This window comes from Crotalus tigris, unplaced genomic scaffold (genome assembly GCF_016545835.1).
Source record: "Crotalus tigris isolate CLP2741 ecotype Arizona unplaced genomic scaffold, ASM1654583v1 scf7180000021105.705825, whole genome shotgun sequence".
NCBI classification, from domain to species: Eukaryota; Metazoa; Chordata; class Lepidosauria; order Squamata; family Viperidae; genus Crotalus; species Crotalus tigris.
This window is the reverse complement of record NW_024098351.1, coordinates 39,269-111,357: the sequence shown is the minus strand read 5'-3', so window position 1 is coordinate 111,357 and position 72,089 is coordinate 39,269. Positions and strand designations below refer to the sequence as shown.

General features: G+C 41.0%; 1 protein-coding gene across 1 annotated transcript; it reads right to left on the bottom strand.

Annotated features, from left to right (window-relative positions):
* Positions 1–38,706: 38,706 nt before the first annotated feature.
* On the bottom strand, positions 38,707–45,775 carry LOC120320017 (mas-related G-protein coupled receptor member A2-like). Its single transcript, XM_039369442.1, has 3 exons — positions 45,678–45,775; positions 41,948–42,057; positions 38,707–39,863 (listed from the first exon to the last, which is right to left on the bottom strand). Exons 2-3 carry the CDS (start codon positions 42,035–42,037, stop codon positions 38,886–38,888), a joined length of 1,068 nt encoding a protein of 355 aa, XP_039225376.1. The 5' UTR covers positions 42,038–42,057; positions 45,678–45,775; the 3' UTR covers positions 38,707–38,885.
* Between the last annotated feature and the right edge of the window lie 26,314 nt (positions 45,776–72,089).

The following is a 72,089-nucleotide window of genomic DNA, read 5'->3' as shown; positions in this document are numbered from 1 at the left end:
TCCAGAAGTTCATTCTGGGCCTGGGCAAGAAAAAATTAGCTACCGGTTCTGCCGAAGTGGTGCAAACTGGCTGAATCCCACCACTGATAGGGTCCCTTTTGATTCTTCACATCGCTAACATAAATTTGAAGTGTCTTTATACATTCTAGACAATTTCTCTAACAACATGCATCAAAAGTACATCATTATATATATATATATATATATATATATATATATATATATATATATATATATAAATCTTTAAAATCATAACATAATACGTATTTCAATCCCTTCAATCACATATTTTCCCATTGCTCCAGCTGCATGTTATAACCACCTTTTAAGTCTGTTTTCTTGTTTTCTTCAGGTTCCGATGATGATGATGATGATGATGATGATGATGATGATGATGATGATAATAATAATAATAATAATAATAATAATAATAATAATAATAATAAAAACTTGGAAGGGACCTTGGAGGTCTAGTCCAACCCCCTGCTCAGGCAGGTAACCCTATACCATTTCAGACAAATGGCTGTCCAGTCTCTTCTTGAAAATTTCCAGTGTTGGAGCATTCACCACTTATGGAGGCAGGTTGTTCCACTGGTTAATTGTTCTAACTGTCAGGAAGTTTCTCCTTAGTTCTAGGTTGCTTCTCTCTTTGGTTAGTTTCCATCCATTGCTTCTTGTCCTGCCTTCAGGCGCTTTGGAAAATAGCTTGACTCCCTCTTCTTTGGGGCATCCCCTGAGATACTGGAACACTGCTATCCTGTCCCCCCTTGTCCTTCTCTTCACTAAACTAGACATACCCAATTCCAGCAGCCGTTCCTTATATACTTTAGCTTCCAGTCCCCTAATCATCTTTGTTGCTCTTCTCTGGCATAGACTAATTTTAATAATAAAGAATATAATAATACTACCCTAAATTTTTCTGCAACTTCATTACTTGAGTTTGCTAGGACAAAAAAGAGGACATCTATTTCATGAGTACTTATAGGGTTATGAAATATTTTCCACATTACTTTTTTTAAAAAATTGTAGCTGATCATATTCCAAAACATTTTTCCTAGTAAATCAAGTCAAATAAATGCTGTAAGATTTTGAGAAACGTAAAAGGAAGAACCCAATTAGCCCATTTTTTGCACCCCTAAAAAGGTGGAGAACTGGAGAGAAATCAGGCCAAATATCCTAATATTTTATTTTTTTCTTTAGTGACAATAAAGTTGTACAATAAAAGAAATCACACAATGGAATATCAATTCAATAGGAATAGCAATAGCACTTAGACTTATGTACCACTCCACAGTGCTTTACAGCCCTCTCTAACCATTTACAGAGCCAGCATCTTGCCCCCCCCCAACAATTTGGGTCCTCATTTTACTGACCTCAGAAAGATGGGAGGCTGAGTCAACCTTGAGCTGGTGAGAATTGAACTGCAAGCAGCGAGCAGTCAGCAGAAATAGCTTGCAGTACTGCATTCTAACCACTGTGCCACCACAGCTTATTGCTCAAAGCTCTGGTTACCCTTGCTTAGCAGCTGGATAGACTCAAGAAAGCTTGGGCATGTTTTCTGTACATGTGCTTGGATGTATGTAAGCAAAGGGGTGCTTTTAGATGTGCAAAGGAAGAACATCAAGAGCTTAAACTACTCTTTGTTTTACCTGCACATGTAAGTGAAAAGTTTGACTGCCCATGAGTTAAGAATTGAATAGGATGGGGAAAATATCTTCTGGTCTTGATATGGTTGAGCTGAAGGCTGTTCTACTGCATCCAGACCTCAACTCTACCTCCATTCATGGAGGAAAGGGTCTTCACAACATGGGTGAAGACCCATGGGTGACCCGGAAATAGATGTACCATTGGATGTTGATGAGACCTCAGTCCAGGTCAGTAGATGACCTGAAACTTCATGTACATGAGACAGGGATCAGGGAGAGAGTAGATCTGTAGATCTGTGGCATCCTATAAAACAGAGGCAGTAATGGGATTCAGCCGGTTTGCACCACTTTGGCAGAACCAGTAGCTAATTTTTTGTTGCCCAGGCCCAGAATGGACTTCTGGAAGTGGCATCCACACAGAGAACCGGTTGCTCACATGTTTGAATCCCACCACTGAACAGGGGTGACAGTTAGACCTCTCCTTCTCTACCAAGGCTGACTGGATCTGGCCCTGGAAAAGGAGAACAATTGTGACACTGTGCTTCTCACTTCCAGCTTTCTGAATTTCTCCAGAAGAGCTGTGATTGAAAGCTGCTGAGAGGCCAAAGAGAGCCAGGATGGATGCAATCAATCAATCAGTCAGTCAATAATCAATCAGTCAATGCCAGCTCAATGCTCTAACTAGAGTTGAAGCCCAGGGCTGACGTCTGCCTTTTATTTTCAGATTGAGGCTGACAATCCAATCTAGTGGGCTTTGTCTTCCCTGCCTTACCGTGTAATTTCCACTGTTAAAATTATAAAACGTAGATCACTTTAATTTCTCTATCTTAAAGTACATCTTAAATAGATTCCTTTCACTCAGAAGCTCTTCATGTCCTTCTCTCATCCTTGATGCAACAGCTTAAGGTTCTACAATATTTTGGGAGTAAAACCTTCATCTGCAATTAGGTTAGGGGCTATCTGCTTGTTTCATAACCATCTACCTGTCATCAGAACTGCAAATGAATTGTTCAGACAACCAACCTTTGATTTCCTCTGGGAATCAGAGAAGGGAAGTAGATCAAAAATAGCTCAAGAGGGAAACCAGCAGAAGATTTCACAGGAAAGTAAGCTGAGATCGTAAATGCTCTGATTTAAAATCTGACAAGCTTAGTGCATGCGTGTGCTGCAGAAAAGAGAAACTGTCAACGCTGCTAACATTGGATGTTCTTGCTTTGACAACATATGGAGGTGCAGCCTTTTTCTTTCTTATGCTTTACTCTTAGAATTAGATGATACTGGGGGAGGAGGAGGAGGAATGTGATGGGAGTTAGTTAGACATAACAGTATTATAATAGTGTGTGAATTCAGGGCTTTTGAAATAAGAGATGATAAGGAATGGCGGGAAAACCTGCATTTCAAACTAATTGGAGCATGTGATTTATGACTGTAAATTAGAGGAGGGAATTGTGCTTTGATACTATGTGTTCAGGGGAGGGGAATCCAGATTTTGGCTTTGACTGTGTATGTGCCGATGCTATGCCGCTCGAATAAAGATTATTTAAGGTAAACAATGCCTCGAAGTTCTTTGAAAAGTTTTGTCAGTCGGAACCATGACAGAAACATTATATCATAACCTCTTCTTTCTTTTTTATTAATAATTTGAGTGAACTTAATAAACAGTAAAAAAATGAACAGAAATTAAACCAGAAGAGAAAAGAGAAAAGTTCAGAAGATGCAAAAAAAAGAAAAAGAAAAAGAAAAGAATAGTAGAAGAGAAAAGGGAAAATAAAAGGCAACAGAGACTGTAATAACGAAGTTGTTTCAACCTTCATTGCATGGGTAGATAAAGTTAATATAATATTTTCCACCTCTAAAGTTAAAAAAAAACCCCTTTCTCTCTATAGCCTAACCTTTATCTATACACAATCCAGAATAATCATAATCTTTTCAAACCTATGGTAATTCTATAAAAAAAATCCTTTAGGAATTACCAGAAATATCAAACGTAGTTTATCCCTGGTCAAATAGTCCAATTTTATATTCCTTCTTTTTGCAATCTTGACCTTTAATTCATTTGTGTGGCGACGTAGGATTTGACCTTTCATCACTCATGGCATTTAAAAGGAGTCTTCAAAGCTTTCATCAGCCTGCTTTGTAAATCCCATAAAGAGGCATTGTCCAGGATTTCTTGTTGCAGCTGTTCCATCTTCAGATTCTTTTCTTAAACATAGAAAAATTGGTGGCAGAAAAAAAAAAACAACTGGTGGGCCTTCAAGTCTGCCTGCCTGCCTGCTTGCCTGCCTGCCTGCCTATCTGTCTGTCTGTCTGTCTGTCTGTCTGTCTGTCTGTCTGTCTGTCTGTCTGTCTGTCTGTCTATCTATCTATCTATCTATCAACCATGCAGTATTGCAGGCTGACTCTGCTCACTACCAGAAGTTGAGCCTCACCAGTTCAAAACTGACTCAGCCTTCAATCCTTCCGAAATGGGTAAAATAAGAGCCCAGATTGTTGGGGGCAAAAGAGTGCTTAGAGAATGTTGTAAAGCACTATGAAGTGTCATGGGATTCAGCCAGTTTGCACCGTTCAGTAGACCTGGTAGCTAAATTTTGTTGAGTTCAGAGAACCGGCTGAATGCACACTGCTTCCAGAAGTCCATTCTAAGCTTCGGAAGTCTGGAGGAGGCCTCCCAGGCCTAGAAGAGCTCGCCAGAAGTGCATGGATGCCACTTCCAGAAGTCCATTCTAGGGCTCTGAGGCCAAGGCCTGCATCCATGCAGAGAACTGGTTATTCTGCTATTTGAATCCCATCTCTGATTATGAAGTAGTATATACCGTAAATGCTGGCGTATAAGACGACTTCCGCGAGTGCTGAAATCGGCGCCAAAGACGGGAGTCGTCTTATACGCCGGAAATACTGGTAGTTTCCGGCGTATAAGACGACGTTCTAGGAATGCAGCCCGGCTATAAAGATGGGGGTCGTCTTATACGCCAGGTCGCCTAATACGGCGGCATATACGGTAAGTCTAAATGACATTTTCATTTTGATAATTTCAATTTTGTTCTTTTTAATAGTACATGTGTTTAACCAGCGCTATGTGTATGTATCAATTTCCATCGCTGTTTTTCCAAAGGAGATGAAAAGAATTCACACAAAATCTGAACCTTTAAAAAAAGGGTTGTACTTGTGTTCACACCACATGCATATCAGCTAATTAAATAAATAAACTAGGCACTGACTTTTTGAAAGCCTCATTTTCCTGCTAAGACATATTGGCATCATGAAAGATGCTGAAGCAATCTTTTCCCATACAGAAGAAGGAAATTTAATACACGGAATTTAATGATAATAACTGTTTTAATTATTTTTAATTCATCTAATCTGATTTTCATTGGTGTTTACATTACAATGATCTCTTCATGTTGGTTTCTTCTTTCCAGTTTTTGGTCCTCATCTTATCCAGGAAAGGATTCCCTGGTCAAATAGATCATTGACCTGGAAGCAATTATACATAATGTCATGGTTCCGACAAATGAAACTCTTCAAAGAACTTCAAGACATTGTTTACCTTAAAGAATCTTTATTTGAGCAGCATAGCATCGACACTAACTTAATTGAAGCCAAAAACTGAGTTCCCCTCCCCTGAGCACATAGTATCAAAGCACAATTCCCTCCCTCAATTAACAGTCATAAATAAAATTCTCCAATTAGTTTGAAATGTGGGCTTCCCCTCCAGCTCTCCAGCCTGCCAATTCTTTATCATCTCTTATTTCAATAACCTTGGTTCTCATACTAGGTTCAGAATTGTTATGTCTAACTAAACTCCTATGCATATTCCTCCCCCAGCATCATCTAACTCTAACTCTAAGAGCAAAAGCAAAAGAGGAAAATGGTTGCGTCTCCATGTGTTGTCAATGCAAAAACATCCAATGTTAGCAGTGTTGACACATATTTTTATAGACTAAAATAATAAAGAAGAAGAATACATTTAAGTACTCAGAATAATAGTATTTTAATAAGCTCTTTAAACTGGTCTATTTACAGGGAGTTCTCAACTACTGTTCTTTTAATGACTGTTCAAACTTACAACGGAACTGAAAAACGGACTTATGACCATTTTTCACACTTATGACTGTTGCAGTATCTCCAGGGTCATGTGATAAAAATTCAAATGCTGGGCAACTGATTCGTACTTATGACTGTTACCACATACTGGAGTCATGTGATCACCTTTTTCGACCTTCTGATAAGCAAAGTCAATCGGGAAGCCAGATTCACTTAACAACCATGTTACTAAATGAATAACAGCAATGATTCACTTAACAATGGTGGCAAGAAAGGTCAAAATTGGGGCAAAACTCACTTAACAAATGGCTCACTTTGCAACAATAAATTTGGGGCCAATTTGTGGCCATAAGTCAAGGACTATCCATATACAGAGAGAATATATGCATCTTGGTTCACAATAAATAACTGGATTTGTTTTTGTACAAAAATAACTACACTCTTATCTTAATTTATTTGGTCATGCCATCCTAAAGACTTTTTGCAATATGATAGTTTTCCATTTTTTTAAAGAGCCCTGGTGGTTAGAATGCACTATTGCAGGCTAACTCTGCCCATTACCAAGAATTTGATCCTGACAAGCTCAAGGTTGACTCAGCCTTCCATCCTTCTGAGATTGGTGAAATGAGGACCCAGATTGTTGAGGGAAGAATGCTGAATCTGTAAACTGCTTAGAGAAGGCTGCAAAGCACTATGAAGTGGTATATAAATCTAAGTGCTATTGCTATTACTACACCAGTGGTGAGGTTCAGTCGGTTCGCACTGGTTCGGTAAAACTGGTAGCTAAATTTTCCTGCATTCGGAGAACTATCTGGCTTCCAGAAGTCTAGTCTAGGCCTTGGAGGACTGGAGGAGGCTTCCCATGCCTAGAATGGCCCACCTGAAGTGCATGGGTGTCACTTCCAGAAGTCCGTTCTAGGTCTCGTAGGCCTGGAGGAGGCATCACAGGCCTAGAACGGACCACCAGAAGTGCATGGATGCCACTTCCAGAAGTCTGTTCTAGGCCTCGGAGGCCCAGCCCTACATCGAATAAAACAGGGGTATCAAACTCAATTTCATTGAGGGCCACATCAGCATTGCGGTTGTTGCCCTCAGGGGGCCGGGTGTGTGTGGCCAGGGTGGGTGTGGCCTACTGGGTGGGCATGGCCAGCTCTACATCATTCGTGTCAAGGGTGCCTGTGGGGGCCTGGGCAGGAGTGGGACAGATCTGAGGGTCTCTGGCAGAAGGGGGTCGGACCGGGGCAAGCACCAAGGCATGGTCCATTTCTTCATTCCTCACAAAGGGTGATACCTCCCCAGCATGTACCCAGGAGGTGGGGCCGACACAGCAGGGGCTGGTTCCTTGCTGTTTCTAGATGGCCTTGTGGAGCTAAGACTGAATGTGTTTCAGCATAGATGGCCACCACAAAATTGTACATTGGCTCCCGGCTGGCCTGGGCCAGGGCCAAGGCAACAGGGGCCATTCCCTCACTGTTTCCAGGATGGCTTCGTGGGCCACATGAAACCACTTCACGGCTCGCATCCAGCTCCTGGGCCTTGTGTTTGACATATCTGGAATAAAAGAACTGGTTGTTCAGTTATTTGAATTCCACCACTATACTACACCTATTCAATGTAGCCATTGTTGCTTTGTTGGTAATATGTCCCAGTTATCATACTCTTCTGGATCAGATATTTCTCAGGGAAACCCTTGGTATTGTAGGAGTAAAAAAAAAAAAAGCATATTCTTTTTCTTTCTTTCCTCCTTTAACATACACATCTTTTGTTATTACTCATTCATTGAGCACTTCTCATGTTGGCGAGTTTTAGTTTAATGCAATTAGCCAGCTCAATTTAATCTGCTCAATGCAAACCGTGGAGCTTCTACTCGAATCTAATTAGACAGAAATCAATAGAAGCCAATTCAAAATAATTAGTCTTGGTATAAATCAGTAGGACTCAATTAACATCAATGAGGGTATTATTTAGTTAAAGGGGTGCCCTCTTCCTCTTCTCCAAAGTTTTGACATAGAGAGACTTTTCTGAGTTTGGTTGAACATGTGCCTCCATTTAAAAAAGAACAATAAAGCAACCGGGTTTTTATAAAACCTTATTTAATTGTCCAAAGTCTTCTGTACTTAAATAGGTAAACCTGATTATTTACTGATTTCTGGAGATACTTGAATGTCCTGCTTTATTTCAGACTTAGACATTTCCCCCTCTCCTTGCTAGAATTTAAAATGACCTCCAGGTGAACTTTTAATCCTAAATGATACCATTAAGATGACTATCAATTTTTGTATGAAAAAGTGACTAGTAGACCAAGGAAAGGCTCTGGATGTAGCATATTTAGACAATAAGCCATTTAATAAAGTTCATTGCTGCCTTCTTCTGAATAAACTGGCACAAAGTGGAATGGATGGTTTAATTACCAGGTGGACTGTCCCAAAGGTGCTTTTTCGAAAAGCAACTTCCTTTGTTTTTCCTTGAAGACTTTTCACCTCTCATCCAAGAAGCTTCCTCAGTTCTGAAGCTTCTTGGATGAGAAGTGAAATGTCTTCAAGGAAAAAAAAACAAGGAAAGTCCAGTTGTCTTTTGGGGAAAAAAAGCACCTTTGGGACAACCATGACCTGGATGACTGAGAATCTCCATAGACCAGGGATAGGCAACCTTGGCTCTTTTATGACTTGAGGACTTCAATACCCAGAATTCTTGAACCAGCCATGCTGAGGGGAAAGGGAGAGGTTTCCAAGCTGAGCCATGCTGGTTCAGGAATTCTGGGAGCTGAAGTCCACAAGTGATGAATGGGCGATCTTTCCTCCATGCTGGCTCAGGAATTCTGGCAGTTGAAGTCCACGAGTCACAAAAGAGCCAAGGTTGCCTACCTGTGCCATAGACAAACCAGGTGGAATAATTGTTAGTTGAACCATCATATCCAATATGTATTCCATGGTTGAGTAAAATATCCAATATGGCGCTGCAATGCTTTATTCTAGATCTAGTGCTCTCCTACATTTTCATAAGTGACTTATACAAGGGAATAGAAGGGATATTTATCACATTTGCAGATGTCATGAAGCTTAAGGCATGGATCTTCACACTTGGCCCTTTTATGACTTGTGGACTTCAACTCCCACAATTCCTCAGCCAGTGTGCCTTGGTGAGGAATTCTGGGAGTTGAAGTCCACAAGTCATAAAAGAGCCACATTTGAAGACCCCTGGCTTAAGGGCACTGCTAACACCTCAAAAGACAAGATTCAAAATAATCTTGTTAGAGTTAAACATTGGGCCCTATCCAACAAAATGTCTTCAGCTGAGAGAAGTAGTTCATTTTTGGCAGGAAAAAAATGAATTCATAGGAACAAGATAGACAATTCTTAGGTTAACCCAGTATTTATGAGAAGAATCTGGGGAGTTTGGTAGATTACCAAGATTAAGCATGTTTTTTTGGTGTAGCTGCCAAAAAAACCCTGCCAGAAGCCTTTGTTGGGCTTCATCAATAGATATATACTATCAAGATCAATGGGAAGAAGTCATGCTCCTCATGTTCTATGAGGAGTCCTTGGTGTTCTCTGAGCTTGGTTGTTTTCTTGCAGATGTTTCATTACTCAAACTAGGAAACATTATCATGATGTTACTGATAACTGATGATGTTACCTAGGTTGGGTAATGAAACATCTTCAAGAAAACAACCCAGCTCAGAGAGCATCAAGGACCCCTCATTCCAACACTGAGCTACAAATATTCTCCTTTATTGATACTGCTCTATGCTGAACTGTCAGATCATAGCTGGAATATTGTATCCACTTTTGGTTGCCATAATACAAGAAGGATATTGATGAACCGAAGAGTGCAGAGTGGCAAAGATGGCGAGGGAGTTGGAGCAGTGGTGGGATTCAGCTGGTTCGCGCCGGTTCGGCAGAATCGATACCTAATTTTTTGTTGAGTTCGGTGAACCGGTTACGATAAATCTGTGTTTTCCAGAACACATCTGGTTTTTCTTCAACTTCCTTTCAGGTGGGGACAAAAAACCCTTCCCAAAAGTCCAAGAGAGGAGTGACGGAAACCAAATGGCAGGATGCCACGCAGCGCTTTGGGCTGTTGCTGCCGCTCACAGCAGGAAGCGGTACAGTGCTTCGGGCTATTAGCCTACTCGAAGCATCCTCCCACAAGTGGCAGCAACAGCCCAAAGCACTGCACAGTGTCCTACTGCTAGTGGCAGCACCATGTGGCCTCCTGCCCCAAGCAGTGGCACCGGCACACTATGCCACGTGGTGGCTGGCTGCAAGGGGCAGCAAGCAGCAGCTGAAGAAGTCAAGCAGTGGCATGACAGGTGTTGGGGCATGATGTGGCAGTCTTAAGGTAAGACATCCCCCCAAAATAAGACCTAATAAGTCTTTTGGTCAAAATATATATATATATATAAGACCGGCAGAGAACCGGTTGGAGGCTAAATTTTATGAAAAGTGGTTAAGGGAACAACATGGTATCTTTAGCCTAAAGAGAAGGCTAAGGAAAGACATAATAGCAGTTTTTAAATACTTAAAAGGCTATTATGAAGAAGTAAGTGTAGGTTTATTTTCCATAGTAACTAAGAGAAGGGTGAGAAATGTTTACAGAGGGTTATCCAGAATTGAAATAACAAGGAATTTTGTAACTGTGAGAATGGTTAAGCTCGCTCCATCACTGCAGGCTTTCAAATAAATTTAATAATAGTAATAGTGATGATGAGGATGATGATGATAATGATGATGATGATGATGTTGTTGTTGTTATTGGAAGTGACCTTGGAGGTCTTCTAGTCCAACCCTCTGCTCAGGCAGGAAACCTTATACCATTTCAGACAAATGGCTATCCAGTCTCTTCTTAAAAACTTCCAGTGTTGGAGCATTCACCGCTTCTGGAGGCAGGTTGTTCCACTGATTAATTGTTCTCACTGTCAGGAAATTTCTCCTTATTTCTAGGTTGCTTCTCTCCTTGATTAGTTTCCATCCATTGCTTCTTGTCCTGCCTTCAGATGCTTTGGAGAGTAGCTTGACTCTCTCTTCTTTGTGGCAGCCCCTGACAACTTTTGGGGACAGTTATTTGGACAGCTATTCGTCTGAGATGGTATGAGGATTCCTACTCCTGGTTTGAAAAGTTCCTATTTCATACTGGTATCCTCCTCCTCTAGTAAAGTGTGCTGTTAGGGGCTTCCTATAAAAAAAAGAGCTTCAAAGCCTTCTTTAATGGAGAACTTCATGAAATGACCTTCAGTGGCTTGTTATTTCGTAGTCCAAACTGAAGGCAGCAAAATGCCCATTGCTCCAAGGGATAAAAGCACCAGGAAATAAAGATGAATGCAAGTAAGAATTCATTGCACACAGCAGTTCCTCCCCTTAACTACCTTTAAGTCACATTTTAGTTTTAAAAATCTAACGTTACCCGTTGTACTGCCTTTATTTCTTGTGGCAGTGGTGGATGTTGCCTTGTTTCGTTTTGTGGTCCTTGATCGTACAACATCGTTGCTGGGGTATCTGGCTTTTCCCAATGTTATTTCCCTCTCTTTTTAAACTGCCCTTTTGTCTTGCTGAAGCACTTTGGATTTGCTAAGTTAAAGCATTATTATCCAATAATAATAGTAATAATAATAAAGTTGGAAGGAACCTTGGAGGTCTTCTGGTCCAATCCCCTGCTCAGGCAGGAAATCCTATACCATTTCATGTAAATGGCTGACTGTACGATGAATAATAATAATAATAATAATAATAATAATAATAATAATAATAATAATAATAATAATAATAATTATAATTATAATGAAGAAAAAATGGCTTTGGAAGAATATCTGAAGAACAATGATGAAGATGCACTGAAATTAGTATATCAGGAAGGCTTACTGACTACTGGAGAGACCAAACTGGCCTACAAGAAAGACCAAATGAAGAACAGAATAGAGGCATGGGAAGACAAAGCACTACATGGCCAATACATGATAATAAAAACCTATGGCTAAGAGCAGGGGAAAGCAGATAATAACAAGACCTGGCAATGGCTAAGAGCAGGAAAATTGAAGAAAGAACCGAGGGACTAATTCTGGCTGCACAAGACCAAGCCTTAAGGACAAATGCATATAAAGTCAAAATTGAGAAGACAGCAATAGACAGTAAGTGCCGCCTATGCAAAGAAGCTGAAGAAACAGTGGACCACTTGGTAAGCTGTTGCAAGAAGATTGCATAAACTGATTACAAGCAGCGGCATGACAAAGTAGCAACAATGGTGCATTGGAAGATCTGCAAAAAATATCATTTGCCTGTAAGCAAAAACTGGTGGGATCATAAAATAGAGAAAGTCATAGAAAATGATAAAATTAAACTGCTCTGGGACTTCAGAATTCAAACAGACAAGCACCTGCAACATAACACCCCAGACTTAACAATTGTCGATAAGAAAGACAAAAAAGTCTGGATAGTGGACGTGGCAGTGCCTGGAGATAGCAGAATAGAAGAAAAAGAACTGGAGAAGATAACAAAATACAAAGACCTACAAATAGAAATAGAAAGACTGTGGCAAAAGCAAGCAAGGGTAGTACCAATAGTAATAGGCTCCTTGGGTGCAATCCCAAAACAACTGGAGCACCACTTGAACACCATTGGCATTGACAAATTCGCTATTAGTCAATTGCAAAAGGCGGCCTTATTAGGAACTGCTTCCATCCTGCGACGATACCTGTAATACCATCAAACATCCACATCTGCCTATCCCAGGTCCTGGGTAAGGACTCGATAGGTAGACAAAATGCCAAATCCAGTCTGAACATCTGGCTGACTGTGCGATGATCGATAATAATAATAAAGTTGGAAGGGACCTTGGAGGTCATCTAGTCCAACCCCCTGCTTAGGCAGGAAACCCTGCACCATTTTGGATAAATGGCTGTCCATCTCTTCTTAACAACTTCCAGTGTTGGAGCATTCACAGTTTCTGGAGGCAAGGAGTTCCATTGGTTAATTGTTCTAATTGTCAGGAAGTTTCTCCTTAGTTCTAGGTTGCTTCTCTCCTTGATTAGTTTCCATCCATTGCTTCTTGTCCTGCCTTCAGGCATTTTGGAGAATAGCTTGACTCCGTCTTCTTTGTGGCAGCCCCTGAGATATTGGAATACTGCTATCACGTCCCCCCTCTTCCTTCTCTTCGTTAAACTAGACATACCCAATTCCAGCAACTGTTCCTTATATGTTTTAGCCTCCAGTCTCCTCATCATCTTTGTTGCTCTTTATCTGTGGTCTCTTCACAGGTAAAGAGAAAGAAGTCTACCGAGTCATCTCCTTCCTCAAGGATTTTATGCTGATGGAGACATTGCATGTTTAACTTTCCAGAGCATTGATTCTGGGTAATGAATTCTAGCAGTGGCAAGCATTTAGCTGAGTACATTAATTACTCTTTTGCTTTGAGTACACAGAGAAAGGCTGCGTTTTAAGCTCCTGCCCCAAACGTGGTCACGCTTCGCTCTAAATGTCAAGGACTAAAAGGGACGTGTCCCTTTAGGCGGGCAATAAAAGCGATTGTATCAGATGCTTCGCAGGCATCAACATTGACAAACTGCGCCATCTTTCTTTGCTTGTAACCGCAATGTCTGTGTGGCTTGTTACTCATTCAGGTCAGAGCAAAGTGGGAGGATCATTTTAGACTGCTTTCTAGGTTTTAACTTTCTCAAAGTAGCATACAGTAAGGAGGAAGTTGTTTAGTCATGTGTTTTGGGGGGAATAAAAAGATAAAAATGTCCTTGAGTCAAATGTGACTACCGTATATTCCGGCGTATAAGACGACTTTTGAGAGCGATGAAACAGCCTCCGAACTCGGGGGTCGTCTTATACGCCGAGTCATAACGTTTATTTATTTATTTATTATTTCCGGCGTATAAGATGACGTTCTAGGCATACGACTCGGTGTCGATCATCTTATACGCCGGAAATGACGTCATTTCCGGTGTATAAGATGATCGACACCGAGTCGCATGCCTAGAAAGTCATCTTATACGCCGGAAATAACGTTATAAACTACGTTTATTTCCGGCGTATAAGATGACTTTCTACGCATGCGACTCGGTGTCGATCATCTTATACGCCGGAAATGACGTTATTTCCGGCGTATAAGATGATCGACGCCGAGTCGCATGCCTAGAAAGTCGTCTTATATGCGACTCGGCGTCGATCGTCTTGCGACCCGGCATCGAACTCGGGGGTCGTCTTATACGCCGGGTCGCCTAATACGCCGGCATATACGGTACTTTTTATTAAGGAAGCTTTCTCAACAATGGTTCAGAAGTGATTCTGACCTTGGGGGGTCTTATAATCCAACCCCATGTTATTCTGTCTCTCATTATTCTGATTCTGTTGATAGAGTAGTATTAAGTGTTCATAATTCTGGCATCCTTGCCTGGTGCACCTTAAAGGATTGACACCCTGGTAGAACTCACATTTCTCCCTATCTATTCATGGGAGCAGAGAAACTCATTGAAGAGATGAGTTAACTCAATAACTTTACACCACAAGCTATTTTTAATGCGCCAATCTGCCCCTTTAAACATCCTAATTTGAATGAGTTCAGAACAGTGCATAAATATAACAAATTGAAGCTGGTTTTCACTTCAAATGCTTCGGTTACCTCTATTATGCAGGCAAACCCATAAAAAAGGGAAATAACAGAGAACAAGGCTGTTTTCATAAGAGTACATAAAATCATGGGCAACAAATCATTATCCTGATCTTCAGTTCTTTTGAGACATTTTCAGGCTTCTTTCGCAACAGGAAAACAACAACTCCCTGAACCTTTTATTAATTTGTGAACTGCAGACAGATCTAGTCTAACCCAATATATCCTAGCAAGGGCAGAAATATTTTTTATAAAAGGATTTACTGAAGCAGATTCCCAGGATAAGAGTCAAGGATAAAACTATTCAGGACACCCTGCGGGAAAGAAGGAAAAATTGGTCCTTAGCATTTGTAGGTTAGCAAAGGCAGAGACACCAAATATTAGAGAGCAGAAATATAAAGATTAATGTTTCCCTGTCTAGTCATGTCTGACTCTAGGGCAGGGCTCTTCAAACATGGCCCTTTTATGACTTGAGGACTTCAATTCCCAGAATTCCTCAACCAGGCATGCTGGCTGAGGAATTCTGGGAGTTGAAGTCCACAAGTCATAAAAGGACCAAGTTTGAAGATCCCTGTTCTAGGACATCTCCGTTTCTTGCCCGAGGGAGCCAGCATTGTCCAAAGACATTTTCCGTGGTCACATGTCCAGCATGGCTATACGCTGAAAGCTCATAGAATGCTGTTACCTTGCCACTGGTGGCGCCTATTAATCTACTCACATTTGCATGTTTTGGAACTGCTAGGTGGGCAGGAGCTGGGGTATGTAACAGGAACTCACCCCATTGAATGGCACTCAAGTGTTGAATCCCAGCTGTCAACTTTCCAGCTGGCAAGCCCACCGTCTTTAACCGCTGAGCAATCATGCTCCTTTCCCTTATAGTTGATATAACAATAGCACTTAGATTTATATATCCCCCATAGTGTTTTATAGAACTCTCTGAATGGTTTACAAAACTCAGGTCCCAAATCTGAACTGTGAGCTCTCCAGGTGACAAGCACAGCATCTTTAACCACTGAGCCATTGTGCCTGCTTAGCATAAATATAAGCCTAATTAAAAATAGCTTGCAAAGTTTCATCCATGCAATGTAATATTAGTATCATCTATATCCTCTTCAGAACTATTAGATCTCTGTCTCATGGGGAAAAATTTTTTTTAAAAAAAAAATTCGTTCACATAGCTCAGAAAGAGGAATGAGAACAAACAATACATTTTTATAAACCTGTGATTAAGGAAAAAAGTGACTTTATGGAATATTTTGGTCAAGGATGTTTTCAATTTTTAACTGGTCATTTTCAGGTGTGAAAACAGCACCTTAGGGTCACCATCAGTCCCTTTTTTTAACCTGTGCAATTCTTTGCTAAGTCCCCACAATAGTGTTTCTTTTGAGACTCTAGAAAGAGTACAGAGAAAAGCAACAAAGATGATTAGAGGTCTGGAGGCTAAATCATATAAGGAACGGTTGCTGGAATTGGGTATGTCTAGTTGAATGAAGAGAAGGACAAGGGGGAACATGATAGCAGTCTTCCAATATCTCAGGGGCTGCCCCAAAGAAGAGGGAGTCAAGCTATTCTCCAAAGCCCCTGAAGGCAGGACAAGAAGCAATGGATGGAAACTATTCAAGGAGGGAAGCAACCTAGAACTAAGGAGAAACTTCCTGACAGTTAAAACAATTAACCAGTGGAACAACCTGTCTCCAGAAGTGGTGAATACTCCAACATTGGAAGTTTTTAAGAAGAAACTGGACAGCCATTTGTCTGAGATGGCATAGGTTCTCCTGCTTGAGCAGGGGGCTGGAATAGAAGACCTCCAGGGTTCCTTCCAGCTCTATTCTATTCTGTTGACCGCTGGCTGCCTGTAGTTTGGCAGTTCGATTCTCACTGGCTCAAGTTTGACTCAGCCTTCCACCCTTCCAAGGTCAATAAAATGAGGATTCAGATTGTTGGGGGCCATATGCTGACTCTGTAAACTGCTTAGAGAGGGCTGTAAAGCACTATGTATATAAATCTTAGTGCTATTGCTATTTGTACTGAAGCAATGCATAACACAAAGACGCATAGAATTGGAAGCGATTGTGTATCCCATCATGGGCAAATCCAAATTAGTCCAAGTGTAGAATTTTTCTGGTTGACAAAACCCATCAGCTTGTCAGGTGAAAAGAATCAGAAATAGCCTAATGAGCTGATCCGGGTAGTATGTTTATTGTTGTTTACCTGTAGACAGGTATCTTGTCAGATTAAAGCACAGACTGCGTAACTACTAGATAAATACTGTGAAGTTTCAGGAAAGGATCTCCCTTCAGCCTCTTCTTCCCCACAAGGGACTCCAGGTTATTTAGCTGTTTCATTCTTCCCTCAACTCAGCCCCAGATTCCACCATCCAGTTGTTATCATGCTACCGTTGACATTCCAAATCTATTTAAGTTGGGTCGTTTTTAAATCAAAGGTTTGCAAACATAAAAACTCATCCTCTTATGTTACCTTTGAAACTTTTAGATATGACTCTTTGATCTTCTCCAAAAGTTACCTCTGTATACACACACACACACACACACACACACACGCTTGTGTAGATGTGTGCATTACAAAAAAAGAAAAAAAAACAATTATCATTACAAAGGAATTAATTATATGGTTGACGCTAAATCTATCTAATCAATTACATTGAATTGCATTTATTTGAAAGGAAATTTATTTATTTTTTATCTGATCCCAGCACTTTGGTGGTCTTAACTAAATTTTTGAAGGTAGTCTCAAACATGGGAAGTCATTTTCTCATGCTTTCAAAGTCTAGTCCTTAGGTATCTCTTCCAAAAGAATTTCTCTAGTAACATAGAGAAAAAAGTAGTATAAATAAGTGGGCAGGAGAGAAATTACATGCTTATTTTGACTATATATTAATTTATACTGTGAGCCCATTGTGTCTAATACTTCTGGAGAATGCACTTTTTGAATAGCTATTTTAGATATTTCAGACAGCAATATTTAGGCTCCTCTTTCAAAGCATTCTGCCTTAAAGTGAAAAGGAAGATCTCAAAAAGGTAAAAGAGGCTAAAAATTGTTTCATCTTCTCCTGGTTGCTAAGGTAACACAGGCTCAGTATCCTTTCATCTCACATGTCTGGATTGGATGCTGTGCGCAAAATAACAGTGTGGTACTTGCTTTGTTGAAGAAAAGGGCTTATTAAACATACGATACTTTAAAAAATCTGGATGTTGTCTGGCAAAGGGAAAATTCTGGCTGTAGGGGGTGATGGTTGGAATATGTGTAGAAAGTGAACTTCCAAAAAGATAAACTGAGATCAGGCTAAGTAACCATTAATAGGACCAGTATCTGCATCTTTTTCTCTCCTTCTTTTTTTCAAGAAGAAAGAAAGAAAGAAAGAAAGAAAGAAAGAAAGAAAGAAAGAAAGAAAGAAAGAAAGAAAGAAAGAAAGAAAGGAAGGAAGGAAGGAAGGAAGGAAGGATGGAAGGATGGATGGATGGAAGGAAAGGAGAAAAAGAGGAAGGGAGAGAGAGAGAGAAAGAAAGAAAGGAAGGAAGGAAGCAAGCAAGCAAGGAAGGAAAGAAGGAGAAAAAGAGAGGAAGGGAGAGAGAGAGAGAGAGATAAAGAGAGAGAAAGAAAGAAAGAAAGAAAGAAAGAAAGAAAGAAAGAAAGAAAGAAAGAAAGAAAGAAAGAAGAGGAGAAAGGCAGGCAGGCAGGGAATTAGACAATTTGTTTGGCCAACTTACCACAGCCATCTCATCATGGCCATCTCACCGTGGGACAACTTGCCATGGACAATTCAATGTGGTAAGGCCACACTTGGAATATTGCATCCAGTTTTGGTCACCACGATGTAAAAAAGATGTTGAGACTCTAGAACAGCGGTTCTCAGCCTGGGGGTCGGGACCCCATTTGGGGTCGAACGAGCATTTCACGGTGGTCGCCAAACAACGCAGTCCGCCATTCCCCCCCCCCCTTTTCCTTAGCTGTGCTACTACTTTTATTCTATTGGCTTTTGAAAGCCAATAGAATAGACTCTCTTGAATAGAGTCTAATTCTATTGGCTTTCAAAAGCCAATAGGAATTGTCCAGGCTGTCTCTGCCCTGCTGAGCCCGCCAAAAGTCCCATTCTGCAAACGGTGCTGTACCAGTTGAGTAGTCCTCGACTTACGACCGATTGAATAGTCCTCGATTTATGACCGGTTGGGGGTCACGGCATTAAAAAGGTTGAGAACCACTGCTCTAGAAAGAGTACAGAGAAGAGCAGCAAAAATGATTAGGGGACTGGAGGCTAAAGCATATAAGGAACGGCTGCTGGAATTGGGTATGTCTAGTTTAATGAAGAGAAGGACGAGGGGGGACAGGATAGCAGTATTCCAATATCTCAGGGGCTGCCATAAAGAAGAGGGAGTCAAGCTATTCTCCAAAGCGCCTGAAGGAAGGACAAGAAGCAATGGATGGAAACTAATCAAAGAGAGAAGCAGCCTAGAACTAAGGAGAAATTTCCTGACTGTTAGAACAATTAATCAGTGGAACAACCTGCCTCCAGAAGCGGTGAATGCTCCAACACTGGAAGTTTTTAAGAAGAGACTGGACAGCCATTTGTCTGAAATGGTATAGTGTTTCCTGGGTTTGGACTAGATGACCTCCAAGATCACTTCCAACTTTATGGTTATGGTTATTTAAACTGTGCTTTACATAGAGTAGAATTTTTTTTTTTAGCCTTATAAAAGGATTTGATATAAAATAATTGATTTTTTTTCCTGATGATAGAACAAAATAGTTTTTTTTTCTTATTGGATAGAACAATCTACAGGTAATATTTATTTTTCTTGCTCATGCGTAACACACTAAGACACCCTTACCTTGGAGTGCAAAGGTTGATCATGCGACCACTGGCATTTGAGCTGAAAGACTAAGATGTAACATGCTTTCTTTACGAAGGCCTAATTATCATTGTGAGGGAATCAGCACAAGGCTCAAAACAACCCACAAGAGTACTTTCATTAAAGGAGGGGACCTACTTTGAGAGCCAGTGTGGTACAGTGGGTAAAATGTTTAACTATATTTAGAGATTCAGGTTCAAATTCACCTTTTGACATGGAAGACCTTTAGACTAGTGGGATCCCAGGTGCTCTCCACGTTTGGTTGTTTCTTGCAGATGTTTCATTACCCAAATAGGTAACCACTTCAATGCTAGAAGAAGGTGGGGTTTGTTCTCATTTTATATCCTAGTGGCATGCCTTGTCTGTGTTGACTGAAGTGTTCTTGGTGGTTCCTTGATTAGGCTATTGTTTACTGTTAGCTTGTTTGTTTGATGTCTGTGAAGATTCTCAGTCATCCATGTCACGGTTGCCCCCAAAGTCTCAGAGCTAAAGAAGCTTCAAGCAAAAGCACAGGAAGTTGTGGAGAGCCGTGGTGTGTGCAGTGATTAGAATGCAGTACAGCAGGCTAATCGGCTGACTGCCGACTGCCAGCCCTTCGGCAGTTTGATTCTCACTGGCTCAAGGTTGAGTCAGTTGCCACACATCTGAATTTTGATCATGTGACCATGCAGATGCCGCAATGGTGGTAAGTGTGAAAAAAAAGTTCATAAGTCACTTTTTTCAGTGCTGTTGTAACTTTGAACGGTCACTAAATGAACTGTTGTAAGTCGAGGACAATTCATGCCATTTTGGACAAATGGCTGTCCAATCTCTTCTTAAAAATCTCCAGTGATGAAGCACCCACAACTTCTGAAGGCAAGGCATTCCACTGGTTAATTGTTCTCACCGTTAGGAAATTTCTCCTTAGTTCCAGGTTGCTTTTCTCCTTGATCGGTTTCTATCCATTGCTTCTTGTCCTGCCTTCAAGTGCTTTGGAGAATAGCTTGACTCCCTCTTCTTTATAGTTGTTGTTGTTAATTGCGAAGTCGTGTCCGACCCATCGTGACCCCATGGACAACGTTCTTCCAGGTCTTCCTGTCCTCTACCATCTTCTGGAGTCCATTTAAGGTCACACCTACTGCTTCAGTGACTCCATACAGCCATCTCATTCTCTGTCGTCCCCTTCTTCTCTTGCCCTCCATCTTTCCCAGCATCATGCTCTTCTCCAGCAAGTCCTTCCTTCTCATTAGGTGGCCAAAGTATTTGAGTTTCAACTTCAGGATCTGGCCTTCTCAAGAGCAGTTGGGGTTGATCTCTTCTAGGACTGACTGGTTTGATCACCTTGCAGTCCAAGGGACTCACAGGAGTCTTCTCCAGCACCATAGTTCAAAGGCCTCCATTCTTTGGCTCTCAGCCTTTCTTATGGTCCAACTTTCACAGCGATACATTGCAACTGGGAAAACCATGGCCTTGACTACACACACTTTTGTTGGCAGGGTGATATCTCTGCTTTTTAGTATGCTGTAGTTATCATATCATCTCTGGTCCTTCTTTTCATTAAATTAGATATGCCCAATTCCTGCAACTTTTCTTTCTTTGCTTGTTTGTTAAAGTTATATCCCACCTTCCTTTCAGGAGCCCAAGATCAATGAATAACGTTCCTTTCCCCCATTTTTTCCATTTGGAATAAATCTGCAAAATTGCTTGGCAGCCAGAGAGTAGCTGGCCCCAAATTACCTAATTGAGCTAGTACCACATGGGCTCTTTTCCATTTTAATTTTAATGCCTTTTCCGAGAAAGCCTTTTAAAATTCAAATTTCCCCAGTCTCTCCGCCTTTGTTCTCAGCATTTCTCTGAGGTAGACCTTTTAACCCTAATTTTGCAAATGATAGTCCTCCCCTGTGTGCTATTAAATACCTACCCCTGAAGGAGAAAAATATGACTTTAGGACAAGCAAGTAAATCACCTCTTCTCTATATAGGCACTTTCCCAAGGAAGGAAGGAAAAAAAAAATATTCTTAGCTCTGGCATAAAACATTAGACACAAAGAAGGCTTCAGAGAAATGCGAGGACCTTGGGTAGTGCTCAGTTACAAGACACATTCTTAAACTCAGTTATTCAAGTCAATAAAAAGCCCTGTATTTGCTCTATTATCTCACCCTCCTAACCTCATTAACACACATTGCCCTTAACCCAATCAAACTGTTTGCTACATTCATTAAATATAAATTGAAAATTGCACAGGTCTACATGGCGGAAGTGTATCCCCACTCACTGTAGGCAGATCTTTCACCTCTAGTTCAGAAATAAATCATTTGCTGTTTCAGTGGAATTCCGTCCTGCTCTCCAATTTACATGAGTGCCTTAAAAAATTCTCCTGCTTCCCTTTATCACAACTTTAGCCCCACTCCTGAAAAGGTTGCTACAGTCTGGATTTTTCTATCCCCCTTTCTAAAGCTCTTCTCTGCTACATAGTCACTCAGGCCAACGAGAGAAGCAACCTGGAATTAAGGAGAAACTCCCTGACAGTGAGGGCAATCAACCAGTGGAAAGTTTACCCCGAGAAATTGTGGATGCTCCATCACTGGAGATTTTTAAGACGAGACCGGACATTCACCTGTCTGAGAAGGTATAGGTTCTCCAGCCTGAGTGGGGGGCTGGACTAGAAGACCTCCAAGGTCCCTTCCAGCTCTATTCTATTCTATTCTAGATCGGAGGCCAAGTTTGGAGATGTGGTGGCACAGTGGTTAGAAGGCAGTACTGCAGGCTAACTCACTGCTCACTGCCAGGAGTTCGATCCTGACCGATTCCAGGTTGACTCAGCCCTCCATCTTTCTGAGGTCAGTAAAATGAGGAGCCAGATTGTTGGGGACAATAGGCTGACTCTGTAAACTGCTTAGAGAAGGCTGTAAAGCATTATGAAGTGGAATGTAAGTCTAAACTACAGAGCCGAGGTGGTGCAGCAGTTAGAGTGCAGTACTGCAGGCCACTTTAGCTGACTGTGTTCAGCAGGTCAGCGGTTCAAATCTCACCGTCTCAAGGTTGACTCAGCCTTCCATCCTTCCGGGGTAGGTAAAATGAGGACCCAGATTGTTGGGGGCAATGTAATATATATATATACATTGCTTACTGGTGTACACCGCTTAGAGAGTGCTTGTACTTAAAGCGGTATATAAGTCTCATAAATAAATAAATAAATAAATAAATAAATAAATAAATAAATAAATAAATAAATAAATAAATGCTAGTGCTATTGCTACTTGCCTTCAAGAACCCATTCTGGCCTTCCCACAATATAGAAAGATTTGCCACTGAAAAGAAATCTGGTGAGGTTGCTATTTGTTTTGATCCACAGTTTCAGTCCTGTGTGCCAGAACAGAATTGTCAAGGCCTGGGAATTTAAGATAGTGTGTGGCTGTGAAAGTTGGACCATAAGAAAGGCTGAGCGCCAAAGAATTGAGGCCTTTGAACTATGGTGATGGAGAAGACTTCTGCGAGTCCCCTGAACTGCAAGGCGTTCAAACCGATCAGTCCTAGAAGAGATCAACCCCGACTGCTCTTTTGAAGGCCAGATCCTGAAGTTGAAACTCAAGTACTTTGGTTACCTAATGAGAAGGAAGGACTCACTGGAGAAGGGTTTAATGCTGGGAAAGATGGAGGGCAATAGAAGAAGGGGACGACAGAGAATGAGGGGGCTGGGTGGAGTCCCTGAAGCAGTAGGCGTGAGCTTAAATGGACTCCAGAAGACAGTAGAGGAGAGGAAGGCCTGCAGGAACATTGTCCATGGGGTCACAATGGGTCGGACACGACTTCACAACTAACAACAACAAAAGACATTTCCATGGGATGTCCCAAAAATACTTCTTAAATCCTCAGCTTGCTGAAGCTCAGGAACAAATATTTAAAATTAATTCTGATTTTTTTTTTTCTCCTTGCTTTTCTCTAATGCACTCAGTCCGTCAGGAATCACGTCCACTTAAAACATTTATAGATTTTGTAGTCATTGAATAAGAATTATGGAAACAGTTATCACATATCTGCAGGCTTATAATTTGCAAATTGCTTCAGACTTTTTTTGGTGGGGGGGGGAGAGTCTGAATTGCCCCCCTTGTAATCCATCTCTGTAGAGCAGAGAACCTGGAAATGTAAAATCTTCATCATTTGTTTTGGGCTTGCATAAATCTGTGAGGCATAAATAGGCACATTAATTCCCTTGCATTAATATATTAATAAGCTACAAAGGTGCAGAATTGAGCTATAATTTATCAAAATCCACCATGATGAGGAAAATGTCCAGTCAGATTAGCTGATCTTCAGGATTTCTTATTTCTGGAGTGTTATACAGAGGCTGATTGCTGCATCTGCAGGAATTCCATGGTAGAATTCATAAGAATTGGAACAAAAATAGCCAATACTCTAATGTGTTCGTACAAATCTGTGGTATATTAATATTTGGAATAGTGTGGAGAGCTTGGAAAAAAAAAAGATATAACAGGGCTAGAAAGAAGGCAGAAGAAGGCAACAAAGTGATAAGATACCTTTTTATGCAAGAAATTATTTGGGATTCTTTGGCTTCAGGAAAAATCCAAAGAGGGTAAAACTCAACAAAAGGCTATGCGTTCATGCATGGCTTCATGGAGAAAGCGGACGTGAAGTTCTATTTTTTATTTATTTATTTCACATTCTGAAAATCTAAATTGGCCATATCAGTAAACCAAAGGAGACAAACACTTCAGTCTGCCAGTTTTGAATGCCATAAGAAATAAGTATTCTTTCTATTCTTTCTTTCTTTCTTTCTTCCTTCCTTCCTTCCTTCCTTCCTTCCTTCCTTCCTTCCTTCCTTCCTTCCTTCCTTCCTTCCTTCCTTCCTCTTTCTTTCTCCTTCCTTCCTTCCTTTCTTCCTTCCTTCCTTCCTTCCTTTCCTTCTTTCTTTCTGTTTTCCTTCCTTCCTTCTTTCTTCTTTCTTTCTTTCTTTCTCCTTCCTTCCTTCCTTCTTTCTTTCTTTCTTTCTTTCTCCTTCCTTCCTTCCTTCCTTCCTTCCTTCTTTCTTTCTTTCTTTCTTTCTTTCTTTCTTTCTTTCTTTCTTTCTTTCTTCTTTCTTTCTCCTTCCTTCCTTCCTTCCTTCCTTCCTTCCTTCCTTCTTTCTCCCTCCCTCCCTCCCTCCCTCCCTCCCCCCCCCTCTCTCTCTCTCTCTTTCTTTACTGACAGAAAAAGCATATTTGAGATTTTCTCACCCAGGTACTGGAATATCTGGATCAACTACTAGTGTAATGCATGAGAGGTGCGCAAAGCATTTCGAAGAGAAATGGCCTTCCACATCTAAAGAAAGCAAGGGAACTGTTATTAGGTTCCAGTTATTCCCTTGGATGCTATATGTAGCAAGTGGTATAGAAATGAAGCAAACCAAAGCATCTGACATTTGGATGTGTTCAATGGAATGTATTTCTATATTTTGCCTTAATAACTAAATATGCTGCAAATAATATTCTGACTCTTTCACTCTAAAATAACTTAATTTGAATAAACAACCAAAATATGTTTTAAGATGTTGCCAGCTCACATCAGAGTGGGACAGATTGTCCCTTTTTATAGATTTGCTATCTAGGCAAAGCTTTTTTTCCCCGGTCTTCCTCAAGCAAGTGACTTACAACCTATTGGGAACGTTGCCCCCCGCAAATCTCAACTCTTCATTTGTTTAACTGTAATTGCCTATTTATAATTAAAACAGACTTTTCTAATTAATTTTGTATCGTGCAAACCATGTCCCTTTTGTAACAACCTGTTTCTGCTAATGCAAGTGCTGCCAAAAGGAAAAAGAAAAAAGAAAACAGGGTGCTGAGAGAATAAAAAAGATGGAAAAAAATAAAAATAGAGGGAGCTGTTTTTTTTACAATTGCCTTTGGTTTGAAAATAATGGCAAAGCAACTGGTGAGATTTGTGACACTTCTGTCTCACTTGTGAGAAGTAATTACAGGCTCAGTAATATGAATAGATAGAAAAAATATTCCGTATTTTGATGCTGTCTGCCATTAAAGCCCCACAATTGTTTAATGCTGCCAAATCCAAAAAGAGATGTACAAACGAAAACAAACAAATAAATATAGTTTACAGACAGACCAAGCCAGACAACAATATACAAATTGAGCACATCTCATCAGTTTTGTCCATTCATTTATTTACCTGATTTTTTACAGTCCTCCCATGTCTCCAGTTGGTGACTCTGGGTGACTAAAAACAATTAAAATGCAATTTTAAAAACAGCAAGAGATGCAACTTGATAGGAATAGCTGGCAAATGTCACTTTGGCCCATTGTCCCATATGATAGGATATTCCATGTGGCTTGAGAGAAGGATGGGATCTCTGAGTGTGCAAACATATATACACACAATCACACAAACACGCACGCACACACACACACCTAGTCCTTGACATATGACCTCAACTGGCTTTTTTGGTAGCTGCAGCATACTGTTGGCTCATATTTAATACTCAAGCTGGCAGGAATAGCCAACACTCCAGAAGACAGGCTTAAGATACAGGAGGACCTGGACAGATTTCAACACTGGGCACTATCTAACAAAATGAAATTCAATGGTGAATTTAGGCAAGAAAAACCAAATGCACAGATATAGTATAGGAGGTACCTTGCTCAATAGTAGTAACTGTGAGAGGGACCTCGGAGTCCTAGTGGACAATCACTTAAATAGGAGCCAGCCGTGTGCTGCAGCTGCCAAAAAAGCCAACACAGTGCTAGGCTGCATTAACAGAGGGATGGAATCAAGATCATGTGAAGTATTAATACCACTTTACAAGACCTTGGTAAGGCCACACTTGGAATCCTACATCCAGTTTTGGTCAGCACGATGTAAAAAAGATGTTGAGACTCTAGAAAGAGTACAGAGAAGAGTAGAGCAATGGTGGCAAACCTATGGCATGGGTGCCAGAGGCGGCACTCAGAGCCCTCTCTGTGGGCATGTGCGCCATTGCCCCAGTCCTAGGCCTTCAGCTGGGTTTTATAAAACCTTTTCACTTTGGGCCTCGGCCGCCATGTGCAAAAAAAAAAAGGTTCAATCAGTCAATTTCAACTTCTCGCGGGAAAAAAGAAGATATTGCAAAGTTGGAATTGATTGATTGAACTTTTTAGTCCCACCCAGTCTGCCATTGTCACTGCAGCCACGCCCACCCAATGGCCCATGCCCACCCAATGGGCCATGCCCATCTGGCACCCAACGATGCATAAGTGGGTTTTGGGTTGCAGTTTGGGCACTCAGTCTCTAAAAGGTTTGCCATCACTTGAGTAGAGAGTTAGTCTCTGACAGAAGGCCACCTGAAGAGACTAGAAGCATTTGAAATGTGGATTTACAGGTGGCTGTTACATAGAAGCTGGGTTGACAAGATCAGAAATGAGGAGGTGATCAGCCGCCTGGGAAAGCCAAGGGAAATCATCAAAACAATTAAAAAACAAAAATTAGAATATTTTGGACATGTGATGCGACACCTAGGAAAATATGGTATACTCCATTTAATCCTCCAGGGAAAGATTGAAGGCAAACGAGGTCCAGGCAGAAGAAGAACATTGTGGCTTCAAAATCTAAGGGACTGGTTTGGACAAAACTCAGCAGCACTTTTTTATGCGGCTGCTAATAAAAATAGGATCGCCAACATGATCGCCAACGTCTGATAACGGATATGGCACAAGAAGAAGAAGTTCCACACCTGTTCAAGCAGGAGACCCAATATCATTCTGGAAAAATGGTTATTCCGTCTCTTCTTAAAAACCTCCAGTGATGGAGTATCCATAATTTCTGAAGGCAAGTTATTCCATTGGTTAATTGTTCTCACTGTTAGGAAATTTCTCCTTAGTTCTAGGTAACTAAGAATAACTCTGTTATTCTGCATTCTGTATAAATCTTTGATCCTCTCTTCTCTGTCTTCCCCTACCCCCATCATCAAATCCTTCCACTTCCTGTTATTTGCTCATTTCAACTCAAGCAGGATTAGCCTTCTTAGATTTAATATGTTTGCTTACATAAAATTCAGGTCATAATTGAAAAGCTGGATGTCTAATTGTTCCTTCGTCTGTGTGATTCAGAGCGCAGTTGCAGAATAAACAACCAGCTAACAAAATTAACCATGGCATTCATTTCCCTCTTAATGCCGGTTTTGAAATGGGAATCAATCACAAAGAGGAGGAAAGCAAAAGGGATTATTTCAAGGGATCAACTTTAATTGGCAATGTACAGCTTTCCCCCCTCCCCCTCCCCCCCAAAAAAGGAAAGGAAAGAGCCGCAGTGATAAATATTATTATCTGAAATAAAAGGAACAGAAGAGTTTGACAAAACGGCTTTTGAAAAGACAAAAAAAAAAAAAAAATACCATTGAGATCCCAGTTTTCTGCTCTGATTTGAAGAGCTGGTGCCTAGACACAGCTACCTGTACTCCACTTTTCATCCTGCTCAGGTGAGAGCTTCACTGAAGTCACAGTTACCTTGTTCGCTGATTAATTTGTCCACGGGGATAATGTCCCATTCAGATGAATTCCAAACCTTGAGCTGAATGAGGGTCTTCCATTGTGTCTTGTAGCGATGAAGTGGGAAATGGGATTTTTGTAAACAACCTATTGAATAAGAACCAGCGTGGGATCTGATATGCTGAACGGTGTTTAGGACTGCCACAGTAATCCACACATGGTATCTGCAACACAAGCATACACTCTGCTTAAGTGTGTGTGTGTGTGTGTGTGTGTGTGTGTTTTCTGATGAGAGAACAGGACAACAAAGAATGACTGGTGAATAGGACCAAATTCTAATCACAAATCAAGGCTCCATTTCAGTTCCCAATCACAGTATTTGGAGCTCTCATTTTACGATAGTGTTTTTGGATGTAAATGTCAAGCGATTCCGTCAAACACAAACCAAGGGATGCTTTCTTTTTTAAAGACAGATCTGAATTTAAAGATGCCAGTTTTACCAATTTCTCCCAAGATGAGAAGCTTATCCTTTGAGCAGAAATGATTGTGTCCTGAAATTTAATCTTGTTCTGTTAGAGAAACACAAACACATTTCTGAGTAGTCTTTGTAAGGCAAGAAAAGCCCCAATTTTCTAAATACACCCCCCCCCCTTTTTTTTTTTAGATCAGACCTTGAGACAATTTGATTCACTCTCAGTTTTGGAGCCAATTCAGCAAATTCAGACTTGATTAAGATGGTATTCTGTTTCTCTTCTCTAAAACTTGTTGGTCAATGAATTTACTTTGTGTAGATAGATAGATAGATAGATAGATAAATAGATAGATAGATAGATAGATAGATAGATAGATAGATAGATAGATAGATAGATAGATAGGTAGGTAGGTAGGTAGGTAGGTAGGCGGGCAGACAGACAGAGGGCTTTTTTGTCATAGAACTCCGAGAACGGAGTTCCGGCACCTTTTTTGGATGGAACCTTGTAGGGTAGGCAAGGCAGTTTGTATGACGTGTGTGAGTTCTGGTACCTTTTTTTTTTTTTTTTTTACAAAAAAAGCACTGGATAGATAGGTAGGTAGGTAGGTAGGTAGGTAGGTAGGTAGATAGATAGATAGATAGATAGATAGATAGATAGATAGATAGATAGATAGATAGATAGATAGATAGATAGAGGGCTTTTTTTGTCATAGAATGCCCAGAACAGAGTTCCGGCACCTTTTTTGGATGGAACCTTGTATGGTAGGCAAGGCAGTTTGTATGACGTATGTGAGTTCCGGCATCTTTTTTTTTTTTTTTTTTTTTACAAAAAAAAAAGCACTGGATAGATAGGTAGGGAGAGAGAGAGAGAGAGAGAGATGATAGAGAGATACTAAATATATCTCAATAATTGCAAAATTATGACTGAGTTGAGATTTGAAGCTGGTTCAAATCTGGGGAATTGAATAGGATTTAAACTGTGCCAAATGAATTTGATAAAAGTTATATTTTATATATATATAAACTCACCTATTTGCCTTACCAAATTATATCTTTGTTTTTCCTTGAACTTAGCTGGCTCTGAAAGTACCCCTTCTCTTATACTGGCACTCCTTCTCTTATACTTTCCATCACCTTACCCTCTTAAATATGTAATTTCCCTATTCCATTTAGGAGAATATCTTCAGAAACAAAAATTTTCACATTACCATTTTTATAAAGTTAGATATCAACTGCTAACTTTCATTTGCTGAACCTGTAAGCTGTATCCACTTTCTTTTCAGCTTCAACGCCTTCTTACCAATTTTTACCAATATTATGTACACCATTTCAGTAGCTTTGGAATTAAGGAAGCTGGAATTTGTGATCTTAAACAGGGATTTCCCCCCAATTGGATGGCCATATGAAAAGGAATATATATCCCCAGTAGGGAAGTTAGAAAGTTTATGCTGACATCACTTTGATCCACTTTGTCATGATTCTTGAGGGAATGAAATTTTGGGATTGTGTGGGTACCCAACAGCTATAAGCTGCTGCTGCACTGCTAGGATGCTGCTGTGTTCATATCATCCTCACTGTCAATGTTCCATGAGGGCTTCTCACAATTCTTCACAATCTCTCCCTACCTGAGGGAAATGGAAAAGAATAGGGGAAGGGGAAGAAGGAAAGAAAAGGAAGGGAAAGGAAAGGGTGAAGGGAAGAGAAGGAAGGAAAGGAAAGGAAGGGAAGGGAAAGGAAAGGGAAGGGAAGGAAGGAAAGGGAAGGAAAGGAAAGGGTGAAGGGAAGGGTGAAGGGAAGGGAAAGAAGGAAAGGAAGGGAAGGGAAGGAAAGGAAAGGAAGAGAAAGGAAGGGAAGGGAAGGGAAGGAAAGGAAAGGAAAAGGTGAAGGGAATGGCGAAGGGAAGGGAAGGAAGGAAAGGAAGGGAAGGAAGGAAAGAAAGGAAAGGAAAGGAAAGGAAAGAAAGGAAAGGAAAGGAAAGAAAGGAAAGGAAAGAGTGAAGGGAAGGGTGAAGGGAAAGGAAGGGAAGGGTGAAGGGAAAGGAAGGGAAGGGAAGGGAAAGGAAGGGAAAGGAAGGGAAGGAAAGGAAAGGAAGAGAAAGGAAGGGAAGGGAAGGGAAGGAAAGGAAAGGAAAAGGTGAAGGGAATGGCGAAGGGAAGGGAAGGAAGGAAAGGAAGGGAAGGAAGGAAAGAAAGGAAAGGAAAGAAAGGAAAGGAAAGAGTGAAGGGAAGGGTGAAGGGAAAGGAAGGGAAGGGAAGGGAAAGGAAGGGAAAGGAAAGGAAGGGAAGGGAAAGGAAGGGAAAGGAAGGGAAGGGAAAGGAAGGGAAGGGAAAGGAAGGGAAAGGAAGGGAAGGGAAAGGAAGGGAAAGGAAGGGAAGGGAAAGGAAGGGAAGGGAAAGGAAGGGAAAGGAAGGGAAGGGAAAGGAAGGGAAGGGAAAGGAAGGAAAGGAAAGGGTGAAGGGAATGGTGAAGGGAAGGGAAGGAAGGAAAGGAAGGGAAGGAAAGGAAAGAAAGGAAAGGAAAGGAAAGGAAAGGAAAGAGTAAAGGGAAGGGCGAAGGGAAAGGAAGGGAAGGCAGAAAAGGAAGATAAGACAAGGGAAGGCAAAGAAAGGCAAGGGAAAGGAAGGGAAGGGAAGGGAAATTTTTGATTCTCCCTATCAAATTCATCACAAGGAAACTCATTGGGGAAACCAGCAAGAAGCTGGAAGTCATTCCTGCCCCTGCTGGTTTTTTGTCCATCTTTGCTCACTCTGTTTCTCTGTTTAGGTAAGTAAATATCTTTGAAATGAAAAACCAATAGGGCATAGAGGTTGCCTAGAAATATTTTACAAAGCATAAATCTTTTTTTAAAAAAAAAAAATCATTGTTTGCCTTTACTTATTCTACCTTTCAGGATTCCTTCTTCCTTCTTCGAAGGCCTGTTTTTTGATTCACCCAGTAAAGATTTACCGTTGCTGCCATTCTGGTGATAAGTTTCTCAAACATCTGTCTTCAGCAGATGGAGATTTGTGAAACATCTCCCCTCCACACAACAATTAAGCCCTCAGTCCCTGTGGAAAGGGTGAAGTGACAGGGGGTTGACAAATAGGGCAGGGCTTATGGTGCCTTTCCAAGAAGATTTATCGGTTTAAAAATATTTCTTTCCTTATTTTTTCCTCTTGTTCAGGAGCTTTCTGAAATCTGTTTAGCAACTTTGGTTCAATACCCAGGGCGTGCAAATCAATAAAAATTAGAAGAGAGCTTTATGCGTTTTATCAACCAATATTAAAAAAAATGATAAATGAATGGATAGATTTAGCAGGTCTGGGGGGTTGTGAACTTTACAAATTTTGATATGAAGTGAACTCGATTGGTCAAGACCAGGGATAGGCAACCTTGGCTCTTTTATGACTCGTGGACTTCAACTTCCAGAATTTCTGAGCCAGCCATGCTGAGGGGAAAGGGAGCGGTTTCCAAGCTGAGCCATGTGGCTCAGGAATTCTGGAAGTTGAAGTCCACGAGTCATAAAGTGGCCTAGGCCTAGGCCAGGGGTAGGCAACCTTGGCTCTTTTATGACTCATGGACTTCAATGACACAGGAAATACAAAGCCTCAAACAGGAACAGGAAACAACCTCAAGAGCCCCAGAAGGTATAAAAACCGCCACTCTATTCCATGTGGTCACTTGTTTTTTCCAGAGCCATCTCTCTGTCTGGCAATCCTTTTCAATAAACTACAACCTTCTTTCTAAGCAGTCCCCATGTTTGTTTATTCCCGGCTTGGACTGGACCCTGATGAAGATTTTTCTTTCAACAGAAGCACGAATTATGATGACATTGCACAAATAAATAAATTTGCAAAGTAACTTCATGCCACGTATGACATCATTCTGAAGTCATCATGGTTTCTCAGAAGCTTTTAACAGTTATGATAACTTATTCTAAGGTTTTCTTTTACCTGGTTACTCTTATAAAGAAGCTTAAAACTCCAAAAGCTCCTGGCTAAAATGCAAATTCAGACACCCCCCCCTTTTTTTTCAAAACAGACATTAAACACGGTTATTTTCATCACTAGCACAACGGTTTTCTTTTTTCCTTCTCATCTAGATGTAGTGCCATGTTTTTGAGTATGCTCAAGACCACCACACTTGTTTTTCATTAACCAGTAATCTTTGAAAGGATGCTTTAATCAAAGATCTGTTTTGAAATGGAAAGTCTATTAGAACCACCTGCAATTTCTTTGTCTGCCACTACAGGTAGATCTTCCAAAAAGAAAAAGAAAGAAAGACAATCTCCCAAATTATTAAATTATTTGCTGTCACACCTCTAAAGGCAACAGTCTATGTCATATTCTTTCCTTCCACAAACACAGGAGAGAAAACCCAGATTTTGTTTTTCTACAGTCAAATTGGAATCTCTTTTATATATAAAAAAACCCTACATTTTTATTCTCCTTATCTTCTCTGGTTATTGTTGTAGTTAAACTTCTAATAAATCATAATCAAGAACTTATATTAAAAACAAACAAGATAAACTAATCAAAGAAAGAAGCCAACTAGAACTAAGGAGAAATTTCCTAATGATGAGAGCAACCAACTAATGGAACAGCTTGCCTTCAGAAGTTGTGGGTGCTCCATCACTGGAGGTTTTTAAGACGAGATTGGACAACCATTTGCCTGAAATGGTGTAGGGTCTCCCAACTGAGTAGAGGGTTGGACTGGAAGACCTTCCAGATCCCTTCCAATTATATCATCCTATGTCTATGTCTACATGTGGACACCATCAAAGGTGACACCAGCCAGAGTATAGAACAACTCAAAGAAGTAGTATAAGATAGGAAGATATGGACAGACCTGACCCACAGAATCTCCAAGAGTCAGATTTGACTGAATGGATAACATCACTATCATGAAAAATACAATTCTTCAGTGACCCCGACAGAGGCCAATATCACATATTTATAACATATTTATAATATATATATATATATATATTCTTTTCCCATTCCCCCAATGAGGATGTTCGTATATTCTCCTTCATGTTTTTCTTCACAATAACTCAGAGTGATAGATTAGGCTTTGCTACAATGACTAGTCAAGATCGTTTATAGTTGCACAATATAGAGTGGCAAGCTGACAGTTGTGCTTTCTAGTCACGACGCCACACACCATTGTGAACTCTGGTGTAAGTGCTGCAAAAAGAAGTGAATTAACACTATCGAACTCTCTCTTCTTGTACCTTGTTACAAGGACCTGGAGATGGAGAATCATTTTTCTTCTCATAGGATATACCAGAAGGAGAGGCAGATACAGATCTGGTATCAAAGAGGGAAGACTCAAAAGTTCCAGGATGACTTGTAATGATCAAAGAAGATTTTGGGGAGAACAAGTTAAGTAATGGAGGAGCTGGATGGCACTTTGAAATCCTGCAATGCTCTACACAACTCTGGTATTCTACTGGTGGAAAAACTGCAGGAATTCTCAGTTATTGCTAGAGGTAGATGGGACAAGACATTGTAAACACACACACACACACACACAACTCCTGATTATTATTGCTTCTACTACTGCCAAAATCAGCCACCGCTATTTGCATACCACAGGGCTTGTCACCAATAAGATAAGGAATAGCCATTTGCTGCCCAGAACTAAATTTAGGAACACCAAGGAGTCAATTTGGTAACTTAATCAGTTGTGAAAATTAGAAGGGTACTTTGTTCTCCTCTCACCCTTTTCTTTTTAAATGACAGATACTTCTCTTAATAAGGGAAGAGTAGGAGGAAATGGATCACAAAAGATGGAGGAGGTAACATTTTGGAAATCTGCTAAACCAGATAATTGTAGAAGATATTGGAAGACCGCTATCATGTTCCCCCTCGTCCTTTTCTTCATCAAACTAGACACACCCAATTCCAGCAACTGTTCTTTATATGTTTTAGCCTCCAGTCCCCTAATCATCTTTGTTGCTCTTCTCTGCACTCTTTCTAGAGTCTCAACATCTTTTTTACATCTTGGTGACCAAAACTGGATGCAGTATTCCAAGTGTGGCCTTATCAAGACATTGTAAAGTGGTATTAATACTTCATGTGATCTTGATTCTATCCCTCTGTTAATGCAGCCCAGCACTATGTTGGCTTTTTTGGCAGCTGCAGCACACTGTTGGCTCATATTTAAGTGATTGTCCACTAGGACTATAAGATCCCTCTCACAGTTACTACTATTGAGTAAGGTACCCCCTATACTATACCTGTACATTTGATTTTTCTTGCCTAAATGTAGAACCTTACCGTAAATGCCGGCGTACAAGGTGACCTGGCGTATAAGACGACCCCCGTCTTTATAGCCGGGCCGCATTCCTAGAACATCGTCTTATATGCTGGAAACTACCAGTATTTCCGGCATATAAGACGACTTGGCGTATAAGACGACCCCCGTCTTTGGCGCCGATTTCAGTGCTCGCGGAAGTCGCCTTATACGCCGGCATTTACGGTACTTTTTTTCACCACTGAATTTCATTTTGTTAGATAGCGCCCAGTGTCCAAGTCTGTCCAGATCCTCCTGCATCTTAAGCCTGTCTTCTGGAGTGTTGTGAGAGGAACCTTGGAGTGCTAATGGATGATCACTTAAACATGAGCCAACAGTGTGCAGCAGCAGCCCAAAAAGCTAATACAATACAATAATACAATAAACAGAGGCATAGAATCAAAATCATGCAAGGTATTAGTACCGCTCTATAAAGCCTTAGTAAGGCCACACCTGGAATACTGCATCCAGTTTTGGTCACCACATTACAAAAAAGATGTTGAGAGTTTGGAAAAAGCGCAAAGAAGAACAACTAAGATGATTAAAGGCTGGAGACTAAAACAGATGAAGAACGGTTGTAGGATTTGGGTATGGCCAGTCTAGAGAAAACAAGCACTAGTGGGATATGATAGCAGTACTCTAGTATTTGAGAGGCAAGAATCAACCTGGAATTAAGGAGAAACTTCCTAACAGCGAGGACAATTAACCAGTGGAACAGCTTGCCTTAAGACGTTATGGGTTCTTCATCACTGGAGTTTTTTAAAAAGAGACTGGGCAGCCCCTTGTCTTAAATAGTATAGGATCTCCTGCTTGAGCAGGGGGCTGGACTAGAAGACCTCCAAGGTCCCTTCCAGCTCTATTCTCATTCATGGTGGTGGCATATTCTTTCTTGTGGGGGGGAGGCACATAAAAAAGATTTTTTTTTTATAAATTTGGGACCATCCTTATTTCAGTTGAATTTATCATTAACTTCTTTATTACTTACTACATCGGTATGAACATTTATTTGCCAGTGCTCAAAAGGATAATTGATTTTTTTTCACTTAATTCTGCTTTCTCCCCACCCCCTTCAATCCAGCACAGACAATTCCAACTTTTAAGCATTATCATCATCTCCTTATCTTTTCATCAATCTCATTTCAAAGGATAATTGCACAAATAAGACACATGGAAGGTCAAAACCCTCAAACCTTCCAAAAATATCCTTTCACCACAAATACTTTAAAACTAAGATTGCTTCAAGTTGAACTCCTCTAGGGAAATAAATGGACACAGTCATGCGGAAGAGGTTGTGTCGCCTTTATTTTTCCCCCAGGAATTTTTAGATTAGCTAACCAAGAACACTTAACCAACTTGAATAGAATAGAATAGAATAGAATAGAATAGAATAGAATAGAATAGAATAGAATAGAATAGAATAGAATAAGGAATCAAATCGAATAGAATAAGGAACAGAATAGAATAGAATGAGATAGAATAAGGAATAGAATAGAATAGAACAAGGAATAGAATAGAATAGAATAGAATAGAATAGAATAAGGAATCAAATCGAATAGAGTAAGGAACAGAATAGAATAGAATGGGATAGAATAGAATAGAATAGAATAGAATAGAATAGAATAGAATAGAATAGAATAGAATAGAATAGAATAGAATAGAATAGAATAGAATAAGGAATCAAATCGAATAGAATAAGGAACAGAATAGAATGGGATAGAATAAGGAATAGAATAGAATAGAACAAGGAATAGAATAGAATAGAATAGAATAGAATAGAATAGAATAGAATAGAATAGAATAGACCTTGGAGGTTTTCTAGTCCAGACCCCTGCTCAAGCAGGAGAACCTATACCATCTCAGACAGGTGAATATCTAGTCTCTTTTTAAAATCTCTAGTGATGGAGCACCCACGATTTCTGGGGGTAATCTTGGCATCCAGTTTTGGTCACCACCATACAAAACTAATGTTGAGACTCTAGAAAGGGTGCAGAGAAAAGCAACAAAGATGATTAAGGACTGATGATGAACAGTTGTGGGAACTGGGTAAGTCTATTCTAATTAAGAGAAGGGTGGGGTGATATGGTAGGAGTCTTCCAATATTTGAGGGGCTGTCACCGAGAAGAGGGGGTCAGTCTATTCTCTAAAGGACCTGAAGGCAGGACGAGAAGCAACAGGTGGAAACTAATCAAGGAGAGAACCAACCTAGAAATAAGGGAGAATTTCCTGACAGTGAGAACAATTAATCAGTGGAATGGTTTGCCTCCAGAAGCGGTGGGTGCTCCTTCACTGGAGAATTTTAAGATGAGGCTAGGTAGCCATTTTGCCAGAATGCTATAAGGCTTCCTGCTTGACCAGAGGGGTGGACTAGAAGACCTCCAAGATGCCTCCCAAGCCTGTTATTCTGTATTCCAGTCTTCCTGGATAGTTGCAGACCCAAGCATTAGTCAGAGTCAAGCCTATTTAGTTTTGTTACCACACAAAGTCAGTTAGGTTGCTACCACTTTAATGGGGATCCCAGAAAGTCAATTTTATTGAACTTGGATCTCCTCAAACATAAGCACCCAATTGTTCTTTCCTGAAGACAATGGACATAGTGAAATAATAAAAAAGACAGGTAAGGAAGAGATCTGGTAGACAAGATATATAAAAGGCTATGAAATGGGCTCTGAAAGCTTTGGCCATATAATAATAAAAGTTAGAAGGGACCTTGCAGGTCTTCTAGTTCAACCCCTGCTCAGGCAGGAAACCCTATACCATTTCAGACAAATGGCTGTCCAGTCTCTTCTTAAAAACTTCCAGTGTTGGAGCATTCACCGCTTCTGGAGGCAGGTTGTTCCATTGGTTAATTGTGCTAACTGTCAGGAAGTTTCTCCTTAGTTCTAGGTTGCTTCTCTCCTTGATTAGTTTCCATCTGTTGCTTCTTGTCCTGCCTTCAGGCCCTTTGGAAAATAGCTTGACTCCCTCTTCTTTGGGGCAGCCCCTGAGATATTGGAACACTGCTATCATGCCTCCCCTCATTCTTCTCTTCATTAAACTAGACACACCCAATTCCAGCAACTGTTCCTTATATGTTTTAGCCTCCAGTCCCCAACATCTTTTTTACATCTTGGTGACCAAAACTGGATGCAGTATTCCGAGTTTGGCCTTACCAAGGCATTGTAAAGTGGTATCAACACTTCAGATAATCAGCATTGTGCCCCCATCAATTTCGGTCCTCATTTTACTGACCTCGGAAGGATGGAAGGCTGAGTCAGTCAGGATCGAACTCCTGGCAGTGAGCAGAATTATCCTGCAATATTGCATTCTAACCACTGTGCCATGCAGGCTCCTAAACCCTTTGAAGTCCTCTTTCCAGCTTCTCCACTCACTCCTGAATTAGGCATTCTGCCTACAGTAACATTAAATAAGATTAGTGCATTTGAAAGTTTACCAAGCAGTGTGCAAGACTTTTTTCCATTTCACTCAAGCTGGTTGGCAACTTCATGCTCACCTCCACATTCAATGTTCAAAGCCATTGAGAAGTGAAAGGGGATTACTCACAGCTCGCTGTGAGACTTTATGGAGGTAGCAGAACATTGGTTTAAACTGGTTTGAGGTTCTGCTCTGAGTTTTCATAACTGTTAGCACTGCTAACATTGGATGTTTAGCATTGACAACAGATAGAAATGTAGCCATCTTTTTCCCTTTTTCTATTAGAGTTAGATCATGCTGGGAGGAGGAGGGATGTGAATGAGAATCTAGCTAGACATAACAACACTAAACCTAGCATGAGAAACAAGGTTATTGTAACCAGAGCTGGAATAGGCGGGCTGGAGAACTGGAGAGGAAGCCTGTGCTTCAAGCTAATTGGAGAATGTGATTTATGACTGTTAATTGGAGGCGAGAATTGTGCTTTGATACTATGTGCCCAGGGGAGGGGAATTCAGTTTTTGTGTTCAATTATGCAGTGCCAATATTATGCTACTCAAATAAAAGATTCTTTTAGGTAAACAATGCCTCAAAGTTCTATGAAGAGTTTCATCTGTCATAACCATGACAATAACTTTAATTCACATGTACAACTGCTGGTAATTTGAAGAGTTCCCCCCTATCCCATACTGACAAATACACATATTTTCTTTTCTACTTTCATACTCTGGAACTTTCTGATCCTTTTTGGTTTTCCCATAAGTAATTTCTGATGTTTTTCACACTTCATCTTTGTTAGGTGGAGAAAGGGATTGGTTTTTTTTCCCCTCTTTCTCTTGGAGATCAATTTTTTAGAAACTTGCCCATTTACAAAACCAATCCTCTTATCTTTCAGGAACATTTTAAAATAAGCAAAACACTGATATGAAAGGAAGCAGTTTAAAAGTATAAGCTTTATTCAATTGGGCATTGATTCAACACTTAAGATTTTATTATATCCAGCATAGACTTGCTTGTGTTTGTTCACAAAAGGAAACCAAGCAAACAAAACACAGTCTCCCATCAAGTATCGGATTCAGTTCTTTGCATTTCTTCTTTTGTGGCCCAAATATGATCAAAGTCTCAATGGCTTAGCGGATCTCTCCTTCCTGAAATGAAATCTTTTGCTTCTGGCATCAGGAAGAAGTACTTTACCAATAAGAATATAAAATACGGGGTTGATGGTGCTGCTAACGGATGTGAGCACAAAGGCAAATACTGAGATGAGGGCAAAATGGTCACCTGGCGTAAGAAATAAGTATATGGGTCCCCAAGTGACCAGTGAAAATAAGATGCCCAGGACAATTTGTAGAGAGATTTTCCCTTGCTGGTGCAGAGTGCACCAAATCCTCATAATCAGGGTTTGAGAGGAGATGACCATAATGGGAATAAAAATCATGAGGAAGACAACAACGACGGTGTGAGGGTCAATCCTCAAGCTGAAGCAGAATAAGAGCTGGCAAGCTAGATGCCAGAAAAGGACAGACAAAATGGCAGGTATGGCATAGGACAGATGGGTTGAGAGTTGGCACTGATGCCAATTGGGGGAAAGAAGGGCAAAACACCAATCCACCCCGATGGATGTGAAAAAATGAACGATATAACCCTGCATGACCAGCAAGAGGTATGCCAAGGGTAGCAGCAATTTCACCAGGGCATCGCTGGAGTTCTCCCAAATATAGTTACTGAACGCTAAAAGGCAAATGCTGCACAGAAAGATAAGGACCCCAAAGCTACCAATGGCTAAATTCCAAATGCAGGTGTTCCACAAATTCCTCTTGAAGTGGAAGAGAAGAAAAAAGAAGAGGATTAGGTTTCCCAACAGGCCCAAAATGAAGATGAAGACCATGAACCCAGCTAGAATACGGTCTCTCAACAAACAGGCTAACAAGTCCATGATACAGTCACATTCAGAGCTCACAGAATGGGAAGCATTCCAGGTAAACATTGGGGAGAAGGATGAATTCAGTTCGCTCTTGTTAAAAAGGCCACTTCTGAAATGCTGCTTTTTCCCCAAATCGGTCTTGTCATCTGTAGGAAGATGTATGTTTTCCTAAAGGGAGAAAGAGAGAGAGAGAGAAGTAGCGGGAAAAAAATCAAATTTGGATTGGCAATGACGAACGGCTGAATGAGAAAATTAGAACATAGAATTACAGAGGTGGGAGGGACCTTGAAGGTCTTCTAGTCCAACCGCTGCTCAAGCAGGAGACCCTATACCATTTCAAACAAACAGCTGTCCAGTCTCTTTTTGAACCTCCAGTGATGGAGCACCCACAACTTCTGAAGGCAAGCTGTTCCACTGGTTGATTGTTCTAACTGTTAGGAAATGTCTCCTTAGTTCTAGGTTGCTTCTCTCCTGGATTAGTTTCCATCCATTGTTTCTTGTCTTGCCTTCTGGTGCTTTGGAAAATAGTTTGACCCCTTTCTTGAGCCCCTTAAATATTGTAACACTGCTATCATGTCCCTCCTAGTCCAGTGGTTCTCAACCTGTGGGTCGGGACCCCATTTGGGGTCGAACGTCCATTTCACGGGGGTCATCAAACAAGGCTGTCCGCCATTTTTTCCCCTTTTCTTTGGCCACGCCCCTGGCACCCGGTGATGTGTAAGTGGTTGGGGGTCACCACAACATGAGAAACTGTATTATGGGGTGGCGGCATTAGAAAGGTTGAGAACCACTGTCCTAGTCCTTCTTTTCACTAGACTAGACATACCCATTTCCTGCAACCATTCTTAATTAATTACCCTGTTGTTATTTTCCTCCCTCAAAGTTTTAATAGCTCTCTGCAATTATTTGATTTACAGTATGCCTCTTTTGTTTGTTTGTTTGTTTTAAAAAAATATTTAGTTTGTATTTTTTCTAATATAATGGTCAAGAAAACAAAACACGAAAAGTGTAAATAATAAAAAAAGAAACTGCACATATTTCATTCAGAAACCTATGAGGGACATACAGTTTTAAACATTCATTTTTTAATATTTTATTTTATGCAGTTATTAATTTTATATGCCACATATCTCTGTCAAGTGATATCACCAAAGGGCAAATGTTAAAACATTAAATATTGAAAACTAACAGAAATCGGGTTAGTTAAAAACCAATATTCAATATTATTATCCAAAAAGCCTTTTGAAAAAGGTCTTCTGCAGTCACGACATAAGCCTAAGACTGAAAATCAGGCTTGTCAGATGCTATATTTTTTCTATCCTGCTCTATGGAGTAGAGATTTGGTCTCTGACAGAAGGCCACCTGAAGAGACCAGAAGCATTTGAAATGTGGATTTACAGGCGGCTGTTACGTAGAAGCTGGGTTGACAAGATCAGAAATGAGGAGGTGAACAGCCGCCTGGGAAAGCCAAGGGAAATCATCAAAACAATTAAAAAATGAAAATTAGAATATTTCAGACATGTGATGCGACACCCAGAAAAATACGGTATACTCCATTTAATCCTCCAGGGAAAAGATTGAAGGCAAACGAGGTCCAGGCAGAAGAAGAACATTGTGGCTTCAAAATCTAAGGGACTGGTTTGGACAAAACTCAGTAGCACTTTTTGGTGCAGCTGCTGATAAAAACAGGATCGCCAACATGATCGCCAACGTCCGATAACGGATATGGCACAAGAAGAAGATTTGAATAGATAATCTTATTATTTCTATTTTTTTAAAAAAAATATCTAATGAAACAATAGAAACCAATGTGAATAAAACAAACCTCAATTCCCATATTTTGAGGCAGTATTGATCCAAAGAACAAAGCAAATTTTTATGGCTAAAGATCTAGAATCAGGTGGATAATATTAACAATTGAATCAATGTCTTCTTTTGTAGTGTCTTATATTGGCCAGGGAAAATGTTAATTATCCTTTTCAGGGATCCCATTATACTGGGTCAGTATTTTTCTGCCCCTACAGTTCAAAAATCAGACTCTGCAGATATAATATGGGAATCATGAATCTTGTCTTCACTAAAAGGAGACAGCTGATTGTTCTGTCACCCAGTAGACTCAGTAAAAAAGGAATCTAGACAAGGGTGAAATGACTTCACAGAGGAGAAGTTTGCTGTCCCCCTGTTCTTAGCTTCAGTTTGCAGCAGGCCAATTCATCTGGCAAAATCAGCATCTTCCTCATCCTTTCACTCACCTTTGCAACTGAACAGTTCAGCAAAACTGGGGATGTGACAGTGGCTTCTCTGATAATGCACCAAAGGCTGAGCCAGAAGAGAAATGACATCACTTCCTCTTTCCTTTTTCCTAAAGAAAGAAAAAAGATCAACTACACATGTAGCATATCAGTTTTGAGGGATTTATCTAGTCCAAGGGTCTTCAAATGTGGCCCTTTTATGACTTGTGGATTTCAACTCCTGGAATTCCTGAGTCAGCATGGCCGGTTCAGGAATTCTGAGTCCACAAGTCATAAAAGGGCCAAGTTTGAAGATCCCTGGTCTAGTCCAAGGGTAGGGAAACCTTGGCTCTTTCATGACTTGTGGACTTCAACTCCCAGAATTCCTGAGTCAGCATGGCTCAGCTTGGAAACCTCTCCATTTCCCCTCAGCACGGCTGGCTCAGGAATTCTGGTTATTGGAGTTCACAAGTCATAAAAGAGGCATGGTTGCCTACCCCTGGTTTAGTATAACAAAGAGAAGGACTAGGTCTTCCAATATTTGAAGGTACAAGTACAGATTTGGTGAAACCTGGTTTAAACACAGTAATTGTGAGAGGGAGCTTGGAGTCCTTGTGGACAATCACTTAAACACGAGCCAACAGTGTATGGCAGCAGCCAAAAGAGTTAATACACTGGTTGTATAAATAGAGGCATAGAATCAAAATAAGATGAAGTATTAGTACCACTTTATAAATCTTTAATAAGACCAACCTGGAATACTGCATCCATTACAAAAAGATGTTGAGACTTTGGAAAAAGTGCAAAGAAGAGCAACTAAGATGATTAAGAGCCTGGAGACTAAAACACATGAAGAATGGTTGCAGGAATTGGGTACAACCAGTCTAGGGGTAACATGATAACAGTATTTGAGCGGCTGACACAAAGAAGAGGGGGGCAACTTATTTTCCAAAGCACCATAGGGCAGGATAAGAAACAATGGATGGAAATTAATCAAGGAGAAAAGCAACCTGGAATTAAGGAGAAACTTCCTAACAGTGAGGACAATTAACTAGGTTTTTCAGAAAAGACTGGACAACCACCTATAGGGTCTTCTGCTTGAGCAAGTGATTGGACTAGAAGACCTCCAACTCTATTCTGAATTATTCTGAACAAACTTAATCAAGCCAAGGGTGATTAACCATCTATAACTGATGGTTAAGAAGGTTGTGTAAACATAGCAATGGAAAAATCACAAATAAGCCCTGAATTGTGATCATATTAACAATAGAACGCACTATGAAAGTTGATTCTGTATATAATGGTCTTCTAGATCAGTGGTTCTCAACCTTTTTAATGCCGTGACCCCCCCCAACCAGTCGTAAGTCGAGGACTACTCAACTGGTTGTAAGTCGAGGACTACTCAACTGGTGCAGCACCGTTTGCAGAATGGGACTTTTGGCAGGCTCAGCAGGGCAGAGACAGCCTGGACAATTCCTATTGGCTTTTGAAAGCCAATAGAATTAGACTCTATTCAAGAGAGTCTATTCTATTGGCTTTCAAAAGGAAAAGGGGGGAAAAATGGCAGACTGTGTTGTTTGGCGACCCCCATGAAATGGCCATTCGACCCCAAATGGGGTCCCGACCCACAGGTTGAGAACCACTGTTCTAGATGATAATACGAGACATAATGGGAGACTTGAAGTCATCCTATGAAAATGAGATACCATATTTTCCCATGTATAAGACGCTATTTTTTCCTGCAAACACCCTGTTCAAAAATCAGGTGTGTCTTATACAAGTGCAGCATGTTATACACGAAAAAAATAATGTTAACCTCTGCAGCCCAGGGTATGCCTGTGTGGGTTCTTTACATGCTATTTCCATGCTGCCTGGTGCAGGTGTCAAGCCCCTGTGGGCTTGCCACTAACGGGAGGGAGGAGGGGCCAAGATCGTCGGATGGCGGCATCCGGAGGCAGCGGAAGGGACAAGCAGCATGGATGTCAGCAACAGCCCTTTCTTTCATATCTGTATGGTGGCCGGGGACCCTGTGGAACGCAACTGTGAGGCCATCCTGCTTGATAATAGCGGCTGGCCGAACTTCCAGATTTGCCAGCTCAGCTGTTTGGCGCAATGCCGAACAGCTGGTCAGCATGGAGAAATGGCGGGGAGTTTAAAACCTGCCTTTGCTTTCCTTGCTTTGCTGTCATGCCGGTGCTCACGCCGGTTTGTTTACCAGGGTTGGGAGGATGCTGCTGTGAACTGACTATGCATGCTCATCATGCTGGATCCTGGTTAGGTGGGTGGAGGGTGGGGCTGGCTGGGAGGCATCTATTTAGAGCGCTGGGGAGGCGGTTGCTCCCAGCGCTGACTTTGTTTGCTGAAAGCTTGGAACTCGCATGCCAGAGCGTCTTATACAAGGGTGCGTCTTATACACGGAAAAATACGGTAAATCATGACTATCTAGATCAGGCATGTCAAACTCGCGACATCACGTGATGACACGTGATGTATTGTGACTTTTCCCCCATTGCTGGCAACGGGGTGGGTGTGGTTTCGGCATAATATATCTCTCCCGTGGGCCGGCAATTTGACATGCCTGCTCTAGTTCAAATCTAGCTGACGCCCTGCTCTGAACTCATATCTGAATTACAAAAATCAACTAGGGAACAAAGGGGATCCAAACCTTTTATAGGAAACTTGAGATCCTGCTATGTTCCTGTTATTTTTAGGCTTTATTATTAGCATTTAAATAAAGGTGATATTAGCATTTGAACATGGCAACCGTGCCTCATTTTGAAGATCAGGAAAGCATGTTTTTGAGCCCAAACCATTTTCTATGACGTGCAAAAGCTAACCGTTTCAGCAACCAAACAATAGGGCAGCATTTTGAAATCCTTGATTAAAGTTGCAAGGGTTTTAAACAGCAAACTGGTTGGGAAATGAAGAGATGTCATATATTGTCTTATGTCTGGGTATATTACCCAGGTAGTATAGCTATATTATTTTTATCTTCTCATCTGTTCCACTATCTTCTCTATTACTATTATGTTTATTATCCTTTGTTATTATGTTTATTATTACTTTGTTGTTTTGCATGTACACTAAGAGCTTATGAACCAGAGACAAATCCCTTGTGTGTCTATCACACTTGGCCAATAAAGAATTCTATTTATTCTACTCTATATTTTAACAGAATATGTTTTTTTTATCTTCTCTCACCTTTAACAAAGCACATTAATGCCTTTTATTGTTTGAAGTGTCATTTTCTGATGTATCCTATATATCAAATGTATGAGTTATTTGCTTATGTACCCTATATAAAGGCTTGACCACCCTTTTAATAATTCCCTTTTGCTCTGTCTGTAGTACTCATGATTCTTATTATTATCTGAGGGCAAAAAAAAAAGACCTGTTTGCAAAGGTATTGGATATTATTCTTTCAAATTCAGGGGCTGTTTATTTATTTTATTCATCAAACAAAAATTACAAATTTGAACCAAGAAAAGACACGGTCTTTCCAGCTCCGTGCCAGCTCAGGTGCTCAGGAGTTTTATTGTGGCATAAAAAAGAAAGATTGTGAAACAGACAGCTCCCATTTATACTTTAGGAAAGATAATCAAGACATCCCTTGTTCTCATGAGTCCACCAGGATCCTAACCATGAACACAGAAAGATACAACACAAATGATAAACTACTGTTGGAAATAGGTTTAACGATATCTCTGAGTGAATGTGAGTCTGTATTTCAGACTTTTCCCATCTATCCTACCAGTTCTGTGGTGTTGCTTTGAGGTTTCTCTCTAACTCTTTCCCGGTTGTTTTTACCCTTCCGATCTCTTTTGCTTCTTCTCTTTTGCTGTCTTTTCCCCCCCCCCCCAACTGTCATTAACAGTAACTTGGTTCTGTCTCCACATTCTAGAACATTTCTGTCACTGCTCTTACATTCCACCCACTATGATGCTACAAAATGATCTTTCAAAATTCTCTACCCTATTTGAAAGAAGAAAATTTATCCATTGGTTTCCATCAGTTGGAGGACTAAGGCAAATCTTCCCATTTTTAGTATCTTAAAACACATATAGAGGCAATATTTTTACTAGGTCATCTGAAGAAATCATGGGCGCTCCACCACTGGAAGTTTTTAAGAAGAAACTAGACAGTCGCTTGTCTGAAATGGTATAGGTTCTCCTGCTTGAGCAGGGGGCTGGACTAGAAGACCTCCAAGGTCCCTTCCTATTCTATTCTATTCTATTCTATTCTATTCTATTCTATTCTATTATGAGATGCCAACATGTCTTTGACTCTGGATTTCCAATAATTACCTTAATAATGTATATTAATAAATAAAATTAATTAATAGTAATGAATAATGCACCTGAAGGCAGGACAAGAAACAATGGATGGAAACTCATTAAACATAAATCCAACCTAGAACTAAGGAGAAATTTATTGACAGAATAATTAACCAGGGGAACAACCTGCCTCCAGAAGTTGTGAATACTCCAATGCTTGAGGTGTTGAAGAGACTGGACAGCTATTTGTCTGAAATATTATAGGGTTTCCTGCTTGAGCAGGAGGTTGGACTAGAAGACCTCCAAGGTCCCATCCAACTCTATTTTTCTGTTATTCTGTAACTGAAATTATGTCAACACAAAACACAATTTAAAAAGCACTTTCTTTTCTGGAAAAGAACTATCCTTTTTTAAAAAGCAATTCCAAGGCCATTTCACAGTTGATGTGTAAATCTCTTTTTATAATTAATTTCACTTAAGGAAATTCAGGCAGGAAAATTCTCCTGAACATTTCCTCCCCACCTTTCAGTTCTCATTTGATCTGGTAAAATAGAATTGGCTTTTCAAATTTCTTTCAGAGGAAAAAGAATTTCAGAGAGTTTTTCATTGACAACGTGTGCAGTTACCACTACTGCGATTTTAGGCCGTCCTGAATGTGTGAGTGTTCTGTCTTTCACTGACAAATGTTCTTGGCTTCCCAAGTGAATTGCGAGAAACGCCAGGAGGAAATTTCTGCCATGGATTTTGTGTGCTGCTGTTGTATCTTTTAGTAGAATCAAGATCACGTGAAGTATTAATACCACTTTACAATGCCTTGGTAAGGCCACACTTGGAATACTGCATCCAGTTTTGGTCACCAAAATGTAAAAAAGATGCTGAGACTCTAGAAAGAGTGCAGAGAAGAGCAACAAAGATGATTAGGGGACTGGAGGCTAAAACATATGAGGAACGGTTGCTGGAATTGGATATGTCTAGTTTAATGAAGAGAAGGACGAGGGGGAACATGATAGCAGTCTTCCAATATCTCAGGGGCTGCCATAAAGAAGAGGGAGTCAAGCTATTCTCCAAAGCACCTGAAGGCAGGACAAGAAGCAACAGATGGAAACTAATCAAGGAGAGAAGCAACCCTAGAACTAAGGAGAAACTTCCTGACAGTTAGAATAATTAACCAGTGGAACAGCCTGCCTCCAGAAGCGGTGAATGCTCCAACACTGGAAGTTTTTAAGAAGAGACTGGACAGCCATTTGTCCAAAATGGTATAGGGCAGTGATGGTGAACCTCTTAGAGACTGAGTGCCAAAAACACCTGCCTCCCTGCCTCACCCCGCTCTGTGCCCAATTTGCCATGCCTCCACTTATGGGCTATAACTAGATATCTATATTTGGAGGTATGGTCAGATTTTTAAACCAGTAGGAGGAAAACTCATGGATGTCCATTTGCTTCACTTGGCACAAAGGTGGACTCCTATGAACAACTCAATTCAGATCATTTGTGTGAGAGAAAGAGGGAGAAGACAGTTCCTCCCTAATAATTCCCAGAGTGTATGCTTTACAGCAGGCATGTCAAACTGCCGGCCTGCGGGCCGGATGCATCACGCCACAAATGTGCCCACCCCATTGCTGGCAATGGGGGAACAGTTCTGATATGTTGCGCGACATCATGTGACATTGCGAGTTTGACATGCCTGCTCTATAGGGATGGTTAGTCTGCTTTAGTTTGGCAAGATTCCATCTTTAGGTGAGGAACAATCAAGAAATCTGTTGGGAACAATCACAACTTGCCTTTCTTGATTTTTGGGGCCTGATGAATTTTCTTAGATGTTGGAAAAGTTCTTCCTCTAAATGAAAGGATTATGACACTATGTTGAAGTCAAACCATTCTCTCTAAGGCAACTGGTGAGGTGAGATGTACCCCCAATACATTGACAACAGAAATCTTTTCTCTTTGTTTTCCAAACTCTTTTTCTAATAGCAATTTGGGCAGTTGGTGTGCTTCTGAAAGAGGAAGCACTTCCTGACACTCAGGAGAGATGTTTTATTGGGAAAAATTCCAGACAAACCATCAGCCTTTTACATGCAATTCTGTGGATCCTCTTTAATAATAATCACTTAGGAAGGACTGCCAAAAGAGAAAAATGTTATTTGGATAGCTTTGCAGATTGATTCAAAGAATTGGAATTGGATGTTCTTCTATGTGTGTATTTTTTGAAGGGAGTGTTTTATGTTTTTAATGCCATTTTTATTTCACATGGCATCTTTCACTCAATAAACCCTTCAATTATCTTTGAATGTGACTTGTGAATGTGAGGAGGAGATCTGCCAGTTGTGCCATATATTTACTCCATGGATTGAATCAAGATACGAAGCACGCCAACAATGACAAACGATACCAATAAAGGAGAATATTTGTAGCTTAGGGTTGAAATGAGGGGTCCTTTTTTTATTGAAAAATTTTAAAAACTTTTGCAAAGACAGAAAAAAAAACAATAACAAACAAAAAAAAAACAATACAACCCTCCCCCAACCCCTCCCAAACTACCCCCTCCCTCCCCCCGGAGCTTCCCAGAGCAGAATATAGGCTTAATTAAAAGAAATTAACAAAATTATAAGATAATTAAGAATAAAATATATATGAAAAAAGAGTTATAAACCTTAAAAAGAAAAAGTATTTAAAAAAGAAAAGCAAAGAAAAGAAAAAGAAAAAGTAGAGTTTTTATACAAGTTATAAAAAAGCTAAATGATATTTTTTCATATCCAATTTAAATTTTATAAAATTTATCCATTTCTCCCATACAGCAAAAAATTTCTCTTGCGTTTGCTCTTTTAAGAAAGCCGAAATCTTTGCCATTTCCGCCAAGTAAGATATTTCTCTTGCAAAGTAGGCAAAGATTCCTTCTTCCAGTATTGACCTACTAACAGCCTTGCGGCTGTAATCAAATTCAACATCAATATAACCTCCTTAGCATCACAAAGTACCAAGCAAAAACAATTGTGGAGTAAATTTTACCCTCTTTCAAATTCTCTGATTCCACCCTAATCTTTTATATTTTTCCAAATATGATAATAAGTTGACCTACTAACAGCCTTGCGGCTGTAATCAAATTCAACATCAATATAACCTCCTTAGCATCACAATCAGTAACAATACCAAGCAAAAACAATTGTGGAGTAAATTTTACCGTGATTTTAACTGCCAGTTTTGTCCATCCCATCTAAGTAATTAAGACACCATATCCATTTTAGCACCTCTTTTTATTCCTTCTATCGCATGCCAAGGTATAGCCCATAATGGTACTTTAAAATCACTTTTATAATCACAATCAGTAACAATACCAAGCAAAAACAATTGTGGAGTAAATTTTACCCTCTTTCTAAAAATTCTCTGAATGTTCCACCATATCTTAATCCAAAAAGCTTTTATATTTTTACACGACCACCAAATACGATAATAAGTGGCATCCAGGCAGCCACATCTCCAACATTTAGGCTGTAAGTCAGGATACATGAGAGACATCTTTTGTGGATCAAGGTGCCATCTGTAAAACATTTTATAAAAATTCTCCCTTAAATTCTGGGCTTGTGTAAACTTAACATTTCTCACCCAGATAGTTTCCCAGGTATCCAGTAGAACTGGTTCACCAAAATTCTGCGCCCATTTAATCATACAGTCTTTAATTAATTCTGATTCTGAATCCAGTTCCACTAGCACCCCATAAATTCTCTTAATGTGAGTTTGTCTTTGATCCTTTACTTGCTTAAAAAGATTTTCATCTTGGACTAGGGTCCTTGAAATGAGGGGTCCTTGGTGCTCTCTGAGCTTGCTTGTTTTCTTGCAGATGTTTCATTACCCAAACTAGATAACATCATCAGTTCTAGACCAGCAGTGATGATGTTATCTATCCTGGGTAATGAAACATCTGCAAGAAAACAAGCAAGTTCAGAGAGCACCAAAGACCCCTCAATGACTTTTTGAATAGGTAGCAATGAAGCAATGACAGACAGACAGACAGATGATGATGTATGGATGGATATATAGATGGATGGATGGATGGATGAATATATGGATGGATGGATGCAAAGAGAGAGACAGACAGATGTTGATGTATGGATGTATGGATGGAGAGAGAGAGAGAGAAACAGACAATGATGTATGGATGGATATATGGAGGGAGGAAGGGAGGGAGGGAGGGAGGGAGGGAGAGATAGAAAGAGAGAGAGAGACAGACAGGCAAAGAGAGAGAGAGAGAGAGAAACAGACAATGATGTATGTATGTATGTATGTATGTAAAGAGAGAGAGAGACAGACAAACAGACAACGATGGATAGATGGATATATGGATGGATGGATGGATGGATGGAAAGAGATAAAGACAGAGACAGAGAGCAGACATATAGATGTAGCCATGCTAAGTGCCAGAAACATCAAAAAGGAGTATGAGAAGCTGGACATGAAGTACTAGACAGGATATTGAAAGGAAATGTCAAAATTGTCCCAGTGGTGATAGGGGCACTCAGGACTATGACTCCTAAACATGTCACCCTTTGAATCTTGGTTGCTTGATTCCAGATATTTCATTATCCAACTAGGTAACATCACCAGCCTCTGTCATGTGACCTAATTGGGTAATGAAACATCTGCAAGCAAACAATGACGCACCAAGGACTCCACAATGTCAGGGTTTGTTGTCATGAAAACAAAAGATGGCTATTGAGGCCATCTAGCTCAACTGACTGGTTGGTGGGGAAATTCAAATAAAAGTATCCCCAAAGATGATTCTCCATCCTGTGCTAGAACATGTCCAGAACTCTTCTATTGGGGATTCAAGGTCATCTAAGTCAGGAAACAGATACCACAAGCAATGCTAGAATAGTACTGAGGGTGACTTTAATAACACATAATTGAAAGCACAACAGGGTTTCCTCACATCTCCCTTTTATACTGAAGAGCATCAAGGCAATAAGTTCATGCTCTACTATTGGTCATGAGTTCTTTTCTCTCCAAGGTCAGCTTTCCATATTTAGGAGAATGTTACGAAGCAGGTCATGCTTGTTTCAGAAATCTGAAGAGTGCTCTCATAAGTCTTCCTTTCTCAAGGCGAAATTTGACCAGCCCCCTCGAGCTCTTTTCATAAGCCTTATCTTCCAATTTCTTGACCATCCTAGATGGTGTGGCCTGAAATTCTTGCAGTTCATCTGAACCCCTCTTATAAAGGGGTTTCTGGAAAGGAACATAGTACTCAAGTCTGAGTCTGACCAAAGTAGAATCAAATGGAACAGGCTTCGCAAGACCTGAAAATTATAATTATGATGATCAGGTCTAAAATTGCATTTGTTGGTTCTCTGCAGCCACATCATGCTGCTGGCTTATATTTAATTTGTTGTTGTTAGTTGCGAAGTCATGTCCGACCCATCACGACCCCATGGACAACATTCCTCCAGGCCTTCCTGTCCTCTACCATCTTCTGGAGTCCATTTAAGCTCATGCCTACTGCTTCAGTGACTCCATCCAACCACCTCATTCTCTGTCGTCCCCTTCTTCTATTGCCCTCCATCTTTCACAGCATCTCTGAGTCCTTCCTTCTCATTAGGTGGCCAAAGTACTTGAGTTTCAACTTCAGGATCTGGCCTTCTAAAGAGCAGTCAGGGTTGATCTCCTCTAGGACTGACAGGTTTGATCGCCTTGCAGTCCAGGGGACTATAATAATAATAATAATAATAATAATAATAATAATAATAATGATGATGATGATGATGATGATGATGATGATGATGATGATGATGATGATGGAAGGGACCTTGGAGGTCATCAAGTGCAGGAGTCTTCTCCTGTACCATAGTTCAAAGGCCTCAATTCTTTGACGCTCAGCCTTTCTTATGGTCCAGCCATACATTGCAACTGGGAAGACCATGGCCTTGACTATATGTACTTTTGCTGGCAGGGTGATGTCTCTGCTTTTTAGTATGCTGTCTAGATTTGCCATAGCTTTCCTTCCCAGGAGCAAGCGTCTTTTAATTTCTTGGCTGCAGTCCCCATCTGAGGTGATCTTGGAGCCCAGGAAGATAAAATCTGTCACTACCTCCAGTACCTCCACTACCTTTAATTTGTAGTCAACTGGTATTCCAAGATCTTTTCCATTACCTGATCATTATCCCCCATTCTAAATCTCTGGTCTAGTCTCTTTACGTTTCTTCCTATCCATTTATCAAGTCATCTGAAAATTTCAGTCTGTCTTCTAGGATGTTAGCTATTCCATCCAATTTTATGTTATCTGCAAATTTGATAAGCATTTCCTTCACTTCTTCATCCATAAAAAAACCTGCTAGTGTGTACAGGACCAAGGCTGGATCCTAGGGTTTTTAACAGTTTTTTTTTTCTCTTCATTTCACAACCTGGAAATTCAGATGAGAAATACTTCTAAAAACCTAGTCCTGGTCAGGATTACACGCAGTCTCCAAAAATAAAAGCAGAAGGTAGAAACAAAAGCATATTACCGTATTTTCTGGCGGATAAGACAACTCGGTGTATAAGACGACCTCCGACTTTTGAGAAGATTTTCATAGTTTAGAAAGTCGTCTTATATGCTGGAAAATACGGTATGTAAAACAGGCATTGTGTTCGGTTAACTCAAATTAAACAGGTTGTATAAACCCAGGCAGGATTTTTCAATTCCTCTCAAAAGCTCATTATTTGCTTTCTCTCTTTTATCCACTTTATCTAGTTAATGTGCTCTTATATTGACATTTGTAATGAATACTTCGGATGTTATGAAGCTGTCGTGCAATCATGGATAGAATGGAAAGGGAGAAAAAGAAGAACCTTTTTGTCATTGAAACGTTCATTACCTGTATAATCTCTTTTAGCTCAGTAATCTTCATTTTTTTTTTTTTTTTTTGCTTAAAAAGTAAAGTTTCTTGAGAGCCCAGCTGGATGCTTGTTGATTTCTTGCAAAGAAACAGATCCTTTCCTGGCTGTAGTGTGCTTCTTCTATCTTTGGCTTTGCATTCCCTGAAAATTTCTCATCCTAGTACAGGTAGTTCTCAACGTACAACCATTTGTTTAGTGGCTTTTGAAATTACAACAGCAATAAAAAAAGTGATTTATGGCCGTTTTTCACATTTATGACAAATTGGGATACTGGGCAACCGGTTCATATTTCTGACAGTTGCAATATCCTGGGGTCTGGTCTAGGACAATTCATCACAGCCAACCCGTTGCAGCCAACTCACCATGGCCAACTCACCATTATGGACAACAAGATTTACATTAATATTGAAGAAATGGTGGAATAAAATCATTAAAGAAAGGCTGCAAAGGGAAGGACAAAATGAAATGTGAACAAGATAAATTTCCTTTTGGAAAAGGTGCTTTTTTCCAAAAGCCAACAGGACTTTTTTGTGATTGTTGTTTTTTTTTCTTTGGAAAACTTTTTGTTTCTCACTTAAGAAGCATTCCAGTTCTTTCCAAGCACTTAACAAGGTGTGTGCATCCATGTCCACTGGCAGAATCTAATTTTAATGCCCTTCTGGAAGGTTAAAAAGAGAAGGTCAAACCTCACCTGCAGTGGGAGACTATTGCTAAGAGCCGGGGCCACAGCACAAAAGGCTCTTTTTAATCCCATCAGCTGAAATTCCTTGACAGATGCAGTGCACAGCAAGCCTTCTGCCAAAGCAACTGGGGTGGGCCAATTACACTGGGGCAAGATAGCTCTTCCAGTTGGCTTAATACATGCCTGGAAGTTTTTTTTTTTTTTTTTTTTTTTTATTAAAAGTTTTATAAATTTTACAAGAAAAACAAGAACAATACAGAACAAAAAACAACATATACAAAAGAAAAAAAGTTAAACAATACATATATAAAAAAAAAAAAAAAACCCCACCCCACACCCCTCCCAAAAACCCTCCCTTCCCCCCCCCTGAGCTTCCCAGAGCAGAATATAGGCTTGAGAAATAAAAAATAAATAAAAATTAAATTAAAAACTTTATGTTTATATATATAAAAAAGATATCTATAATATATATAAAAATAAAACTTATGAAAAAGCTATATGATATTTTTGTATACCCAATCTAAATTGTATAAATTTTATCCATTTGTCCCAGATAGCAAAAAACTTCTCTTGCGTTTGTTGCTTTAAGAAAGCCGAAATCTTTGCCATTTCCGCCAGATAAGCTACTTTAAAAAACCATTCCTGCAATGTAGGCAAAGATTCCTTCTTCCAATATTGTCCAACTAACAGCCTCGCGGCTGTGATCAAATTTAACATCAATACAACCTCCTTTGTATCACAATCTGTAACAATACCTAACAAAAATAATTGCGGAGTAAATTTTACCCTCCTTCTAAAAATTCTCTGGATATTCCACCATATTTTGATCCAAAATGCTTTTATCTCTCTGCATGACCACCAAATATGATAATAGGAAGCCTCCTTATAACCACATCTCCAGCATTTAGGTTGCACGTCAGGGTACATGTAAGACATTTTTTGTGGATCAAGGTGCCATCTATAAAACATTTTATAAAAATTCTCCCTTAAATTCTGTGCTTGAGTAAATTTGACATTTCTCACCCAAATAGTTTCCCAGGTGTCCAATGAAACTGGCTCACCAAAGTTCTGCGCCCATCTAATCATACAATCTTTAATTAGTTCCGTTTCTGAGTCCAATTCAACTAAAACCCCATAAATTCTCTTAATGTGGGTTTGTCTTTGATCCTTCAGTTGCTTAATAAGATTTTCATCTTCTCTAAGAAAACCCACACATGCCTGGAAGTTTTGTTGTTGTTGTTGTTAATTGCGAAGTCGTGTCCGACCCTCGCGACCCCATGGGCAACGTTCCTCCAGGTCTTCCTGTCCTCTACCATCTTCTGGAGTCCATTTAAGTTCACACCTACTGCTTCAGTGACTCCATCCAGCCATCTCATTCTCTGTCGTCCCCTTCTTCTATTGCCCTCAGTCTTTCCCAGCATTAGGCCCTTTTCCAGTGAGTCCTTCCTTCTCATTAGGTGGCCAAAGTATTTGAGTTTAAACTTCAGGATCTGGCCTTCTAAAGAGCAGTCAGGGTTGATCTCTTCTAGGACTGACTGGTTTGATCGCCTTGCAGTCCAAGGGACTCGCAGGAGTCTTCTCCAGCACCATAGTTCAAAGGCCTCAATTCTTTTGCGCTCAGCCTTTCTTACGGTCCAACTTTCTTATGGTCCAACTCTTATGGTCCAACTTCCAAATGGAAGTTTACACCGTCCCATTGTTCAGTCTGCAACTTGGTATTTCTTTGCAGAAATTCTTTTGAGCAGCTATCAACACCTTGACGAAGAGGCTCAGTGGCTTAATAGTACTAGAGATGGCATTTGCTCCAGTCCTATCACTGCTGCTCACTTAGCAGTTTGAAAGCATGTTATATGTAAATAGATAAATAGGTACCACTTCAGTGGGCAGCCAAGCCGCTTCGTGTGGATGGTTAGAATCCTGCTGGTGCTGGACTTCCCCAGTTATGATGCCCATTTGCAAGGCAGCTTCAGTGGAGGGAGAGGCCCATGGTGATGCTGCAAGAAAGATGCTTGTCTTTCTTTCTGGTGTGGAGCTAGCTCACCCTCCTGTAGCACACTTTGGGAAGTGAACTTCACATTTTTTTACACTAGTTTTACACTTAGGCAAGAGAAACCAACTGTATAGGTATAGGCTTGGTGAAACGTGGCTTAATGCCAGCAATGATAACAGAGATCTTGGAGTCCTAGTGAGGACTTAAATGTGAGCCAACAGAGTGTGGTAGCAGCCCAAAAAGCCAATGCAAATTCTAGGCTGTATTAATAGAGGAATAGAATCAAGATCATGTGAACTTCTAGTACCACTATACAAAGCCTTAGTAAGATCATACTTGGAATGCTGCATCCAATTCTGCTCAACACAATACAAAAAAAGATGTTGAGACTCTGGAAAGAGTGCAGAGAAGAGCAAGAAAAATGATTAGGGGGCTGGAGGATAAAGCATGCAAAGAACGGTTACAGAAATTGGGTATGTCTAATCTAATGAAAAGAAGGATTCAGGGTGACATGATAGCACTATTTCAATATTTGAGGGGCTCCTAGAAAGACAGGGTCAAACCTGTTTACAAAGCACCAAAAGGCAAGACAAGAAACAATGGTTGAAAACTAATGAAGGAGAGAAGCAACTGGACTGGACAACCATTTGTGTGAAATAGTATAGGGACTCCTGCTTGAGCAGGGGGTTGGACTAGAAGACCTCCAAGATCCCTCCCTACTCTATTCTATGTTTCATGACCTATGAACCAAAGAGGAGCTAGCAATCTTAGGCTGGCAAACTACTACTCTGCATTAGCATTGTGGTCTCCTGGCTAATGTAACATCGCCATATGCTTAATAAATAATAAATAGACACCTTGACACACATGCTTTGGATCATTGTGTCTCCCTTCTCATATTCATCTCCTTGATCAATGCTTGCATACAGTATGTCTACTTTTCTGTCGAGAGAGAGTTGCGATATCTGATTCCTGAATGTCACCATACAAAGCTTTTGATCTTGTTTTCTGATTCTAGCCTTCTTCAGTTATTGCCACACATCTGCTAGATCAAGCTAAGCTATTCTAAACTTTGATCCTATTCTCAGTTGGTCCTGGGTTTTTTTTTTTTGTGTGTGTGTGTGTGTGTGTGTGTGTGTGTTTTCTTGTCTCCTCCTTCTTAAATCCTTCTTGAATACTCTTCTTTCTTCGTTTCCCCAGTTTCACTTTTCACCAGCCATCCTTTCTCATTTATCATGCATTTACATTTCAATTAAGATTCCTGGCTGTTTGAAAAAGCTATCCCAGTGAGAAGGGAGAAATAAATTATTGACTTTGCCATCATCTGCACAGCCCATTACCACCTCGTTTACCCTAATGACACTAAAAAGGCTGTCACCCTCAATGTAGTTCATCCTTCTAATAGAAATTCCCTTAGGATTGCTGTTTATGCAAGTTGTACCATTTGCATATGTTAATTAGGTAATTATAGCCTCGGCCTTTTTGTTAGTGTGTTTTAAGTATGACAAATCTATCAGTGAAGCAGCAGAGGAAGCTTCTAAACTAGGGGTTCTCAACCTTGGCAACTTTAAGACTTGTGGACTTCAACTCCCAGAATTCCTCAGCCAGCAAGCTGGCTGAGGAATTCTGGGAATTGAAGTCCACAAGTCTTAAAGTTGCCAAGGTTGAGAACCCCTGTTCTAAACACTGCAGAGATGAATCTTTGTCTCGGTTTTTTTTCCCCCTCTCTAATTGCTCTTAGACCATCTTCAACCATGTTAGAAGTCCTGGAGTTCCCAAAACAGGCCTTAGAATTTTCTGAACATCAGACGTTGGGAAGGCAGAGAGGCAGGGTGGCCTAGAGGTGGAATTCTCACCTCACAATTAAGAGGATGTGAGTTTGATCCTAGCTAGCAGCAGATATTTCTCTCTCTGGGAGCAAAAAGGAAATATCTACTGTGAACTCTGCATAAGCATCAGGAAGGGTATCCAGCCAGTAAATGCTCAGCTCCATTCAGTTGCCCTGATTCCACCCCGATGGAAGGGATGATGTGGATATTAAAAGAAAAAAAAAGATGTTGGGAAGCCAAGGAGACTGCAGACTATATTTATTTATTTATTTATTTATTTATTTATTTATGAGACTTATATACCGCTTTAAGTGCAAGCACTCTCTAAGCGGTGTACACAAGTAAGCAATGTATATATATATTTACATTTCCCCCAACAATCTGGGTCCTCATTTTATCTACCCCGGAAGGATGGAAGGCTGAGTCAACCTTGAGCCGGTGAGATTTGAACTGCTGACCTGCTGAACACAGTCACCTAAAGTGGCCTGCAGTACTGCACTCTAACTGCTGCGCCACCTCGGCTCTACAATGAATTATGGAAGATTCATTTATTCACTTTTTTCATACTTTGTTCTCTTTCTAGTTAGACATTTTGGATCCACTTGTCTGAGGGGGGATGTAATATCTAAACTGTAGTCTTGCTAATCCCCTTTTGATGGGGCTCTTGCCTCTTACTGTATATATCATTGATGGCGAACCTTTTAGAGACCGAGTGCCCAAAAACTGGCCCCGCCCCCATTCTACCCCTTGCCCCGCCCCTGCTCCACCCCAACCCATCCCCCGCCCCACCTGCCCACAGGACCACTCACCGCCTTCAGGGCCCACCGCAGATCGCCCAGGCAGCCCAGGAGCGCCATGGCGGCCACGCCCTCTGCCTGCACCCTGCAGCATCAACTATGTCAACGCTGCAAATATTGTACATTCTTGCTTTTGACAATATGCAGAATTGTCTGGTAACTATGGGATTAATAAAGAGCAGAAGGGGCGTTGGGGGTAAAGCCCGGGAAAGAAAGAGGAAGAAAACATTTGACCTTCACACTAATTGGATAATGTGAGATATGATGGCTAATTTAGGGAGGGAATCACGATGGGGCGTGAGAGCAGAGCTTTGTCTACGCTGCCTGGCTGCCATGTCCTTGGCTGCGCTGCTTCGCGTGGGCCACACCCTGGGGCGACTCTCCTCCAGGGGGGCTGCTGGTGAGGAGGGGGTCAAGGGAGAGGCGAGGCTAGGGCAACAGCATGTGTGCCCCACAGAGAGGGCTCCGAGTGCCACCTCTGGCATGCGTGCCCTAGGTTCGCCACCACTGGTATATATGTTTGGGTTCTAGCAGCTTTACTAGATAATGCTTCCCACATTGAGATAGTTTTGACTATGGAAAGATGATGTTGTTCAGTCACTGAGTCATGTCCAATTCTTTGCAACCCCATGGACTACAGAATACCAGCCCTCCTGTCCTCCACTGTCTCCCAAAATTTGCCCAAATGCTGGGAAAAAGTCATGATATGTCACGACACGTCACGTGACGTGGGGAGTTTAACACCCCTGGTCTAAGTGTTATTGCCATTGCTACTATTACTGCTTCTGGATTTGTAGTTCAGCAATTTCCACAGAGACAACTTGGCCAGATGCCTTAGGATTCCTGCCTTGGAACAAAAGAACCACAAAAACAAAGGGCAAATATTTTCACAGCTCCTCCTGTCTTTTGTCAGTAAATCATTAAGCGCCAAAATGATATTGACCGTTGAGAGGAGAGCTGCTTTGGCAGTCAGAATAAAGTGGCAATTAATTTGAAAGCCAAGGCAGCAAAAGAGAGAAGTGGGGAGCCTGTTTGTATACGACTATTCATTATCAAAATGCAGCTAAATATGAAAAGACTACATACAGAGCAAGCTATTGTTGCAAATCAATGCATTATGCAAGCTGAATGAAGATCAAGTTCTGTTTTGCTGGGGATTAATCGAGCCGGCATTATTGTGAAATCTCTCTTCCTTGCTTTCTTGTTTAGCAACAACACATCTGCCAACCACAATGAGCTCGGCTTCCATTATAGTTTTTCATGTACAGAAGTTATTAATACCAGATGTTCATTTCTTAGAATCCCTTCATCCCAAATAATGCCTAAACTCTGCAGATTAAAGAGCCCATTAAAAAAAACGACCGTGCCTCCTATGTTTTGTGCAATGGCTTCAATTCCACTTGCACACAAGACATATGGAAAACATCTATTTAAACTGCGATAGATTTCCATCTCCCTTGAAAAGCACAGGAAACGTATTCGGAAGAAAAGCTATCATTGCCCATTCATTTTTGCTCGGGGTCCGTCTTCTTATAAATGGAACATCACTCCGAAAGGAGATGTCAGCCCAAGCTTCAACCAACGACGAGAACCCATTTGAATTTACATTTCGTCTAATTACTTATACCGTGTTCTTTTTCTTTTTTCCCTGCAGACAGATTGGAAATATTCTTCTTTGTGTTAATAGCCTGTTTGTTTGCCCTATATGATGCAAAAGTGTCTCAACCTTTCCAGATGACCAGGAAAAGGCAAATTCATCAATATTCTGTTTGCTAAGTCTTTCGTCCTTCCCTCATCAGTGTGTTATCTTTCTGATTTGCTTCATGTCATTGGGCAAAAACAAATATATGACTGTCTCATTTGTGTGCACCATTCTCCTGTCCAATGCAAGTCTGTACAAGTATTGAGAATAACAGAATAACAAAGATGGAAGGGACCTTGGAGGTCTTCTAGTCCAACCCCCTGCTCAAGAAGGAAACCCTATAGTATTTCAGACAAATGGTTGTCCAATCTCTTCTTAAAAGTCTCCGTTGGAGCACCCACAACTTCTGGAGGCACGTTGTTCCACTGTTTAATTATTCTCACTGTCAGGAAATTTCTCCTTATTTGTAGGTTGGTTCTCTGTCTCCTTGATTAGTTTCCATCTGTTGCTTCTTGTCCTGCCTTCAGGTGGTTTGAAGCATAGCTTGACTCCCTCTTCTTTGTGGTATCCCCTCAAATATTAGGACACTGCTATCATGTCACCGCTTGTCCTTCTTTTCATTAAACAAGACATATCCAATTCCTGCAACCGTTCTTCATGAGTTTTAGCCTGCAGCCCCCTAATCATCTCTGTTGCTCTTCTCTGCACTCTTTCTAGAGTCTCAACATCTTTTTTGTTAATAGAAGCATAGGAAACAGATAACAGAAAAAAATTAGTGGTCCATTGAGACTGCCTTTTGAGGGATTTTTAATTTTTAATTTTTTGATCAGATATAGAATAGAATAGAATAGAATAGAATAGAATAGAATAGAATAGAATAGAATAGAATAGAATAGACCTGGAAGGAACCTTGGAGGTCTTCTAGTCCAGCCCCCTGCTTGAGCAGGAGAACCTATACCATTTCAGACAAGTGACTATCTAGTCTCTTCTTAAAAATCTCCAGTTATGGAGCGCCCACGATTTCTGGGGGGAAGCTGTTCCACTGGTTAATTGTTCTCACAGTCAGGAAGTTTCTCCTTAATTCCAGGTTGCTTCTCTCCTTGATCAGTTTCCAACCATTGTTGATGATGGATGTGTTTTATCCCAACTATGTTTAAACTCAGTTAATGGTGATTGACCCACTATCTCCACAGGAAGTTGGTTCTGAACTTCCACTACTCTTTCTGTGGAAGTAAGACTTTCTAACATTACTTTTGAATTTTCCTCTTGTCAGTTTGAGATGATAACCCCGTGTTCTTGCTTTTTTTCCCCTTAATATTGAAAATACTGCCTTCTAGGATCTTATTCACCCCCTTAATATATTTAAAGGTTTCAATCATATCCTCCCTTTTCCTTCTGTCCTCCAGGCTGTGCATATTCAATGAAGGAAAATATTTGTAGCTCACAGTTGAAATGAGGGGTCCTTGGTGCTCTCTAAGCTTGCTTGTTTTCTTGCAGATGTTTCATTACCCAACTAGGTAACATCATCAGTGCTCGTAAGCAGTGTTGTTTGCTGTCAGTTTATAGTCTGGTGTCTTGCCAGTCTGTGTGGATGGGAGGGGTCTTAGGGATCTTTTGGTTGGGCTGTTTACTAATGGCTCTTGGGCCATTTCTTGATTAGGGTATTGCTTACTTGATTGTTGGTCTGAAGGTGACCTTGGAGTTAATAATCTATGATGATCTGACATCGGAGGAACTATACATATTCCATTCCTCCAATCTCTCCTGATGAGTTGTGTCCCTCAGACCTTGCACCATTTGTCACATTACCCCAACAATGTCAGGCCACAGATATCTTGTTTCTTAATAAATATAGGCCCGAATGTCTTCATGAATATACAAACAACATTCCAAAACTTTGAAGCAGCAGTGTAAGCATAGAGCCTACACGGTTCTGCTTGCCTGTCCATTTATGTAGCACAAAGTGACTAAAGGCTTACACTAAAATTGACAAAACACTTTTTTCATCTCAGTAGTTTCTGTGGCTGAAAAGGAAGCAGAACCACCAGACACTAGAATAGTTTTTTTTTTCCCCATGCCATCACTCTGCTAAACAACTAATTCCCAGAATATTGTCAAAGTATCTAGTAAGGCTGTACTACTATTCTTCTTCTCCTCATCTTTCCTATTACAAAGAGTACAGAGAAGAGCAGCAAAGAGGATTAGGGGACTGGAGGCTAAAACATATAAGGAACGGTTGCTGGACTTGGGTATGTCTAGTTTAATGAAGAGAAGGATGAGGGGGGACATGATAGCAGAGTTCCAATATCTCAGGGGCTGCCACAAAGAAGAGGGAGTCAAGCTATTCTCCAAAGTGCCTGAAAGCTGGACAAGAAGCAACGGATGGAAACTAATCAAGGAGAGAAGCAACCTAGAACTAAGGAGAAACTTCCTGATAGTTAGAACAATTAACCAGTGGAACAACCTGCCTCCAGAAGTGGTGAATGCTCCAACACTGGAAGTTTTTAAGAAGAGACTGGACAGCCATTTGTCCAAAATGGTATAGGGTTTCCTGCCTGAGCAGGGGGTTGGACCAGAAGACCTCTAAGGTCCCTTCTAACATTATTATTATTATTGTTGTTGTTGTTCAGCCTCCCCCTGGTCAGGTCATCCAAATTCAGGGGCTTGGCAACTGACTCATATTTATGACATTTTCAGCCTGCCAGGGTCCTGTGATCATCTTTTTGCAACCTTCTGACCAGCAAAATCAATGGGGAAGTCAGATTCACTTAACAACCATGTTAGCCACTTAACAACTGCAGGGATTCACTGAACTGTGGCAAGAAAGATCTTAAAAATGGGACAAAGCTCACTTAATGACTATCTCACAAGGACTCTCTGTAACTCAGTTATTTCATGTCATACAGGGTAGAGCGGTGAAAATGCACAGTCTTTGTGGATCTCAATGGGGCGTCTCCTTCTTTTGTTCAACTCAGCAGGTTGGAAGCAATTAATAGGGAGATGGAGAACCATATCTGTGTTTCCCAAGCCTCAGGATGGTAGCCTCCAAAATACATGAGAGATGACTTATTACACATTTGGAAAAATGTATTTATTCATTCATTTGCAGAAGCTATATTTATATATGCTGCCTTCATGTCAAATGGCCTCAGGACAGCTCTGAGGGAAAACTATAAACTACCAGTCTACAAACATACATAATTTCTGACACACACACACACACACACACACACACACACAAACACACACACACACACATTTAAAGGTTACAATGCAAGAAAATAGTCTTGTTTTACAGGGGAATAAACATAGCCAAAGAGTGGCCGCCACTGATTTAACATATTTTGATTTCTTTCAAGGTTTTAGAATAGAATAGAGCTGGAAGGGATCTTAGAGGTCTTTTAGTCCAGCCCCCTGCTCAAGCAGGAGAACCTATACCATCTCAGACAGGTGAATGTCCAGTCTCTTCTTAAAGATCTCCAGTGATGGAGCACCCACGATTTCTGGAGGCCAGTTATTCCACTGGTTGATTGTCCTCACTGTTAAGAAATTTCTCCTTAGTTCCAGGTTGCTTCTCTCTTTGGTCAGTTTCCAACCATTGTTTCTCGTCCTGCCCTCTGGTGCTTTGGTGAACAACCTGCCCCCCTCTGCCTTGTGGCAGCCCCTCAGATACTGCAGTACTGCTATCATGTCTCCCTTATTTCTTCTTTTCTTTAGACTAGCCAAACCCAGGTCATTCAGCCGTTCTTTGTAAGTTTTAGTCTCCAGGCCCTGGATCATCTTAGCTGTTCTTCTCTGAATTTTTTCCAAGCTCTCAACATCTTTTTTGTGATAAGGTGACCAAAATTGGCTGCAGTATTCCAGGTGTGGTCTTACTAGGGTTTTATAAAGCGGTACTAATGCTTCACGTGATATTGATTCTATGCCTCTGTTTATACAACCCAGGGTTGTATTAGCTTTTTTGGTTGCTGCTGCACACTGCTGGCTCATAGTCAAGTGACCGTCCACTAGGACTCCAAGGTCCCTCTTTTATGATGACAAAAACGATGGGAGATGGTTACATCCAGTGGTTCTTAATCTGAGGTCTGTGGACTCCTGGGGGGGTGCAATGTTGTCACGGGGTGTGTGTGTGAAGGCTTGGAAAAAAATGTTATGATTTAAATCTTGAGTTAAGTCTTTGGGGTCTGTGGCCATAGTCTGTGGCCACAAGAGATAATTAAAGGGGATCCAAAAGGTTGATAACCACCAGTTACATCCATTTTAGACATCATTTAGCATCTTGCCTTGTTTTTAATAGTTGTTCCAGCCCAGTGTGAAAATGTCTAACTCTGAGCTGCTTTAACTGGTCTAATTTTCTTGGATGACTTTCAGTGCTTTATAGCCAAGGATAGAGATTAGATGCTTGGCTAAATCAGTTGGCAATGAAAGACAGGTCTATCTGACTGTCAAGGAAATTTGCCACAAGGAAAGTTTTTTTTTAAAAAAAAAAAAATGTTGGCTTTTGCTTTTTTTTTTCTTTTTTCTTTAGGTCACATATTCCTCTTTCCAACAGACCAGAGTCCAGAGAAATCCTTTTCCTCCCCTCCATTTGCATTTCAAAAATATTTCCCTAGCTTGTAGACTTTGAGCACTACTCATTTTCTTTTCCTGTTGGTCTTAATGATGCTGTTATGTTAATACAGTTTTGGACTACAAATGTATTGAGGTATAATTTTATGGTTTCTCTGAACTTCCTCCCTTCCATTTTTTGTTTAAATTAATAGAAAGGAATATTTTTTTTAGAAAAGATTTCAAAAGAGAGGAAAATATTTACGTCTTCCTTCCTTCCTTCCTTCCTTCCTTCCTTCCTTCCTTCCTTCCTTCCTTCTTTCCTTCCTTCCTTTCTTTCCTTTGAAAGGATTGTAAGAGAAGAAAAATATTCCTTTCTTTCTTTCTTCCTTCCTTCCTTCCTTCCTTCCTTCCTTCCTTCCTTCCTTCCTTTCTTTCTTTCTTTCTTTCTTTCTTTCGGATTGTAAAAGAGAAGAAAATTATTCCTTCCTTCCTTCCCTTCCTTCCCTTCCTTCCTTCCTTCCTTCCTTCTTTCCTTCCTTTCTTTCTTTCTTTCTTTCATTCTTTCCTTCAAAAGGGTTGTAAAAGAGAAGAAAAATATTCCTTCCTTCCTTCCTTCCTTCCTTCCTTCCTTCCTTCCTTCCTTCCTTCCTTCCTTCCTTCCTTCTTTCCTTCGTTCCCCCCTTCTCTCTCTTTCTTCCCAAAGATTGTATTAATAGGTGATAATATAGTATTATAAATAAATTGTTAAGAAACATAAACATATCCGGAGAACCATTAGAATTCGGCTGTCCTGTAATTTTGGAATATTGATGTCAGTGTTGGATGAGGCCTAGGAATGCTCAGTTTGAAACTTACTTATGGACCCAAGAAACTCACTGTGTGATTTGGGGCCAGCTCCTCTCTCTCATCTCTACATACCTCAGAGCTCTCTTGCTGTGGGGATAAAGTGAAGGGACATCCCTCTTGGAGAGAATGTGGGGCATAATTCAAATAAATAAATATAAAAAGGAATAATAAAGGCCCTCCTGGATCAGACCACAAACTGCTGTATTTCAGATCCTGTTTCCCAACATGATTAATTTGAAACCAAAGCCCAAAGTAGAAAATGAAAGAGATAACTCTCTCCTACACATATTCCCCAGCACCTGGTATTAAGAAGTACACCACCTCCATTACAAGAAGTAATATATAGCTATCATGGCTAACATAATAACGTTGATAGCTTCTTCCACTGTGAATTTCTACGTAACCATTAAAATTGTCATCGCCGCATCTGATGATAGTGAATTGTATAGCTTAACTAGGTACTATGGGAATAAATATTTCTTTTTATTTCTCCTGAATCTCCTAAATTTATCAAGTAAATTGGATAACTCCAGGTTCTAATAATATGAGGGTGGTAGAAAATTGCATTCCTAGTTCATTTTCTCTCTGCTGAACATAATTTTATATACCTTTGTCATGTTCCCGTTAATAGCCCACAAAGTTGTAAATGTTCCTCATAATGGGGTTTGCCAACCCTCCTGATAATTTCAATTGCCATTTTCGGTACCTTTTTCCAGCTCTGTGGATACGACAACCCATACTGTGCATAATAATTTTAGTCTGATTGCACCATATATTTCAATATTGGCAGTTTTATTTTTCAACTTTGTCTTAGCAGGTGGTAGAACTTGACAAATCTTGTCTGTGTTTGGAAGCTGAGCAGCGTCAGATCTGATTATTGCTTGGATGCAAATATCAGATCATGTACCCTAGAATGAGAAGTAACATAAGTTGCTGTAAGGACCCACCCCACTTTGCATCTTAAGAAGACAGAACTCTTGGAATAATTCTTCCAACAGGAATCCTTTATTAAAAAGAAGTGGTTGCAGGCATGCTAGACAGGACTTGGGGTCCAAGCCCTCCCATTCAAGGTTTTAAGGGGTTCCCCAGTAGTCCCACCCAATCAACCCCCCTTCCAGTGATAGTTTCAGGCATCACAATTCCACCCCCTTTCTTCTTTCTTCCGTCTGGGTGGAAACTTCAAATAAACTACATGAAAGGCAATTACCCTTCTTTGTTATGGTAAGGTTCTTGGTGCTAACGCTTTGAGGTTACAATAAACACACATTCAGCATTCAGCTCCTTAGAGGTCTACTGAAGGAAGTGAGGGCCATAAAGCCCCTTTGTTCTCCCCCTTCTCTCCCTCTTATGGCAGAATCCAGAGAAGGCAGAATTGGGAGTTTCTATATTTGATAATTAAAGATGAAATATAATTGGATTCTGACATCCGGCCCCTCTTAAAAATAAGAGAGATCCACCTGCAAGAAAACAAAACAGGTATAAAAGTTAGTTAGGCTTGTTAGGATACTCTGTGTGAAACTTCTTCAATAGCTTCGGGGCTCTGATATGACGTTTATGGACCCACTCATTTTGTGAGGCAGGTAGGTGTTTCCAGGCAACTAGGTACTGAGTTGCTCCATGATATCTCCTAGAGTCAAGGATTTCCTTTATTTCGAAGTGTTGTTCACCCTCCACCATGATTGGAGGTGGTGGGGGGGGGATTTTGGCCGTAGAGGTGACTGATGCTCTCTTTTCAGCAAGCTGCAATGAAAAATTGGGTGTATTTGCCTGAGATTTTTGGGTAATTCTAATTCTACTGTTACTGGATTTATGATTCTTTTGATTGGAAAAGGTCCTATATATTTTGGTCCAAGTTTTTTACAGGGCTGTAGGGACTTTAGGTATTTTGTAGATAAGTACACCATTTCTCCTATAATGAATGGTGTAGGCTCAACCCTTTTTTTATCGGCTTGTGCTTTGTATGCCTGCCTAGCATCATCTAGTGCTTTTCTAACTATTGGCCAGGTGTTTTGTAATTTTTCCATCCATTCTTTCAGCGAAGGGATCGTTGGTTCGTTTGGGGTTAATTCTGGCATGGGGTTGAAACTTTGACTGGTGGCTATTTGAAAAGGAGTGTAACCTGTGCTGGAGTGGACTGCATTATTGTAGGCAACTTCTGCAAAAGGGAGTAAGTCCGCCCACTCGGTCTGCTGGAAACTAAGAAAACATCTTAAATATTGCTTAAGTACGGAGTTCATTTTTTCAGCCGATCCATTTCCTTGAGGGTGGTGGCTAGATGTCAGTCCCTGAGTGGTTCCTAAGAGGGATAAAAATTCCTTCCAAAATGCAGACGTAAATTGCACCCCCTGTCAGAGATGATGCGTTGGGGTGCCCCATGCAATCTGTAAATGTGTTGGATGAAAAGTTTTGCTAAGGCTTTTGCAGTGGGAATCTTTTGGCAAGGGATAAAGTGCACCTGTTTGGAAAACAAGTCCGTGACCGTCCAGACCACAGTATTCCCATTGCTTTCTGGCAATTCCACTATAAAATCCATGGCTATTTCTCTCCAGGGGGCTGAGGGACTTGCCACTGTTTGCAATAGTCCTGGCAATTTCCCTTGCAACCTCTTTGCCGTGGCACATTTTGGACAACTGGCTATATAACTTTCAATGTCCTTTTTCATGGATGGCCACCAAAATTGCCGTTTAATTAAATGTAAAGTTTTTACAAATCCAAAATGCCCTGCTGATTTTGTGTCATGGCAAAGGTGCATGAAAGTTACTCTTTGAGTTGTTGGTATATATAACTTTTCCCCTACCCAAGGCAACCCGTCTCTCATTGTGCACACATTTTTGTTTTTCTGGAACCATTCATCTGTTTCCAAACTTTTTCTGAATTCAATTCCAGTTTGGCTGTCCAGTTGTGGTTTTAATTTGGCTTGGGTTCTTGTGGTTACTGGTGCTGCCAGTTGTGACTCTGCCATTATTGGTCTAGAGTCTGTGGTTCGTGCGCTGTTATATTGAGGCATGCGAGATAGAGCATCTGCCAGGAAGTTCTTTCTCCCTGGTAAATGTTTGAGCTTAAATTGGAATTGGTGAAAATGCTGGGACCAGCGGGCTTGTTTGGGATTGAGTTTCCTGGACGTTTTCAGGGCTTCTAAATTTTTGTGATCGGTCCACACCTGGAAGGGAATTTTGTTGCCTTCCAGGAACTGTCGCCACGTGAGTAATGCCCAACGTATCCCATAAGCCTCCTTCTCCCATACGGGCCAGCGCTGTTCTGTTTCTGTGAGTTTCTTGGATGTATATGCACAGGGTTGCAATACTGCATCATCATTTTCTTGTAATAGCCCAGCCCCCACTGCCACATCACTTGCATCTGCCTGTATTATGAAGGGCTTGTCCATATCTGGGTGCCTTAGTACTGGTTCGGCAGAAAAAAGTCTCTTTAGTCTCTCAAACGCTGCTTGGCACTCCATTGTCCATGTTAGTGGCTGGCTAGGTTTTACTGAGGGTGATCCCTTCGTTTTTAGCAAGTTAGTGAGGGGCAAGGCTATCTGGGCAAATGAGGGGATGAATTGGCGGTAAAAGTTTGCAAAGCCCAGGAAACTTTGTAGTTGCTTTCTTGTGCGGGGTGTGGTGGCGCCCAATCTAATACTGCTTTGACCTTCTCTGGGTCCATTTCAATGCCCTGGGGGGATATGCGATAACCTAGGTAGTCTATCCTTTCCTGGTGGAATTCGCATTTTGAGAGTTTGGCATATAGGTGGGGCTCGCAGCTTCTTTAAAACCGCTCTGACAAGTTTGACGTGTTCCTCTTTTGTTTCAGTGAAGATAAGAATGTCGTCCAAGTAAACAAGGACCCCCTTAAACAGGTGCTCCCTTAGAACGTCATTGATTAATTGCATAAAGACTGCAGGGCCCCCTTGTAATCCAAATGGCAAGACTTTGAATTGATAGCACCCCATGGGGCAGTTAAATGCAGTCTTCCATTCGTCCCCTTCCTTAATTCTCACGCGATAGTAAGCTTCCCTTAGGTCTAGTTTAGAAAAGATTTTCCCTTTCGATAGGTGTGACAGCATGTCTTTCATGAGGGGCAGCGGGTATAGGTTGCTTTCACTGATTGTATTCAGGGCCCTATAATCCACACATAAACGTAAAGAGCCATCCTTCTTCTCTCTAAAAAGGACCGGGGCAGCCACTTTAGGCTTGGCTGGCTCAATGAAACCTCTCTCTAGGTTTTTTTTTATAAATCTTTCCATTTCCTCCTTCTCCTTTGGGCTCATGGAGTATAATCTGGGCTTCGGGAGTTTTGCCCCAGGCTTGAATTCAATGGTACAGTCTGTGGGTCGGTGGGGGGGAAGCTCATTCGCCCTCTCCTCACTGAAGACTTCAGCAAGGTCTCTATATTCCTCTGGTATTTCTGTTAATCTTTTTTCCTCTCCTATGGATGCTTTTTCTATTCTTGATTCTGGTAGCCTCCCTTGGGGTTTTAAGTCCATAGGGTCCCCCTTCGGGAATTTGATTTCTGTCGTCCTCCAATTTACCCAGGGGTTCCATTTTTTCAACCATTCCATCCCTAGAATCATTGGGCATTCCATACCTGGGGTCACCACAAACGTTATGTCCTCTTCATGGTTGCCCAGGGAGAGGTGTATTGGCAGAGTGGCTAGGGTAGCTGGCACCCCCCCCCTGCTATGGATCCATCTAGCTGGCCAAATGAGATTGGTTGTTCCAGTCTCCTGGATGGGATGCCCAGATTCCCCACTAGTGTTGGGCTAATGAGGCAGCGGGTGCAGCCAGAGTCTATTAAGGCTTTCACCTTCACAGCTTCGGGCATGGGGGGGATTAATATAGTCACTGTTTTGAAGATGGGTGTGATGCATCCACTTACCAGGGGTTCGCCCTCCGAGCTGTCATCTGAGGCATCCACCGGCCCTGTGGTGTAGGCTGGAGTTCTTTCCCCTTGGTGAGCAGAAGTGGGGGGTTCTGCAATTTCCATCATTCTCATGGCCGTTTCTTTTGGCTTAGCTGAAGACTTTCCGGGTTTGTTGATTGGGAATCTGTCTGGGTTGTGCTGGGGGGCCTTTGAGCGGCATTCTACAGCTCGATGCCCCTCTCTTCCGCACTTGAAACACCCCATTTGCTTCTTGGCTGTATCCGATGATTTCACCGGTTGGTGTGTCAGCTCAGGTGGGGGGCGGCTCCATTGTTTTCCTCGGCGGTGCCTCTTCAATATGTCGATCTCTGCTTCCTCTGCCAAGACGTACCATTCCTCAAGTTGATGTGGGTCCCCTCGGGGCAGGCAAGCATCATATAGATCATAGTTTAGTCCGTCCATGAAATGGCCAAGGAGGATGTCTTCTGGCCAATTCAGTTTGCTGGCAATGGCCCGGAATTCTTGTGTATACTCAGCCACTGGGCGTTTGCCTTGCCTCATCGTTTTTATCCTTTCACGGGCTTTGCGATCAGCCAGGGGGTCTTCAAATCGTCTTCTCAAAGAGTACATGAAACGGTTGAAGTTACTGAGTTCTGGGGCATTGGAGTCATGCAAGTTCACCACCCAATCTGCAGCCAGTCCATCCAGGGCAGATTGCACGATCCGGATGCGGGCTTTGTCGCTGGGAATGTCCTGCCCGTATTCCTCCATGTAGCTGAGGACTTGGGTTAGGAAAAACCCCAAGCGTGTTGGCTCCCCTTTGAATTTCACCTCCAACGGTGGACGTCTTGGAATGGATCGGTACCTCCATTGTTGGTGGTAGTGTCTTCCATCCAGATTGCCATCTGTGGTCCGGTAGGGGTGGGGGCTACTGGATCAGTAGATGTCCCCGGGGTTGCAGGTTCCACGTCCCCCTCGGTGTCTCTCCCTTTGTGGCTCCATGAGCTGGGGCAGCCGTAGGGCTCAGGATTCTCCTCTCCTAGGGAGCTGAGAGTTCTCTTCATCAGGTCAATAGCTTTCTCTAAGATCCAGTCTGAGTACGGTGCCCAGCTTCCTCCCTCTTCACTTGCGTGCAGGGATTTCTCCATCTCTTGCTTCCATTCTGGTTGCTTGGTCCCCCGTCTCAGGGTCACCTTTCTTGATTCCTTTCCCCACTCACTTTTCCTTCCAATGCCCATTGACCAGCGAGGCTTGTGGTCCTGTGTCTCCACCACTTCTTCTCCTGAGGAATCTGACCTCTCGGATCCCAACATCTGGCAAGGTTCCAACTGGGTCAGCGGCTCTCTTTCCAGGGAGTTTTCCCCCTCTCTTGCTCCATTGTCTGACATGGTAAATTTTTGCAAAATCCCCCGGCAAGGGTCTTCCTTCCAGGTGGATTAATTTTGCAAGTCCTGTCTAATGTAAGGACCCACCCCACTTTGCATCTTAAGAAGACAGAACTCTTGGAATAATTCTTCCAACAGGAATCCTTTATTAAGAAGAAGTGGTTGCAGGCATGCTAGACAGGACTTGGGGTCCAAGCCCTCCCATTCAAGGTTTTAAGGGGTTCCCCAGTAGTCCCACCCAATCAACCCCCCTTCCAGTGATAGTTTCAGGCATCACAATTCCACCCCCTTTCTTCTTTCTTCCGTCTGGGTGGAAACTTCAAATAAACTACATGAAAGGCAATTACCCTTCTTTGTTATGGTGATGTTCTTTGGTGCTAACGCTTTGAGGTTACAATAAACACACATTCAGCATTCAGCTCCTTAGAAGTCTACTGAAGGAAGTG

Excerpts from the sequence above, each read along its gene's own strand:
- LOC120320017 (XM_039369442.1), bottom strand. The coding sequence starts at position 42,037 with ATGTCATTTCTCTTCTGGCTCAGCCTTTGGTGCATTATCAGAGAAGCC. Across the intron at positions 39,864-41,947 it reads TGAACTGTTCAGTTGCAAAG|GAAAACATACATCTTCCTAC; the intron begins GTGAGTGAAAGG and ends TTCTCCCTTTAG.